Source organism: Scyliorhinus torazame, chromosome 18 (genome assembly GCF_047496885.1).
Source record: "Scyliorhinus torazame isolate Kashiwa2021f chromosome 18, sScyTor2.1, whole genome shotgun sequence".
NCBI classification, from domain to species: Eukaryota; Metazoa; Chordata; class Chondrichthyes; order Carcharhiniformes; family Scyliorhinidae; genus Scyliorhinus; species Scyliorhinus torazame.
Window position 1 is genome coordinate 17,703,560 of NC_092724.1, and position 72,089 is coordinate 17,775,648.

Sequence of the window (72,089 nt, forward strand, 5' to 3'; positions counted from 1 at the left end):
GGGTGGTTTATATACAGAATAACAGATACCCGGGAGTGAGTTTCAGACTGGAATCTAATCGAGGGGTTCAGGGTGGTTTATATACAGAATAACCGATACCCGGGAATGAGTTACAGACTGGAATCTAATCGAGGGGTTCGGGGTGGTTTATATACAGAATAACAGATACCCGGGAGTGAGTTACAGACTGGAATCTAATCGAGGGGTTCAGGGAGGTTTATATACGGAATAATAGATACCCGGGAGTGTGTTACAGACTGGAATCTAATCGAGGGGTTCAGGGGTTTATATACAGAATAACAGATACCCGGGAGTGAGTTACAGACTGGAATCTAATCGAGGGGTTCAGGGGTTTATATACAGAATAACAGATATCCGGGAGTGTGTTACAGACTGGAATCTAATCGAGGGGTTCAGGGGTTTATATATAGAATAACAGATACCCGGGAGTGAGTTACAGACTGGAATCTAATCGAGGGGTTCGGGGTGGTTTATATACAGAATAACAGATACCCGGGAGTGAGTTACAGACTGGAATCTAATCGAGGGGTTCGGGGTGGTTTATATACAGAATAACAGATAGCCGGGAGTGAGTTACAGACTGGAATCTAATGGAGGGGTTCAGGGAGGTTTATATACGGAATAACAGATACCCGGGAGTGAGTTACAGACTGGAATCTAATCGAGGGGTTCAGGGGTTTATATACAGAATAACAGATACCCGGGAGTGAGTTACAGACTGGAATCTAATCGAGGGGTTCAGGGAGGTTTATATACAGAATAACAGATACCCGGGAGTGGGTTACAGACTGGAATTTAATCGAGGGGTTCAGGGGTTTATATACAGAATAACAGATACCCGGGAGTGAGTTACAGACTAGAATCTAATCGTGGGGTTCAGGGGTTTATATACAGAATAACAGATATCCAGGAGTGTGTTACAGACTGGAATCTAATCGAGAGGTTCAGGGTTTCATATATAGAATAACAGATACCCGGGAGTGAGTTACAGACTGGAATCTAATCGAGGGGTTCGGGGTGGTTTATATACAGAATAACAGATATCCGGGAGTGAGTTACAGACTGGAATCTAATCGAGGGGTTCGGGGTGGTTTATATATAGAATAACAGATACCCGGGAGTGAGTTACAGACTGGAATCTAATCGAGGGGTTCGGGGTGGTTTATATACAGAATAACAGATATCCGGGAGTGAGTTACAGACTGGAATCTAATCGAGGGGTTCGGGGTGGTTTATATATCGAATAACAGATACCCGGGAGTGTGTTACAGACTGGAATCTCATCGAGGGGTTCGGGTAGGTTTATATACAGAATAACAGATACCCGGGAGTGAGTTACAGACTGGAATCTAATCGAGGGGTTCGGGGTGGTTTATATACAGAATAACAGATACCCGGGAGTGAGTTACAGACTGGAATCTAATCGAAGGGTTCGGGGTGGTTTATATATAGAATAACAGATACCCGGGAGTGAGTTACAGACTGGAATGTAATCGAGGGGTTCAGGTGTTTATATACAGAATAACAGATACCCGGGAGTGAGTTACAGACTGGAATCTAATCGAGGGGTTCAGGGGTTTATATACAGAATAACAGATACCCGTGAGTGAGTTGCAGACTGGAATCTCATCGAAAGGTTCAGGGGTTTATATACAGAATAACCGATACCCGGGAATGAGTTACAGACTGGAATCTAATCGAGGGGTTCGGGGTGGTTTCTATACAGAATAACATACCCGGGAGTGAGTTACAGACTGGAATCTAATCGAGGGGTTCAGGGAGGTTTATATACGGAATAACAGATACCCGGGAGTGAGTTACAGACTGGAATCTAATCGAGGGGTTCAGGGGTTTATATACAGAATAACAGATACCCGGGAGTGAGTTACAGACTGGAATCTAATCGAGAGGTTCAGGGAGGTTTATATACAGAATAACAGATACCCGGGAGTGAGTTACAGACTGGAATCTAATCGAGGGGTTCAGGGGTTTATATACAGAATAACAGATACCCGGGAGTGAGTTACAGACTGGAATCTAATTGAGGGGTTCAGGGGTTTATATACAGAATGACTGATATCCGGGAGTGAGTTACAGACTGGAATCTAATCGAGGGGTTCAGGGGTTTATATACAGAATAACAGATACCCGGGAGTGAGTTACAGACTGGAATCTAATCGAGGGGTTCAGAGGTTTATATACAGAATAACAGATACCCGGGAGTGAGTTACAGACTGGAATCTAATCGAGGGGTTCAGGGGTTTATATACAGAATAACAGATATCCGGGAGTGAGTTACAGACTGGAATCTAATCGAGGGGTTCGGGGTGGTTTATATACAGATTAACAGATACCCGGGAGTGAGTTACAGACTGGAATCTAATCGAGGGGTTCGGGGTGGTTTATATACAGAATAACAGATACCCGGGAGTGAGTTACAGACTGGAATCTATTTGAGGGGTTCAGGGAGGTTGATATATAGAATAACAGATACCCGGGAGTGAGTTACAGACTGGAATCTAATCGAGGGGTTCAGGGGTTTATATACAGAATAACAGATACCCGGAAGTGCGTTACAGACTGGAATCTAATCGAGGGGTTCAGGGGTTTATATACAGAATAACAGATACCCGGGAGTGAGTTACAGACTGGAATCTAATTGTACCGACTGCAGAATCACCGAAAATTCCCCTTTGTCTCACAATCCTCAGGAAGATGAAATCTTTCCCTCTACAAGTGCACTAACATTGCAAAGAATTACCAAGGGTCAGTTGAGAAGGCAGAATGCTATATTATGTGTGGTCTGGATTAGTCACATCCAGATGTTAGGCGTCTTGAATAAGATTGACGTTTGATCCAACGATACAGGGACGCGGGGTGAGCTGCACAACAGGTGCTGCCACTGAGGCCCTTTTGTCAGTTTAATAACTGTCTGGGTCCCAATCTCTTTCCCCTTTGTCCGTTCTCACGTTCCTGACTCAGCTAGCAGACTAAACAAGGTCAGATGTTACCCCAGTGCCATGAGGGATCATACACTACACAGCTCAAGGGTCACAAATGCCAGAGGTTGAAGATGAAAGGTCGCCCTGTCCACCATCCCCCTCAACCCAGTAAACTTGCAACGTGTCAAGACCAAAGCACCGTTTGACACTGATGTTATAATTATTGGATTAAGCAGCCTGAAGCCTTTAACCCTTTGCGTGCACCATTTGTCTTTTTTTTCTAAAATAAAAGCCAGGGTAGTCCACCAATCACTTGCTGGGGCAGTGCAGCTTCCTGACGGTATTCGAGGATAATGGTCCCGTGGGCGTGGACTGTGTGGGCCCTGGGCTATTTGACTGGGGGCAGCATCACCATTGAAGCCGATCCGATCCTCTCCTCTCAGTGGCAGCCACTGGATCGGTGTTAGGAGCTGGATCGAAGCTGATTATCATCCCCTCCACCCCCCCTGCCCTTTCCTTTCTGAGCACCCCCATCACTGCCCCAGCAACGATCAGTGAGCCCAGCCATCCCCTCTCACCCACCACCCCTTGCTCAGTATCAGCCCACAGAAGTAACGGCGAGAGCGCAACACAGATTCTTCAGCTTTCGGTGTCTCGGGGAGCTTGACCAATGACATTTAAAGGGACAGTCCACCCTCGGTTCCTGGCAATCGCAGTGATTTTTTTTAAAATTACAAAAGACTTTCTGGTTTTCAAATTCCCTTCTTCAAATGATAGAATTCTGAGCAGATGTCGAGTTTGGCTGGAAAGGCAGATGGACCTGATGAGGATAGGGGAAATTCCTCTTATAAAGGGATCCTCAGGGGCTGGTTTAGCACAGTGGGCTAAACAGCTGGCATGTAATGCAGAACAATGCCACCAGCGCTTGTTCAATTCCCGTACCAGCCTCCCCGAACAGGTGCCGGAATGTGGCGACTAGGGGCTTTCCACAATAACTTCATTGAAGCCTACTTGTGGCAATAAGCGATTATTATTATTAAGGTGAGACCAACTCTATGCAAGGAGTGCAGTCAGTGAGTCTTCCTCTTTAAGAGGGTTCCTCTCTACAAAGAGGACTCTGATGGAGTCAGTTAATCTTTTAAAAAGGGGTCCTAATAGTTTTGGCTCTCTCTATAAAGGCTGCATTTCTAAAGGCCTGTAACATTAAAAGAGACGAGGACCTCTTGTCATCAAAGAAGTTCTAATGAGCGAGTATCACCGCACTAAAAGCCCATCCGACCTCGAGAAACCCTCGTAAAAAAAAGGGGGCTCCTTGAAGCAAGGCACAAATCTCTCTCTTTTCTAAAGTGATCCCAGATGCTCAGGGTCTGTCTGATTTTAATTCCCATTCTGCCCGGGGAAGGAGTTCAAAATCCCCCTTCATAATATCTTCCTGGTGTTTCTCAAAGAGGTGGAAAGTGCCCCTCGATAGATTCCCCCCTGGCTGTTACCCCAGCGTGACCAAGTACGGACCATGCCCCTCACCCCCACCGCTCCTCAAACCCAGGACGTTTCCCAGTAACTTCATTGCAGTGTTAATGTAAGCCTACTTGTGACAATAATGAAGATTATTATTACTTTCTCTGCTCTGGCTAACAAACAAACCAAAAAGTCGACTTGATTAATAAAACATCTTTTCTATTCTTCTCTCTCTCTCCTTCCCTGTCTTGGTTGCTGAGACTCCCAGTGATCTGAGGTGACCTCTCTTTGTCCCGATTCATTATCTTTTAGTGCCCCACGTTGCGGAGGATTAAATAGACCGGATTGTGTCCCGTGCCTACCCCTCGGGAGGTGGGTGTGCTGCTTGCTTCACCAGCACAACGAGGTAGGTGCCTGTCACACTTTGATCAGCGAAGCTCCCAGCTTTGGAAAAGCTCCTAGTTCCTTCGACAGCCAAATAATTTCTTCTCATCCATTATCTCATCTTGATTCACCGGGGTGCAGCCTCTCCCCCACCCCCCCCCCCCCCCAAACAAGCAGATAACTCTGTCTCCTTCCCCCAATGCTTCACCCCAATTGCTGTTGGTCACCTTCCACTCTCTGTGAACTCTGCTATCCCGATGTCCTAACTCCCATTCACTTTATCACTCTCTGTGTTTTGCTACATAGATTTATGGCAAGGGGCCGGAGGTTTAGAGGGGATGTGAGGAAAATCGTTTTTATCCAGAGGGTGGTGGGAGTCTGGAACTTGCTGCCTAAAAGGGTGGTCACAGTAAGAAGTCTTACAACTCCAGGTTAAAGTCCAAAAGGTTTGTTTGGAACCTCTAGCTTTTGGAGCCTAGCTTCTTCATCAAGTGAGTGTGCTCCGAAAGCTAGTGATTCCAAACAAACCTGCTGGACTTTAACCTGGTGTTGTAAGACTTCTTACTATGCCCACCCCACTCCAACACCAACATCTCCACATCATTAAAGGGCGGTGGAGGCAGAGACCCTCATAACATTTAAGAAGTATTTAGATGTGCACCTACAATCCCAAGGCACACAAGGCTATGGGCCAAGTGCTGGAAAATGGGATTAGAATAGTTAGGTGATTGTTTTTGACCAGTGCAGACTTGGTGGGCGAAGGGCCTTTTCTGTGTTGCATGACTCTGCGACTCTATGACATTGGTTCCTGGTCTGGCAACGCTGCAGTTTGATAACTGTTGTCTTTATTTTAAAATCCCTTTATGATCTTTCTCCTCTGTCACCATTTCCAGCCCTGAAGACCTCCAATATCTCTGTGCCCTTCCATTCCGATCTCCTGCCAATCTCCAATTTTGGCCGTGCCTAGGGCCCTAAGCTATGGAATTCCCTCCCTAAATTCCTCGGCCTCGCCCTCATCGTAGAATACTTTCAGTGCAGGCCCATAGCACCTGCACAACTCTCTGAAAGAACACCCTACCTAGGCTCACTTGCCCGCCTGTAACCCTGTAACCCCACCTAACCTTTGGACACTAAGGGGCAATTTTAGCATGGCCAATCCACCTAACCTGCACATCTTTGGACTGTGGGAGGAAATCGGAGCACCCGGAGGAAACCCACGCAGACACGGGGAGAAAGTGCGAACGCCACACAGACAGTCACCCGAGGCCAGAATCAAACCCGGGTCCCTGCTGCTCTGAGGCAGCAGCACTAACCACTGTGCCACCCTGCCGCCCATAGACCTTAACTAAGATCTTACTTAAAACCGACCACTTGGACCAGGGTTTAGGTCGCTTGACCAACTATCTCCTTATTGGCTCAGGGTCAAATTGCGTTTGAGAAGGAATTCTGTGGAGCACCTTAGAACATTCTAGTACACTAAAGTCGCTATGTAAATGCAAGATGTTGTTCTTCAATGGTTTTACTCATCCACCTGGGAAGTTTCCATGAGAAGCTTGTTTACAGAAACAATATGCAGGGGTATGGAAAAAGGCAAGCGAATGGCTCGAAGTCACGTTGCTCATTCGGAGACATAATAGTCAAATGGTCTTCTTCTATGCCAAAACAATTCTGTGATCCTGTAGGCCACCGCCAGTGGCGTCCTACCTGCATCTCGGGACCCCCAATTAGTGCATATCAACCAGGCTCCTGCTTGCAAAAAACTCAACATCAATGGAATTTGGGATGCAGATCGGAGAATCTTAGAATGATGCAGCAGAGAAAGAGGCCATTCGGCCCATCGTCCCATCATGCCGAGGCCAACTCTTTTGAAGAGCCACCCAATCAGACTCACTCCCTCTAACTTTCCACTGGCCTTAACTTGTTTCCTAGACGACCAATTCAATCCTCACCGGAGAGTTAAAATCCTCGTTTAAAGCAGCTTTCTGAGGGGTAGGAAGTTTCCCCAATCATCCCGGCTGCTCCTCCGTCAACCAGTGTGACCAGGCATTCATCTGCATTGCCTGTTCTGTGGGGTTTGCGTGTGTGCAAAATGAGCGTTACGGCCATCAGCGTAGGAGGCGCAAGGGTTTTCAACCATTCCCTGGGTTGGTCAGGAATGCCCTGGAAATGAGCATTAATCACTTGGACAGCATGTCCTGAATCCGTGTCACAGCTCCGATGGAAACATACAAGTAAGGCCTTCGCCTCCTCGAGCCTGCGCTGCCATTTAATAAGACCATGGCTGATCCGATGGTAATCTCAAATTTGCACCCTGTCTACCCCCGATAACCATAAGACCTTAAGACATGGGAGCAGAAGTAGACCATTTGGCCCATCGGGTCTGCTCTGCCATTCAAGGAAAATATGACTGATCTGATAATCCTCAACTCCACTTTACCGCCTTATTCCCCATAATCCTGATTCCCTTACTGATTAAACATCTGCCTACCTCAGCCTTGAACACCATCTCTCAATAGATAAATCTACTCACAGCCACTCACCATTCAGCCAGCAGCCGAGATCTCACCGCCATGAATGGAACATTGACTGGGTCTCACCTTCCCCCTGAAGCACTGCAGGTGCCTATGTGTTTCCAGCAGTTACTGTTCAAGAGGCAGTCTCAGATATGACCAATTATGATGTAAGTCTACACTCAAAGAACTGTTTTCCAAACTTCATTCTAACTTTTCAATTTTGAGTTGAGGGATTTACATGTTTACACTCTGCAACATACCTGTCCTGGTACCATGAAGAGTTATAATTTCCAGGTGCTCGGGGGAGCCCAGCAAATCACGCCCCTATGTTCTGGGCGTGCCCGGCGCTGGATGGGTTCTGAAGGGGCGTTGCGAGGACGGTGTCTAAGGTGGTGAACACCCGGGTTAAGCCGAGTTGGAGGCTTGCACTATTTGGGGTATCGGACGAGCCGGGAGTGCAGGAGGCGAAAGAGGCCGGTATTCTGGCCTTTGCGTCCCTGGTAGCCTGGCGGAGGATTCTGTTACAGTGGAAAGATGCGAGGCCCCCAAGCGTGGAAGCCTGGATCAGCGACATGGCGGGTTCATTAAATTGGAGAGGGTAAAATTTGCCTTGAGAGGGTCTGTGCAAGGGTTCTTCAGGCGGTGGCAACCGTTCCCAGACTTTCTAGCGGGGCGTTAGGAGGTGGTCAGCAGCAGCAGCAACCCGGATTGGGGGGGGGGGGAGGGGGTGTACTTTGTGTTTACTATTGTGGTTATTATTGCTTAATGGGGGGGTTTGTATATTGGGGGAATTCGTGATGTAGTTGTAAGATGTTTATTTATGTGTTCTTTGTTTTTCTTTTTTCTGTAAGGGGGGGTTTTGTTGAAAATATGTAAAAATTTGAATAGAATTTTTTTTTTAAAGTTATCATTTCCCTGTAATACATTGTGAACATTAATAGGAATCTGCATTTCTGCAGCATCTTTCACAACCTCAGGATGTCCCAGGTCTCTATTTACAGCCAAACAAGTACTGTTGAAGTAAGGTCACTGCTGTAATGTAGGGAACATGGCAGCCAATTTGCGCAGAGCAAGCTCCCACCAACAGCAATGTGAGAATGAGCAGATGTTTATTGAGGAATGAATATTAGCCAGGATATCGGGGTCAACGCTCCTTTGGAACTGAGATTGTTAGGTTAGGATAGTAAGGGTTACAGAACCAAGCCAAGCAAATGTCGTTGAGAAACAGATCAACCATGATCTAGTCGAATGATGGGACAAGCTGGAAGGACTGAATGGCATCCTTCTGTTCCTAAGCTTCTTATCCTCTTCAAAATAGGTGTCATGCGATCTTTTACATCCACCTGAGAGGGCAGAAAGCCTCCCCTGCAGCACTTGCAGTAACGCAACACTCCCTCAGTCGTGCAGACGGGTATCAGCCATGCTGTGGCCTGTGGAGTGGGTCTTTGAACACATAATAATAATCTTTCATATTGTCACAAGTAGGCTTACATTAACACTGCAATGAAGTTACAGTGAAAATCCCCCAGTCGCCACACTCCGGCGCCTGTTCGGGTACACAGAGGGAGAATTCAGAATGTCCAATTCACTGAACAAGCACATCTTTTGAGAATTGTGGGAGGAAAGCGGAGCACCCGGAGGAAACCCGCGCAGACACGGGGAGAACGTGCAGACTCCGCATGGACAGTGACCCAATCCGGGAACCCTGGCGCTGTGAAGAAACAGTGCTACCCACTGTGCTACCGTGCCGCCCATTACCTTCTGAGTCAGATGTGAGAATGCTCCCACTAAGACAAAACTTTAATATTCAGATTTTTAAATTATTGAGAACTGTATTGTTAACCAACCAGAGACGGCCTGGTCAGTAAAGCCTCTGAGGAAGTGTTGTACAACTACATGCATCCCTAGGGTAGGAGGCACTTGGAGAGTGTGCCAATTCCTTTTAATAGGTTGGTGCATTTGTGAACATGATTGTTTGCTTGTGTTTGAGAGAGACTGAGAGAGTGTGTGTGTGTGTGTGGAATGTGTGGGTGAGAGTGTGTGCGCGGAAATGTGAGAAGAGGACTGTGTTTGAGAGATAATGTGAAAAAGAGGGAGTGTGAGATTGTGTTAAGTGTGTGAATGTGTAAGGGTGTGTGAAGGGAGAGAGTATGAGTATCGGAGAATAAGTGAGAGAGAGTGTATGTTAGGGAGAGTGTGTGAGAGGGAGAGACATATTGGGCTGGATTCCCCTGCCGCGCCACATTTTTGCCTCGACCCGCCAGCGGGATTCTCCGTTATGCAGGCCGGTCAATGGGGTTTCCCATTGTGGGGCAGCCCCACGCCGTTGGGAAACCCCCGGGCCGCGGCAAAACGGAGAATCCCGCCCATTGTGTGTGTGTTTGAATGTGAGTATGTGAGTGAGTTTGAGTGTGTGATTAATGTGTGAGTGTGTGTTTGTGTTTATGGATGTGTGAGGGTGTTTGTTGTGTTGGTGAACGTGCGAGGGTGTGTGAATGTGTGTGTGTGTGAATGTGTGTGTGTGTGAATGTGTGAGGGTATGTGTGAATGTGTGAGGGTATGTGTGTTAATGTTTGAGGGTGTGTGTGAATGTGTGTGTGTGAATGTGTGAGGGTGTGTGTGAATGTGTGAGGTGTGTGTGTGTGTGAATGTGTGAGGGTATGTGTGAATGTGTGAAGGCGTGTTTGTGAGTGTGTGAAGGTGTGTGTGTGAATGTTTGAGGGTGTGTGTGTGAGGGTGTGTGTGAATGTGTGAGGTTGTGTTTGTGATTATGAATGTGTGAAGGTGTGCGTTGTATTTGTAAAAGTGTGAGGGTGCGTGTGAGTATGAATGTGTGAGTGTATGTGTAAATGTGTGAGGGTGTGTGAACGTGTGAGGATGTGTTATGTGTGAATGCGTGAGGGTATGTGTGAATGTGTGAAGGCGTGTTTGTGAGTGTGTGAAGATGTGTGTGTGAATGTTTGAGGGTGTGTGTGTGAGGGTGTGTCTGTGAATGTGTGAGGGTGTGTCTGTGAATGTGTGAGGGTATGTGTGAGTGTGTGAAGGTGTGTGTGAGTGTGAAGGTGTGTGTGTGAATGTTTGAGGGTGTGTGTGTGAATATGTGAGGGTGTGTCTGAATGTTTGAGGGTGTGTGTGTGAATGGGTGAGAGTGTGTGTGTGAGTGTGTGAAGGTGTGAGTGTGTGAAGGTGTGAGTGTGTGAAGGTGTGTGTGTGTGAAGGTGTGTGTGTGAATGTGTGAGGGTGTGTGTGAATGTGTGAGGTGTGTGTGTGTGTGAATGTGTGAGGGTATGTGTGAATGTGTGAAGGCGTGTTTGTGAGTGTGTGAAGGTGTGTGTGTGAATGTTTGAGGGTGTGTGTGTGAGGGTGTGTGTGAATGTGTGAGGTTGTGTTTGTGATTATGAATGTGTGAAGGTGTGCGTTGTATTTGTAAAAGTGTGAGGGTGCGTGTGAGTATGAATGTGTGAGTGTATGTGTAAATGTGTGAGGGTGTGTGAACGTGTGAGGATGTGTTATGTGTGAATGCGTGAGGGTATGTGTGAATGTGTGAAGGCGTGTTTGTGAGTGTGTGAAGGTGTGTGTGTGAATGTTTGAGGGTGTGTGTGTGAGGGTGTGTCTGTGAATGTGTGAGGGTGTGTCTGTGAATGTGTGAGGGTATGTGTGAGTGTGTGAAGGTGTGTGTGAGTGTGAAGGTGTGTGTGTGAATGTTTGAGGGTGTGTGTGTGAATATGTGAGGGTGTGTCTGAATGTTTGAGGGTGTGTGTGTGAATGGGTGAGAGTGTGTGTGTGAGTGTGTGAAGGTGTGAGTGTGTGAAGGTGTGAGTGTGTGAAGGTGTGTGTGTGTGAAGGTGTGTGTGTGAATATTTGAGGGTGTGTGTGTGAACGTGTGAAGGAGTGTGTGTCAATGTTTGAGGGTGTGTGTGTGAATGTGTGTCTGTGAATGGTTGAGGGCGTGTGTGAATGTGTCAGGTTGTGTGTGTGAATATTTGAGGGTGTGTGAACGTGTTTATGGTAATTGAAGATAAGAGGTTAATTGGCTGCGAAGCCTGCTGTGGTTGACTTGCTGTAGGTCACGCTGTTTGGATGACATGATTCTGGAGGCCACCTAATGCCTGAGGAACCTGTTTGCCCATCCCCCCCCCCACCCCCAACCTAGCCAGAGGTGGGATGAAAACCTGAGTGTTTAGAAACAGAACCAGATTTTAAATAGAGGTGAGCAGCAGCAGAACACCATTCCAGTGACAGTTGAGCTCAAACCAACTCTATGCTCTATTCCTCTCCAATATTGCCCCCACCCACACACACACACACCCCAAACTGCCTTTTTGCAGGATGACACTATCAAGGCAATTCCAGAACCACCTCAGCAAAGCCACAAAGTTTTTTGCTGACAATGATCTGGGAAATTGCAAATTGTGCATTCAGCTTTTGCTTCCTGTCTCTGTTGGCACTGCTGACCTGCTTCTGGGAATGAGGTGGGCCAAATGGATCAATTGTCAATAGGAGAATATTCAGGGGCTGGTGATGTGTGTGTTTGTGCCTGTCTGTGTGTGTCTTAGTGTCTTCCTGTCTGAGTGTATACCTCGGTGTGTCTCTTGTGTGAGTCTGTGAGCATGTCTCTGTGTTGGTCTTTGTGTCTGTCTATCTGTTTGTTTGTGTGTGTCTGTGCAAGTCTGTCTGTCTGTGTGTCCATCTGTGTCTCTGTGCCTTTGTGTGTTTCAGTGTCTGTGTGTGTCTCTCTATGTGCCTGTGTCTGTGCCTGGTATGCGTGTCTCCCTTCCTGAATTTCATAGTGTGACTCCCTATATGCGTGTCTCTGTACCTGTGATTGTGTGTCTCCCTATGTATCTGTCTGTCTCTGAATCTATGTGTATCTATCTCTGTGTGCCTGTATGTGTCTCAGTGTGTGTGTCTATCTGTCTGTGTGTGTCTCAGTGTGTGTATCTATCTGTGTGTGTGTGTCTCAGTGTGTGTATCTGTCTCTGTGTGTGGTTGTGTCTCAGTTTGTGTGTGTATCTGTCTCTGTGTGTGCCTGTGTGTGTCTCAGTGTGTGTGTGATCTGTCTGTGTGTGCCTGTTGTGTCTCAGTGTGTGTCTGTGTCCATCTGTGTGTGGCTCAGTGTGTGTGTGTATCTGTCTCTGTGTGTGTCCCAGTGTGTGTGTGTGTATCTGTCTGTGTGTGTGTCTCAGTGTGTGTGTATATCTGTCTGTGTGTGTGGCTCAGTGTATGTGTGTATCTGTGTGTCTCAGTGTGTGTGTATGTCTCTGCGTGTGTCTCAGTGTGTGTGTATCTGTCTGTGTGTACTTGTGTCTCAGTGTGTGCGTATGTCTCTGTGTGTGCCTCAGTGTGTGTGTGTATCTGTCTCTGTGTGTATCTGTGTGTGTCTGTGTGTGTGTGTACCTGTCTCTGTGTGTGTCTCAGTGTGTGTACCTGTCTCTGTGTGTGTCTCAGTGTGTGTGTGTATCTGTCTCTGTGTGTGTCTCAGTGTGTGTGCGTATCTGTCTCTGTGTGTGTCTCAGTGTGTGTGTATCTGTCTGTGTGTGTGTCTCAGTGTGTGTGTGTATCTGTCTGTGTGTGTGTGTACCTGTCTCTGTGTGTCTCAGTGTGTGTGTATATCTATCTCTGTGTGTGTCTCAGTGTGTGTACCTATCTCTGTGTGTCTCAGTGTGTGTGTATATCTGTCTGTGTGTGTGTCTCAGTGTGTGTGTATATCTATCTCTGTGTGTGTCTCAGTGTGTGTGTATATCTATCTCTGTGTGTGTCTCAGTGTGTGTGTGTACCTATCTGTGTGTGTCTCAGTGTGTGTGTATCTGTCTCTGTGTGTGTCTCAGTGTGTGTGTGTATCTGTCTGTGTGCGTGTGTACCTGTCTCTGTGTGCCTCAGTGTGTGTGTATATCTATCTCTGTGTGTGTACCTATCTCTGTGTGTGTCTCAGTGTGTGTGTATATCTGTCTCTGTGTGTGTCTCAGTGTGTGTGTATATCTATCTGTGTGTGTGTCTCAGTGTGTGTGTATATCTGTCTCTGTGTGTGTCTCAGTGTGTGTGTGTGTGTATCTGTCTGTGTGTGTGTCTCAGTGTGTGTATATATCTATCTCTGTGTGTGTGTATCTGTCTCTGTGTGTGTCTCAGTGTGTGTGTGTATGTCTCTGTGTGTGTCTCAGTGTGTGTGTGTGTGTGGTCACCATTCCTATCCCATTCTTTTGTGGTCGCCAGCAAGCTCACCCACTCACATTTTTCGTCTCATTTGAACTCTCTGTTGCCAAGGCTATGCAGTCTATTGAACTGACGTTGTAAAGTTTGTGCAGTCAGAGGCCACCCCCCCCCCCCCCTCAAACCCAAACCACCACCCACTGTCCAAATTAACCCCTCCTCACACACACAGACCTCCCAAACTCCTACACACCTTCACCTTTTTTTGCTAAAACACTTCCGAGACCACAAGTATAAACCCTGTTGTGGACAATAACCCCCCCCCCCCCCACCACACACACACACACACTCTTGGCTCCCTGACACCAAGCTCCTTTATAAGGCAGTCGTCTCCCTGGTAACGGTCCGGCTTCAGTAGCACTGTCAAAGCCCTCCACACGCGCAGTCACTGACTCTCATCTCCTGTTTTATTCAGGAAAAGAATCGCCCTCGTAACCTCCCCTAGATCTGGCATCTCCATTTTAATCTCCCCTCCCTTCCCAGGCAGGCAAGGCCCAGCCCCTGAGGCCAGTCTGTGGCACTCTCTCTGTCCCACCCCCCACCCCCCCCCCAGCTCAGGAGCCCAATTATCCGCCAGCCCCTCTCTCTCCCTCCCAGCAACAGGACTAACTTGTGGCCAGCGCTCGCAGCCAGCCCCGGTTTAGTGAATCCCGCTCGCTGAGGAGTGCTTGAGGAGGAAGAAGGAACAGCAACAAAAAGAAAAAGAAGCGAGAGAGAGGCTTTTCAAACTTTGGGAGTTTGGCAGCAGAGTGTGTAGTGGTTCTCCCCCCTCCTCCTCGTTTCTCCAAAAGCGACTTTACTTTTTTTTTTCCCTGGGATGAGGTGTTGCTGAGGGTGTTGTGGGGGTGGGTGGGGGGGCTGTTGTTGTTCGGGTGTGGAGGGAGGGAGGGAATGGGGTTGACATGGATGTGAAGTGATTGCTGTTGCTTTCCACATGACTTGCTCTCTGGCCCCTGGACGAGAGCAGCGAGTGAGTGAGTGAGAGAACCGCAGCAGCTTCTTGTCTGCGGGGTCTATTTCTCTTTGGTTCTCTCTTATCCTCCCTCCCTCCCCCCCCCCCCCCCCCCGCTCTCTCCCGCCTCCCCTCTCTCCCCCTTCCTCGCTCCACTCTCTCCCCCTCCCTCCCACTCTCCCTCCTTCCCTCCCACTCTCCCTCCCTCTCTCCCTCCCACTCTCCCTCCGTCCCACTCTCCTTCCCTCCCTCCCTCCCACTCTCCCTCCGTCCCACTCTCCTTCCCTCCCTCCCTCCCACTCTCCTTCCCTCCCTCCCTCCCACTCTCCTTCCCTCCCTCCCTCCCACTCTCCTTCCCTCCCTCCCTCCCACTCTCCTTCCCTCCCTCCCTCCCACTCTCCTTCCCTCCCTCCCTCCCACTCTCCTTCCCTCCCTCCCTCCCACTCTCCTTCCCTCCCTCCCTCCCACTCTCCTTCCCTCCCTCCCTCACACTCTCCGTCCCTCTCTCCCTCTCTCCCTCCCTTCCTCTCCCTCCCTCTCTCTCTCTCCCTCCCTCTCTCTCTCTCTCTCTCCCTCCCTCCCTCTCTCCCTCTCTCTCTCTCTCTCCCTCCCTCCCTCTCTCCCTCTCTCTCTCACCCTCCCTCCCTCTCTCTCTCACCCTCCCTCCTTCTCTCTCTCTCCCTCCCTCTCTCCAGCCTGGGACACTCACTGGCTTGACTGGCCCTTAAGGAATGCCCCCCCAAGAAAATGTCCAAAGGATGCTGTGACTCCCTGTGCTGGGCACTGCCCCAAACAGTGTGAAACCTCTTGTCTTACCCCCCCCCCAAAAAAAAACTCTGGGCTTCTTGGAGAAGTGTAATGTTGGACTGGAAACATTAACCCCTCTCCCCCCACCCTCTGCACACAGATGCTGTGTTTCTTTCCAGCCCTTGCTGTTTTTGATTCTGACCTGCCTCACTGTGTTTCCTCCCCAACTCTGTCCCTTCACCTCCCCTCACATTGCAGCCCTCACAAACTCCTGCCTTCCGGGTAGCTGGAAGGAGAGGAGAGGAGGGGGGGATTTGTTTGGGGTTGGGGTAGGTGGGTTTGGGGGGTGGGGTGGATGGCCATGGCCGCCAGTGAGTGGGGAGACCCCCGGGAGGACAGCAAGCCGTACCCCCACAACGGCGGCGAGGATGCTCTGGAGAGCCCCGCTCCCTCCTCCTCGCAGACCGGGGGCAGCGAGTGCGAGCTGGGCGAGCAGGACAGGCAGGGGGGGCTCCAGGTGGACTGTGTGGTCTGTGGGGACCGGGCCAGCGGCAAACACTACGGCCAGTTCACCTGCGAGGGCTGCAAGAGCTTCTTCAAGAGGAGCATCAGGAGGAACCTCTCCTACACCTGCAGGTCCAACCGGGACTGTCACATTGACCAGCACCACAGGAACCAATGCCAGTACTGCCGGCTCAGAAAATGTTTCAAAGTCGGCATGAAGCGAGAAGGTAAATATCCGCTCAATTCTCTGTCTTAAAAAAAGTGTAGATCTGTGCAGTGTGTCAGTTAGTTCACGGATCTCAGATGTAAGGGTCCGCGTTTTCTTCTGTAATCCCTGTGCCTATGTTCGTGGTATGTGTGCCCGTGTGACTGTGTGTTTGTGTAACTGTGTGTTTGCACGTCCGTGTTTAAATGTGTGCATCTGTGTGTTTGTGTAAACCTGTAAGAATGTAGGTCTGCATGTAAGTTTTGTGCCTGCTACTTTGTATGTGTAACTGTATGCATCTGTGTGTGCGTAAGGCTGTAAGTGTGTTCTGTGTCTGTGTGCATGTGTTTGAGTGTGTGTGTTGTGTGTGTATGTGTGTGCCTATGTGCCTGTAATTGTGTGCATATTTGAGTCAATGTATATGTGTCTGTGTGTTTGGGTGTGTGTTTATGTGTGTCAGTGTGTGTGCGTTTGTACGTTAGTGTGTGTGTTTGGGTGTGTGCATTTGTTTATGTGATTGGGTATATGTTTTTCTGTTTGGGTGTGTGTTTGTGTGTCTGGGTGTGTGTGTGTTTGGGTGTGTGCGTTTGTATGTCAGTGTGTGTTTGTGTGTCTGGGTGTGTGTTTGTGTGTCTGGGTGTGTGTTTATGTGTCAGTGTGTGTGTGTGTTTGGGTGTGTGCGTTTGTATGTCAGTGTGTGTTTGTGTGTCTGGGTGTGTGTTTGTGTGTCTGGGTGTGTGTTTGTGTGTCAGTGTGTGTGTTTGGGTGTGCGTTTGTATGTCAGTGTGTGTTTGTGTGTCTGGGTGTGTGTTTGTGTGTCTGGGTGTGTGTTTATGTGTCAGTGTGTGTGTGTGTTTGGGTGTGTGCGTTTGTATGTCAGTGTGTGTTTGTGTGTCTGGGTGTGTGTTTGTGTGTCTGGGTGTGTGTTTGTGTGTCAGTGTGTGTGTTTGGGTGTGTGCGTTTGTATGTCAGTGTGTGTTTGTGTGTCTGGGTGTGTGTTTGTGTGTCAGTGTGTGTGTGTTTGGGTGTGTGTTTTTATGTGTCAGTGTGTGTGTGTTTGTATGTCAGTGTGTGTTTGTGTGTCTGGGTGTGTGTTTGTGTGTGCAGTGGGAGGGTGGGGACAGTAATCAGCTGGGGTTTGTGCTCCAGATTGGTATCCAGTGCCAGCTGTGTGTGCTGAAAGGGCACTGGGTAAAAGCCAGAAATGGGGGCGATCTGACTGTGCTGCCACCTGTGGTTCATCAGCCATTAGGAGTCTGCTCTCTCTGTCACTCACTCTCTCTCTCCAGATTGGTTGTAGGGAGATGACCCCATGGTGGAGGGTGCTGGGCAGCTCCCTGTGATGGCGGGTCTGGAACATAAGAGGAAGGGAGAGTGGAGTGTAGGTGGAGAGATTATTTGAAATGTAATTGATGCCATGAGGGATCATACAGTGATAGCCAACACAGTCACCCAGCCAACGGCAGGACGTCTCCAACAAGCCCACTTGTTGAGCTAAAATGGAATTGTAACGGCAAGGGTCACAGGACAAGCATGAAACAGAATATGCTTGAAATGCTCATCAGGCTAGGCAGCATCTGTGGAGAGAGAAACTTGAGTTAACTTTTTAAGTCGTTGACCTTTCATCAGAAAGGTTCTGACAAAAGGTCACAGAACTGAAAGGTTAACTCACTTTCTATCTCGACAGATGCTGCCCAACCTGATGAGCATTTCCAGAATTTTCTGTTTCTATTTCCGATTTCTGGGATTTGCGGTATTTTGCTTTTGTTACACAGCAAGCGAGTGGTCGCGATGATCTTGAAGGCTTGTGTGAACCCACGAGACTTGACAAATCTTGACAACAAGAGGTATGTCTCAGGAAAGGGCAGACACACCACTGGAGCCATGCAAATTGGCGGGGCTCCTTTGCAAGGTATGTTAAGGGTAGATTACTGGGGCAGCATAGAGAGAATCTCTCAATAATCCAGACATCCAGACATGGATTGGACACCAACCCTGAATGAACCAGGTAAAGAAAGTCTACTTTCTAAACAAGAATCTAATTTAAAAAAGGGACTGAAAATTGATAATGTCTAGAGACTGGGTCAAGTTGTATAAGGCAGAATTATTACAGAGTAACGGGATATTTTTGACTTCAGGTGCTGGGGTATACCAAGCGATATCGATCGAGGTGTCTGTTATTCATGTGTCCTGACTTTCTAATCGATGTGTGTGTGTAGACCCTGCTTGACTGTGATGCCCCTCATAGTTAAATAAATTGTCTGTTGAGAAGAATCGGCAGTCGGGGAAGGAAATGAACAGCAGCAGCTCCAAGGGGCAAACTGCAAACCAGATTCCCACATTTTATACAGATGTTAGTTTTGAAGATCATGTGTTGTGTATTTTGACTTTTAACACAAGAGAAGCCATTGCCCAATAATTTTACTTAACATAAATATCAGTAGTTTCTTCCAGTAGATTAATTCAGCTCATTGAGTGGGGTAAAAATCTCAGGGCTACCACTAAGCGATTCCAATGCCTTTGCTTAGCTTGCATGTAGCCCATATCTTCAGCGAGCTCGACCAGTTGCAGTTACACTGTGACCCTGGCCGATATTGTTGGTCATGCCTCATCCTCACTATACCAACTTTTCAATGTCTAATGTCTTTCCTCGCTCGCTCTCCCTCTCCTTTCCCTTGTATAATAAATATTCTCTGGTGTTTTCAAACCATGTCTCCACTATTTATTCTGCCTCTTTTTTTTCTGACTCTATTCTTCCCTTCTCTCTCTCACTCTCCTTTATCTCTTTCACCCCTCTGTTTCTCTTCACTTGTTTCTCTCATTCTTGCTCTCTTTCCTTGGTCTCTCCCACTTTCTATTCAATAAATAGTCTGGATTCCTATCAATCTTTGAGGAAGATTGTTACCAGTCTGATATGTTTATTCTTCCCTCTATCTTTTACTTTCATGCTCGCTATCCTTATCCTCATTTCTATCTCCGATCTGCCTCCCTCTCTCTCTTCTATTCTCTCTGCTTCTGTTATGGTCGTTGCATCTTCCAGGCTGTTTTCTTCCAGGTCCCATTAACTTTTCTCTTTCCCTCAAACCATTCCACTAATTTGAAGCCGCAAAAGACTCTTCTGAAGTTCCTCCTGCTTAAAAAAACAGAGGATTGATCATCCCTTTCCCAAGCATGCAAACCTTTGCTGATCCCACTCTTGACCCACACACACAGAGACACACATACACCCACATATACACACACACATACATAAACACACACAGACACAGGCAGACAGACACACTTACATGCACACATAGGTACAGAAACACACACAGCCAACATGTGATAACACTGGGTGTTTTCATGCCTGCAGACAGTGATTGTCAGTGCCCCCTTGGGACCTCAGCTCTTACCCGGGTCAATGTGCCATTGACCTCAGTGTAGCCTCCCCCCCCCCCCCCCCCCCCCACCCCCCCCTCCACCGCCCAGTCTCCTGGCCAGAATGCAACCACTAAATCTATCGGCTACATGCTTCTTGCTAAAGTGCACACTAGCAGCTGAAAAATTCCAGAGTTGATACATTCACACACAGTGGCCTCTGCCACAGGCTTTCTGTCCTGTTCAAACTTACTTAAGGTGTGGGATTTAGGGCTGGATAGTCAGAGTCTGTTGTACTTTACTTACTGAGGAACGGGGAGAGAGAGGCCAGCCTTCCACCCGGGAGTTAGCATATTTTAAAGAGGTACTACTCCAAGTGTCAGAGGTCACCACATCACTGCCTCCTTTCTTATTCTCTCTTTCTCTATCTTCCGCCTGCGTTTCAATCACCCCTTCCCTCTCATTCAATCCCTTTCTCTCAGTTATTTGCTCTCTTGCTGTCCTTGTTCCCTTCTCTGTGACGAACACGCTTTTTGCTTTAACAAATTTAAATTGTTCTTATTTTTCTCTTTTGCCTTCCTTGCTGAATTTCTCACTCAGCTCCCACATCTCTCTGCAGGATATAGAAACTTGATGCCAACTCACCATTCCAGACATAGGACATGTGGCTGCTATTTTGACCTTAAGAGGATTGTTGCAATATCTCACACGTCACTGCTAGAGTTTTATGTGGGTTTTAAACCGACTTTATTTGGACAGAAATAGAGAGTGATTGACACCTGGCCAAATCAGTCAGAAGATATTTTGTTCGCCTTCTCTGCCCTTGATCTTTGAAGCTGCCCAGGGAGAATTCAACCACGTCCGACCCATTTATTGGGTGCATAATGAGCCCAAAGGCAGTCAGAACAGGAGGCCTTGTGGTGCAGTGGGGTGGGGTCCCTGTCTCTGAGCCTGGAGGCCCAGGGTTCAAGGCCCACTCCAGGACTTGATGGCTAAGGGAGGTGTGTTCATAACTTGGCCAAACAGGTTGAGTATCAGCTTATAAATCCTTTCAACACGCCAATGGCCTGGTAGTGGGAATGGGAGAGATTCCTGGTTGACCATGGGATGGAAAGAAAATTGGCGCCTCTACCATCACTATCCACAGTCCCAGGCTACAACATGCATGTAAAGTTTAAGTTACCACAGCGTCTTGGGGGTGCGGGTGGGGTGCAATTGGCTTTGTTGGCTGGGCGGATGCAGCGGATCAGAGTGGTGCCGACAGCATGTGATGAAGTTGGGACCTGCTTCCTCGCCCTGTCTGTGGTAGAGGTTGTGGTGCTGTGAGGCGGGCCTGCCTTCAAGCAGAGAACTCAAGTGGATGAATCCACCAAAGTGGGCTGGGAGACTGTGCCCACTGAGAACGAGAGAAGACATGGCAATGGGAAATGCTTTACCTGTCCTGGGAGTGTGTGATGGGGACAGTGTAGAGGGAGCTTTACTCTGTGGGCAGCACGGTAGCACAGGTGGCTAGCACTGTGGCTTCCCAGCGTCAGGATTCCAGGTTCGATTCCCCGCTGGGTCACTGTCTGTGCGGAGTCTGCACGTTCTCCCCCTGTCTGCGTGGGTTTCCTCCGGGTGCTCCGGTTTCCTCCCACAGTCCAAAGAAGTGCAGGTTGAGTGGATTGGCCATGATAAATTGACCTTAGTGACCAAAAAAAAGGTTAGGAGGGATTATTGGGTTACGGGGATAGGGTGGAAGTGAGGACTTAAGTGGGTCGGTGCAGACACGATGGGCCGAATGGCCTCCTTCTGTACTAGATGTTCTATATGTGTAATTGCCTGAATCTTGTACTCTCAGAATGTCATCTAACCACGTGCTTTACCTGTTCTGGGAATGTTTGATGGGGACAGTGTAGAGGGAGCTTTACTCTGTATCTAACCCCATGCTGTACCTGTCCTGGGAGTGTTTGATGGGGACAGTGTAGGGGGAGTTTTACTCTGTATCTAACCCCATGCTGTGGCTGCTGCTCTGGGAGGGTTTGATGAGGACAGTGAAGATTGAAGAGATTGTCAAGATGTCCCTTAAATGTCACCATCGTCCCTGCTTCCGACACCTCCTCCGGTAGCGAGTTCCAGGTACCCACTACCCTCTGTGTAAAAAACTTGCCTCGTACATCTACTCTAAACCTTGCCCTTGCAGACTCCGCACAGACAGTGACCCAGCGGGGAATCGAACCTGGAATCCTGACGCTGTGAAGCCACAGTGCTAGCCACCTGTGCTACCGTGCTGCCCACAGAGTAAAGCCCTAGATTGAAGACAGTGAAGAGGACAGTGGAGATACTCTGTATCTAACCTCGTGCTGTGCCTGTCCTGGAAGTATTTAATGGGGACAGTGTAGAGGGAGCTTTACTCTTTATCTAACCCCGTACTGTACCTGTCCTGGGAGTGTTTGATGGGGATAGTATAGAGGTAGCTTTACTCTGTATCTAACCCTGTGCTGTACGTTTCATGGGAATGTTTGATGGGGACAGTATAGAGGGAGCTTTATTCTGTATCTTACCCCGTGCTTTACCTGTCCTGGGAGTGTTTGATGGGACGGTGAAGAGAGAGGTTTACTCTGTATCTAATCCCGTACTGTACCTGTCCTCGGAGTGTTTGATGGGGATAGTATAGAGGTAGCTTTACTCTGTATCTAACCCTGTGCTGTACGTGTCATGGGAATGTTTGATGGGGACAGTTTAGAGGGAGCTTTACTCTGTATCTAACCCCGTGCTGTACCTGTCCTGAGAGTGTTTGATGGGCACAGTGTAGAGGGAGATTTACTCTGTATCTAACCCTGTCCTGTACCTGTCCTGGGAGTGTTTGATGGGGACAGTATAGAGAGAGCTTTACTCTGTATCTAACCCCGTTCCGCAGGGATCAGTGCTGGGACCTTTGCTGTTTGTAGTATATATAAATGATATGGAGGAAAATGTAACTGGTCTGATTAGTAAGTTTGCAGACGACACAAAGGTTGGTGGAATTGCGGATAGCGATGAGGACTGTCAGAGGATAAAGCAGGATTTGGATTGTTTGGAGACTTGGGCGGAGAGATGGCAGATGGAGTTTAATCCGGACAAATGTGAGGTAATGCATTTTGGAAGGTCTAATGCAGGTAGGGAATATACAGTGAATGGTAGAACCCTCAAGAGTATTGAAAGTCAGAGAGATCTAGGTGTACAGGTCCACAGGTCACTGAAAGGGGCAACAGAGGTGGAGAAGGTAGTCAAGAAGGCATACGGCATGCTTGCCTTCATTGGCCGGGGCATTGAGTATAAGAATTGGCAAGTCATGTTGCAGCTGTATAGAACCTTAGTTAGGCCACACTTGGAGTATAGTGTTCACTTCTGGTCGCCACACTACCAGAAGGATGTGGAAGCTTTAGAGAAGGTGCAGAAGAGATTTACCAGAATGTTGCCTGGTATGGAGGGCATTAGCTATGAGGAGCGGTTGAATAAACTCGGTTTGTTCTCACTGGAACGAAGGAGGTTGAGGGGCGACCTGATAGAGTGTACAAAATTATGAGGGGCGTAGACAAAGTGGATAGTCAGAGGCTTTTCCCCAGGGTAGAGGGGTCAATTACTAGGGGGCATAGGTTTAAGGTGCGAGGGCAAGGTTTAGAGTAGATGTACGAGGCAAGTTTTTTACACAGAGGGTAGTGGGTACCTGGAACTCGCTACCGGAGGAGGTGGTGGAAGCAGGGACGATAGTGACATTTAAGGGACATCTTGACAAATACATGAATAGGATGGGAATAGAGGGATATGGACCCAGGAAGTGTAGAAGATTGTAGTTTAGTCGGGCAGCATGGTCGACACAGGCTTGGAGGGTCGAAGGGCCTGTTCCTGTGCTGTACATTTCTTTGTTCTTTGTTTGTTCCCGTGCTGTACCTGTCCTGAGAGTGTTTGATGGGCACAGTGTAGAGGGAGCTTTACTTTGTATATAATCCCGTGCTGGACCTGTCTTGACACAAACTATAAAATTGGGAAAAACTTTGCATTCCTCGGTATTTGGGGGAAAAGAACATTGAATTGGTTCAGCCTGATTTTGTGAAAACAGCAGAAGTGAAAATCAACTTTTAAACTGAACCATTCTTAAAATGAAAAGTGCCATTCACTTTATTTTCCATCTTGAAACCCTCAAAGTGTGATTCAGTAAAGTGAAAGAGAAGCATGCCTACCATTGGCTATCAGCTTGGTGTAACTTCTGGAGGGAAATCGAATACTTTGAAAAGAAGAGAACGAAGAGTTAATTATTAATTTGATTAACGGAGAAGGGAGGTCAAGCTTTGTTTTACCTTGAAGAACCTTTGAAATTTTCACACAGTCTAATCCAACCGAACGCTTCTGAAAAGGAATCCCAACATTCCTGCCTCAATGAAAAGTTAAATATTCTCAGTGATGATTCATTGCTGCTGTCACCTTCCATTTGTCAGAATTCCTGGATTTTGCTTTGGGTAATTCCTGTTGCACTCACCATTGTGCTCTGTCGGAGAATTGTAAAACCCCTGACTCCATCTCCCTTCCCCACTTTCACAATCTGCTCATTCTCTCGCATTTTGAAAATCCACTTATCGATCGTGGGGCAGGGAGGGGGCGGGGGGGTGGGGCGGGGGGGGGCGGGAAAGAACCCGTCCTTGTCGGAATTTGACCAGGAAAAGGCCCTTTGACCCCTGGGTGCCACCCAACAGGCCCAGTGGTCCTGTTTGGAGCTTTGAGTTAGGATTGGCCACACAATGCGGGTGATCGCAGGTAAGAGAACATCCTGGTCAGCAGAATCAGATACTTGCTGACGGCTGTACTGGAGGGGAAAACGAGGTCAGCGGATTGGCGGTGGCGAGAGGGGGAATAGTTCCCAGAAATACGGTGCGGTGGAGGTCTGAAACAATGAGTTTCCATCCACGTTTCATCATCACTGTGCTTGGGTTCCCTGGATTCAACCAATTAAATGTAACTGAAAGTGTCAGAGGAAATAGGACTTTGATGAGAGTCCCGGTGACACTGGCTGATTAATAAGCTCCGGAATTCCCTCCCCGCACCTCTCTCTCTCCCCCACTTTCCGACACCCCATGAGACCTACCTCTTTGAGCAACATTTTTGGTCATAGAGTCACATAATCCCTACAGTGCAGAAGGAGGCCATTCGGATCATCGATGCAGCACTGATCCTCCGAAAGAGCACCCTCGGCCAAATCGCCCACTCTATCCCCGTAACCCCACCTATTCGTTGGACACTACGGGACAATTTAGCATGGTCAATCCATCTAGCGTGCACGCCTTTGGACTGTGGGAGGAAACAGGAGCACCCGGAGGAAACCCACGCAGACACGGGGAGAGCGTGCAAACTCCACACAGACAGTCAGCCGAGATCGGAATTGAACCCGAGTCCCTGGCGCTGTGAGACAGCAGTGCTAACCACTGTGCCACCGTGCCATGTCATCTGGCCTAATATCTCCTTGTGTGGCTCATAAATGTTAACATTTATTAATTAACGTTCCTGTGAAACACCTTCTGTTATGATGTAGGTGCTATATAAATGCAAGTTGCAGTTGTTGTATGAGAGACAAGCTTGGGGCTGTTGGTGTCTCGTCGCCAGAACTGAGGGTTGTGGTCGGTGAGGATTTTATTCGAGGGAATAATACTCACAGTCACCACACAACAACAGGAAGGCTGCACGACCCATAATGAAACAGTTCCTGAACTCACTGCAAACTGATTCACTCCTGGGGATTCCCAAATTCTTTCACATTGGCCTTGCTTTTCATTCTCAGCGAGAAGACCATCCTGTCTCCTCCTTTCTGTGATCACATTTCTCCTTTTGGTCAACAACTCAGACATAGTCCCAGTGACCGCACCTCGTAACAAACATTGTGTTTGCATGGATAGCAACGGTAAACATTTAGATCTGTAACTTCAACTGCAGAGTCAGGCTTAGTATTATCACCGAATGGCGACAGTAGAGAAGGAGACCGTTCAGCCCATTCTGTCCATACTGGCTCTCTGCAGGAGTAATTTATCCAGTCCCACTCCCCTACCTTTATCCCAGTAATGCTGCAATTCCTTTTGTGGCGGCTGCGGACTGTATCCAGCGGCGCCACAGTCGGCCTGGAACTGTGCTGCCAGCCGGGGGGGGGGTTCTGCGAGGGCTGGGAGGGCTGGTAGGGGTGGTCAGGGGGTAGCCAGGGGGTCACTATTTGGCAGGTTGGGTCCGCACACGGTCGACGCCATGTTTTACGGCATGGCTGCTGCAGGTCGTCGCGGTGCGCATGCGCAGCCACGGACCCGCCCTTTCTCCGGGCGATTCTATCGTGGGAGCCGGAAGTTTTACTCGGCGCGGCTGCTAGCCCCTCACCGGTCGCAGGATCAGTGAGGGTTCAGCGCCAATTTTGCCATCGTAAAATGCCACAGTTCCCTCGCCGCCGTCGGCGCTTCGCCTCCAAAACGGTGAATCCAGCCCCGTATTTCCAGAAATAAAGGAGCATAGCCTCGTGACAAGTGGTCTCACTCACAGTCAATGTTCCCACAGATTGTTTTACTTGATTCTACATTAGAGAGAGGAGATCTTGGGCGCGATTCTCCGCTCCCGTGACTAAGCGCCCACACCGTCGTGAACTCGACGGCGCGAAACGGCCCCGAGCTCGACTGATTCAGGGCCCGAAAATGGGCTAGGATCGGGGCCGCGAGAAACTCGGGGGGGGGGGGGGGCGTGTCGCTAAAGCAGCGTCGTCAGCGCGCGGTGGGCATTGGCGCCGTGTAAAAGCGGCGCCGCGTCATCTGCCGCCTAACTGGCGTCACCCGCGCATGCGTGGTTGCCGTCCTCCCCGAGGCCGCCCCGCAAGAAGATGTCGGGTGGATCTTGCAGGGCGCGGAGGAAAGGAGGTCCTCCTTCAGAGAGGACGGCCCGCCGATCGGTGGGCACCGATCGCGGGCCAGACCCCTTTTGAGTCCTACCCCGGTGAAAGAACCCCCCTCGCCCCCCCCCACAGGCTGCCCCCCCCAGCGTTCCCGCGCTGTTCCTGCCGGCAGCGACCAGGTGTGGATGGCGCCGGCGGGAAGCTGTCATTTTGGGCAGGCCGCTCGGCCCATCCGGGCCGGAGAATAGCGGGGGTGGCGGAGAATCGCCATTTTGGCTATAAGCCAAATCGATTCTATATCCTTCTTATAGTTATATTCTTATAGTTCCAATCGGGACTATAAGCCCCAGGCGATTCTCCCAAACGGCGCAGCATCGGAGAATCGCGCCCCATGAATCTGAGGACTCCGGATAGTTTCAAGCACAATGCCTAAAGGAGGATGTTGACAGCTGTGACACCTAATCACATTCTTTTTTTAGCCATTTATTCATGGATTGTGGGTGCTCTGGAAGCTGATATTGTCATCCCTATTGTGCTCAAAAAGGTGGTGGTGGCCCATCTTTTTAAGAAAAAATGTTTATTAAGAATTTTTCAACAAAATTTTCAACCATACAAACCCCCCCCCGTAACAAGAAAAGAAAAGTTGCATAGCAAGACATAAACACATCAATTCAACATAGCACAGAACTTTGTACATTGGATTCCTCCCGAACATATCGACTTTCCCAAACGTTTATGTATTTTCTTGCTCAAGTGCCCCTAGGAAAAAAACCCTCCCCCCCCCCACCCAAAAGAAATATCCCCCCCTCCCCTGGGTTGCTGCTGCTGCTGACCGAACTTCATCTAACGCTCCGCGAGATAGTCGAGGAACGGTTGCCACCGCCTGGAGAACCCCTGCACAGACCCTCTCAAGGCAAACTTTATCCTCTCCAACTTGATAAACCCAGCCATGTCATTTATCCAGGCTTCCACACTGGGGGGGCTTCGCATCTTTCCACATTAACAAGATCCTCCGCCGGGCTACCAGGGACGCAAAGGCCAGAATGCTGGCCTCTTTCGCCTCCTGCACTCCCGGCTCGTCCGCCACTCCAAATAATGCTAGCCCCCAACTTGGCTTGACCTGGACTTTCACCACCTTAGATATAGTTCTCGCAACACCCCTCCAGAACCCATCCAGTGCCGGGCACGACCAGAACATATGGGCGTGATTCGCCGGGCTTCCTGAGCACCTGCCACATCTGTCCTCCAACCCAAAGAACCTACTCAGCCTCGCCCCTGTCATATGTGCTCTGTGAATCACCTTAAACTGTATCAGGCTAAGCCTGGCACACGAGGAAGAGGAATTAACCCTACGTGGGGCATCAGCCCACAGATCCTCTTCAATCTCCTCCCCCAACTCCTCCTCCCATTTACCCTTCAGCTCCTCTACCAAAGCCTCCCCCTCGTCTTTCATCTCCTGGTATATCGCCAACACCTTGCCCTCTCCGACCCATACACCCGAAATCACCCTGTCTTGAATCCCCTGTGCCGGGAGCAACGGGAATTCCCTCACCTGTCGCCTCACAAACGCCCTCACTTGCATGTACCTGAAAGCGTTTCCCGGGGGTAGCCCAAACTTCTCCTCCAGCGCCCCTAGGCTCGCAAACGTCCCATCAATGAACAGGTCCCCCATTCTTCTAATTCCTGCCCGATGCCAGCTCTGAAACCCCCCGTCCATCCTTCCTGGGACAAACTGATGGTTACCCCTGATCGGGGACCACACCGAGGCTCCCATCGCACCCCTGTGCCGTCTCCACTGGCCCCAGATCTTTAGCGTTGCCGCCACCACCGGACTCGTGGTGTACCTTGTCAGCGAGAGCGGCAGCGGTGCCGTCACCAGCGCCCCCAGGATCGTTCCTTTGCAGGACGCCATCTCCAACCTCTTCCATGCCGCCCCCTCTCCCTCCATCACCCACTTACGGATCATCGCCACATTGGCTGCCCAGTAGTAGCCACCCAGATTCGGCAACGCCAGCCCTCCTCTCTCTCTACTACGCTCCAGAAACCCCCTCCTTACCCTCGGGGTCTTATTAGCCCACACAAATCCCATAATGCTCCTGCTTACCCTCTTAAAAAAGGCCTTGGTGATCACGATTGGAAGGCACTGGAACACAAAAAGAAACCTTGGGAGGACCACCATTTTAATTGACTGCACTCTGCCCGCTAGCCCATCGTTTGAAGTCCTCCTCCATCTGCTCCACCAGCCTCGTCAAATTAAGTTTATGCAGGGCCCCCCAGCTCCTAGCTACCTGGATCCCCAAGTACCGAAAGCTCCTTTCCGCCCTCCACAACGGTAGGTCGTCTATCCCTCTTCCTGGTCCCCTGGCTGCACCACGAAGAGCTCACTTTTCCCTACATTGAGCTTATAGCCCAAAAAGTCCCAAACTCCCTTAAAATCTGCATGACCTCCACCATCCCCTCCACTGGATCCGCCACATACAGCAACAGGTCGTCTGCGTACAGCGACACTCGATGCTCCTCTCCCCCTCGGACCACCCCCCTCCATTTCTTGGACTCCCTTAATGCCATGGCCAAAGGTTCAATTGCTAATTCAAACAGGGGGGACAGGGGGCACCCCTGCCTCGTCCTTCGATACAGCCGAAAATACTCCGACCTCCGCCGATTCGTAACCACACTCGCCACCGGGGCTCTATATAGGAGCTTAACCCAGCTAATAAACCCTCCCCCGAACCCAAACCTCCGCAACACTTCCCAGAGGTACTCCCACTCTACTCGGTCAAAGGCCTTCTCCGCGTCCATAGCCGCCACTATCTCTGCCTCTCCCTCCACCGATGGCATCATTATCACGTTTAGGAGCCTCCGCACATTGGTGTTTAGCTGCCTGCCCTTTACAAATCCCGTCTGGTCCTCGTGAATCACCCCCGGGACACAGTCCTCGATCCTCGTAGCCAGCACTTTTGCCAGCAACTTAACATCCACGTTGAGGAGCGAGATCGGCTTGTACGACCCACATTGCGGTGGGTCCTTATCCCGCTTCAGGATCAAAGAGATCATCACCTCAGACATTGTCGGGGGCAGGGTCCCCCCCTCCCTAGCCACATTGAAAGTCCTCACCAGCAACGGGGCTAACAGGTCTATGTACTTCCTATAGAACTCAACCGGGAACCCATCCGGTCCCGGGGCCTTTCCTGTCTGCATGCTCCCCAGTCCTTTAATCAGCTCCTCCAACCCAATTGGCGCCCCCAAACCAGCCACCTCCTGCTCCTCCACCCGCGGGAACCTCAGTTGGTCCAAGAATCGTCGCATCACCTCTTCCCCCGCTGGGGGCTGGGATCTGTACAGCTCCTCATAGAAGGCCTTGAATGCCTCATTTACTTTCACCGCACTCCTCACCGTAGCTCCCCTTCCATCCTTGACTCCACCTATTTCCCTCGCTGCCATCCTCTTACAGAGCTGGTGTGCCAGCATCCGGCTCGCCTTCTCCCCATACTCATACGTTGCCCCCTGTGCTTTCCTCCACTGTGCCTCTGCCTTCCCTGTGGTCAACAGGTCGAACTCTGTCTGGAGATTTCGCCTCTCCCTGAGTAGTCCCTCTTCAGGGGCCTCTGCATATCTCCTGTCCACTCTTAAAATCTCCCCCACTAACCTCTCCCTTTCCCTTCCCTCTCTCTTCTCCCTATGAGCCCTGATGGAGATTAACTCTCCCCTGACCACCGCCTTCAGCGCCCCCCATACTACCCCCACCTGCACCTCCCTGTTGTCGTTGGCCTCCAAATACCTTTCAATGCACCCCCGCACCCTCCCGCACACCTCCTCATCTGCCAGCAGTCCCACATCCAACCGCCACAACGGGCGTTGGTCCCTCTCCTCTCCCAACTCCAGTTCCACCCAGTGCGCGGCGTGGTCTGAGATGGCTATGGCCGAATACTCCGTTCCCTCCACTTTCGGGATCAGCGCCCTGCCCAGAACAAAAAAATCTATCCGGGAGTAGGCTTTGTGCACGTGGGAGGAAAAAGAAAATTCTCTGGCCAGAGGCCTGGCAAATCTCCACGGATCCACTCCCCCCATCTGGTCCATAAACCCCCTGTAGTGCACAAAGACTCACGAGAGACGAATAGAGATGAAGTCGATGAGGCTTTATTAAGCGTGACTTGTTCCCCGCAGTTCAGCAACAGACTGGCCTGCGGGGGAGAACTCCTGGTTCTTATACTCCGCCTTCAGGGCGGAGCTAGGGATCAACAGCCAACCAGGACCCGGGATCTGTCAGCCAATGACATCATGGCTTCACAGTCCCACATGACCCCTAATGCATACTACCACATTCACCCCTTGTAAAAAATGAACCCGGCGGGGTGGTGCTTCGCATGGTGGTAGGGGTTTATAAGGCTGGTCCTGGGAGGAAAAAAAAAACTTTTGCATGTCATCACAGTGCCCTACACTGGGCTATGTACAGGGTTTTTTTTGTTTTGAACTATTTACAGTATTCGTAAGAGGGAAAAAAAAAGGAAAAAAAATTCTCGTGAAAGTCCACAACATTCTAGTGTTACACCGATGCCACGAGTTGGTCGGGCGGTCTGGTCGTCCTTGTCGATCGCCTCAGCCCCGGTGGTGGTGGTGCTTGTTCCAGTGTTGTCGTCTCTGGGAGCTTTACGGTTTCTGCTTCAGCTTCACTTTTGGTCGGACCTGGGAGGAGGACCGATCCTCCCGGGAAGGGGGCGGTCGCGGGGTGCGCCGGTGGCAGGGAGGGGGTGATTGGTGTCGAGGGGGTGTGCGTGTTTCCGGCGGGCGCCAAATCTCGCAGGGAGACCGTGTCCTGTCGGCCGTCGGGGTACTCCACGTAGGCATACTGCGGGTTCGCGGGGAGGAGGTGAACCCTCTCGACCAACGGGTCCGACTTGTGCGCCCGCACATGTTTCCGGAGCAAGATGGGTCCTGGGGCCGCCAGCCAGGTCGGCAGCGACGTTCCAGAGGAAGACTTCCTGGGGAAGACAAGGAGGCGCTCATGAGGCGTTTGGTTAGTGGTGGTACACAGCAGCGACCGGATGGAGTGGAGAGCGTCCGGGAGGACCTCCTGCCACCGTGAAACTGGGAGATCCCTGGACCGTAGGGCCAGTAGGACGGTCTTCCAGACCGTGCCGTTCTCCCTCTCTACTTGCCCGTTCCCCCGGGGGTTGTAGCTGGTCGTCCTGCTCGAGGCTATACCCTTGCTGAGCAGGAACTGGCGCAGCTCGTCACTCATGAAGGAGGACCCCCTGTCGCTATGGACGTATGCGGGGCAACCGAACAGTGTGAATATGGTGTTAAGGGCTTTAATGACTGTGGCCGCTGTCATGTTAGAGCAGGGGATGGCGAAGGGGAAATGGGAGTACTCGTCCACCACGTTCAGGAAGTATGTGTTGTGGTCGGTGGAGGGGAGGGGCCCTTTGAAATCCAGACTGAGGCGTTCAAAGGGACGGGAAGCCTTGATCAGGTGTGCTCTATCCGGCCTGAAAAAATGCGGTTTGCACTCTGCGCAGATGTGGCAGTTCCTGGTGACTGTACGGACCTCCTCCACAGAGTAGGGGAGGTTGCGGGACTTTATAAAATGGTAGAACCGAGTGACCCCCGGGTGGCAGAGGTCCTCGTGGAGGGCTTGGAGACGGTCTATTTGTGTGTTGGCACATGTGCCGCGGGATAGGGCATCGGACGGCTCGTTCAGCTTTCCGGGACGGTACAAGATCTCGTAGTTGAAGGTGGAGAGCTCTATCCTCCACCTTAAGATCTTGTCATTTTTAATTTTGCCCCGCTGTGCATTATCGAACATGAAGGCTACTGACCGCTGGTCAGTGAGGAGAGTGAATCTCCTGCCGGCCAGGTAATGCCTCCAATGTCGCACAGCTTCCACTATGGCTTGGGCTTCCTTTTCCACTGAGGAGTGGCGGATTTCTGAGGCGTGGAGGGTTCGGGAGAAAAAGGCCACGGGTCTGCCCGCTTGGTTAAGGGTGGCCGCTAGAGCTACATCGGAGGCGTCGCTCTCGACCTGGAAGGGGAGGGACTCGTCGATGGCGCGCATCGTGGCCTTTGCGATATCCGCTTTGATGCGGCTGAAGGCCTGGCAAGCCTCTGTCGACAGGGGGAAGGTCGTGGTCTGTATTAGGGGGCGGGCCTTGTCTGCGTACTGGGGGACCCACTGGGCGTAATATGAAAAGAACCCCAGGCAGCGCTTTAGGGCTTTGGAGCAGTGAGGGAGAGGAAATTCCATGAGGGGGCGCATACGTTCGGGGTCGGGGCCTGTTATCCCATTGCGCAGTACGTATCCCAAGATGGCTAGCCGGTTTGTGCTAAAAACACACTTGTCCTCGTTGTATGTGAGGTTCAAGGCTTTAGCGGTCTGGAGGAATTTTTGGAGGTTGGCGTTGTGGTCCTGCTGATCGTGGCCGCAGATGGTTACGTTGTCGAGATACGGGAAACGTGGCCTGCAACCCGTGTTGATCAACCATTCGGTCCATCTCTCGTTGGAAGACCGAGACCCCGTTTGTGACGCCAAATGGGACCCTTAGGAAGTGGTATAATCGCCCGTCTGCCTCGAAGGCTGTGTACTTGCGGTCACTTGGGCGGATGGGGGGCTGATGGTAGGCGGACTTGAGGTCCACGGTGGAGAAGACCTTATATTGGGCAATCCGATTGACCATGTCGGATATGCGGGGGAGAGGGTACGCATCTAGCTGTGTGTACCTGTTGATGGTCTGGCTATAGTCTATGACCATCCTTTGCTTCTCCCCTGTCTTTACTACTACCACCCGTGCTCTCCAGGGACTATTGCTGGCCTGGATTGTGCCTTCCTTCAGTAGCCGCTGGACTTCGGACCGAATGAATGTCCGGTCCTGGGCGCTGTACCGTCTGCTCCTAGTGGCGACGGGTTTGCAATCCGGGGTGAGGTTTGCAAACAAGGATGGGGGCTCAACCTTGAGGGTTGCGAGGCTGCAGATAGTGAGTGGGGGTATTGGGCCGCCGAATTGGAAAGTTAGGCTCTGCAGATTGCACTGGAAGTCTAATCCCAGTAATGTGGGCGCGCAGAGTTGGGGAAGGACGTAGAGCCTGTAGTTTTTAAACTCCCTCCCTTGCACCGTTAGGGTCACTATGCAGAAGCCTTTGATCTGTACGGAGTGGGATCCTGCAGCTAGGGAAATCTTTTGCGCACTGGGACGGATGGTCAAAAAACAGCGTCTTACCGTGTCGGGGTGGATGAAGCTTTCTGTGCTCCCGGAGTCGACCAGGCATGGTGTCTCGTGCCCGTTGATCAGCACCGTTGTTGTCGTCGTCTGGAGCGTCCGGGGCCGTGCTTGGTCCAGCGTCATTGAGGTCAGACGTGGTCGTAGTGCTTCAGCGTCTTCCTCGAACCCCGTGGAACCGTCGATGCTCGGGTCCATTGTTGCCGTCCAAGATGACGGCGGGGGTGAACAAAATGGCCGCCCCCATGCATCGCACAAGGCTGGGGGGTCCCAAGATGGCGACGGGGGTGGACAAAATGGCCGCCCCCATGCGTCGCACAGGGCTGGGGGGTCCCAAGATGGCGGCGCCCCTCCTCCCCTCGTGGTGGCCGGGACCCAAAATGGCTGCGCCTGCGGGTCGCACATGGGGCGCTGGGGGGGGTTGAGGAGCGTTTGAAACGCGCAGGACTCCTTCTTCTCCGGGGACAGCGGTGGCCGGGACCCAAAATTGCTGCGCCTGCGGGTCGCACATGGGGCGCTGGGGGGGTTGGGGAGCGTTTGAAACGCGCAGGACTCCTTCTTCTTCGGGGACAGCGGCGACCCCCCGGGACCGGCACACAGCCGCGAAATGGCCCTTTTTCCCGCAGCTCTTGCAAATCGCTGCGCGGGCCGGGCAGCGCTGCCGGGGGTGTTTCGCCTGGCCGCAGAAATAGCAACGGGCTCCCCCAGGACGACTTGGCGTCTGAACCGCGCAAGCCTGGGGCGGGGGGTTTGTCGCGACGGGGGTCCACGGAGCCCAAGGGGCTGCCGCGCGGTCGGGGCCGTAGGCGCGGGCGTTTCGCACGGCCACATCTAGGGAGGCTGCAAGGGCCCGTGCCTCTGAGAGTCCTAGCGACTCTTTTTCTAAAAGTCTTTGGCGGATTTGGGGAGAGTTCATACCTGCCACAAAAGCATCGCGAATTAACATGTCCGTGTGTTCAATCGCGTTTACCGGCGGGCAGCTACAAGCCCGTCCCAAAATTAGCAGCGCGGCGTAGAATTCGTCTAGCGATTCTCCGGGACTTTGCCGTCTCATTGCGAGTTGGTAGCGTGCGTAGACCTGGTTCACTGGGCGAACATAGATGCTCTTTAGTGCTGCGAACGCCGTCTGGAAATCCTCTGCGTCTTCAATGAGAGGGAAAATTTCCGGGCTTACCCTCGAGTGCAGGACCTGTAGTTTCTGGTCTTCTGTGACCCGGCCGGGGGCCGTTCGGAGGTATGCTTCGAAACAAGTCTGCCAGTGTTTGAAAACTGCTGCTGAGTTCACTGCGTGGGGGCTGATCCTCAGGCATTCCGGGATGATCCTGAGCTCCATAGTCCTTTAAGCACGCTTAATAAATTGTAGCGCACAAAGACTCACGAGAGACGAATAGAGATGAAGTCGATGAGGCTTTATTAAGCGTGACTTGTTCCCCGCAGTTCAGCAACAGACTGGCCTGCGGGGGAGAACTCCTGGTTCTTATACTCCGCCTTCAGGGCGGAGCTAGGGATCAACAGCCAACCAGGACCCGGGATCTGTCAGCCAATGACATCACGGCTTCACAGTCCCACATGACCCCTAATGCATACTACCACACCCCCTAAGCACCTTGGCTGCAGCCGGCCTCTTTCCGGTCCTAGATCTGGAGCGATCCAGTGCTGGGTCCAACAGCGTGTTGAAATCCCCACCCATTATCAAGCTTCCTACCTCCAGGTCCGGAATGCGCCCCAACATACGCTTCATGAATCCAACATCGTCCCAGATCGGGGTATATACATTTACCAATACCACCCACGTCCCCTGCAACCTACCGCTCACCATCACGTATCGACCTCCATTGTCCGCTGTTATGTTCTTGGCCTCAAACGACACCCGCTTCCCCACCAGTATTGCCACCCCTCTATTCTTCGCATCCAGCCCCGAATGGAATACCTGTCCTACCCATCCCTTTCTTATCCTGACCTGGTCTGCCACCTTCAGATATGTCTTCTGAAGCATGACCACGTCTGCCTTCAGTCCCTTTAAGTGGGCGAACACTCGGGCCCTCTTAACCGGCCCATTTAGGCCCCTCACATTCCACGTTATCAGCCGGATTGGGGGGCTCCCCCCCCCCCCATGCCGACTAGCCATCCCCTATTTTAGGCCAGTCCCGTGCCCGCGCCTCCCGCACCCTCCAGTCCCCCAGACGGGGAGCCCCCGCCCTGACCACCTCTTCCGTTTTCAGTTCCCCCTCGGCCAATGCAGCAGCAACCCTATTTTTCCCCCCGCTCCCCCCCCCCCCCCCGCCCCGCTAGATCCATATCTAGCTCTTTTGCTCCCCCCATAATACTTCCGTAAGTCAGCTGACTCCTGCTGACCCCGGCTTCCCCCGCCTTCCCATTGACCCCCCCGCCCCCCGTGTGGAAATCCCCCCTCCTCCTTGCGCTCCTCCATTCCCCCCCCCCCCCACCGCCCTTCCCTAACGTGGGAAAAAGCCCGCGCTTTCCTGAGCCAGCCCCGCCCCCTGTGGCGCAGCTCCTGTTGCGGCCTTATCCCAATTCCCCCATCCCCGGGTCTCACCTCCCTCCAGCACCGGCGCCCACATTCCCCACAATCTCCCCATCAAATCTCTTCTCCCATCCCCATCCATCGTCCCACCCGTGAAACATTCTTTACACATATTTACAACCCTGTATACATTCGACATCTCCCCCACAACCACAGACCGTCAGTTTGAGTCCAATTTTTCCGTTTGGATAAAGGTCCAAGCCTCTTCTGGCGTTTCAAAATAGTGGTGTCGATCCTGAAATGTGACCCACAGTCGCACTGGCTGCAGCATTCCGAATCTCACTCCCTTCCTATGCAGCACCGCCTTGGCCCGATTGAAACCAGCTCTCCTCTTTGCCACCTCCGCGCTCCAGTCCTGGTAGACTCGGATCACCACATTCTCCCATCTACTGCTCCGCTCTTTCTTGGCCCATCTCAGGACACACTCTCTGTCCGCGAAACGATGGAACCTCACCACAATCGCCCTCGGCGGCTCGCCGGCCTTGGGTCTCCTCGCCAGGACCCGGTGAGCCCCTTCTAGCTCCAGGGGGCTCGGAGAGGCCTCCGCACCCATCAGCGAATGGAGCACCGTGCTCACATACGCCCCGGCATCGGCCCCCTCCACCCCTTCAGGGAGACCCAGAATCCGGAGATTCTTCCTCCTCGACCTGTTCTCCAGGTCCTCGAATCTCTCGGCCCACCTCTTGTGCAGCGCCTCGTGCGCCTCCATCTTCACCGCCCGGCCCAAGATCTCGTCCTCGTTCTCGGTGGGTTTGTCCCTCACCTCTCGGAGCTCTACCTCCTGGGCCTTTTGGGTCTCCTTCAGCCCCTCGATCGCCATCAGCATTGGCGCCAGCACCTCCTTTTTAAGCTCCTCCATGCAGCGCCCGAGAAACTCCTGCTGATCCGGCCCCCATGCTGCTCGATCTCCGCCCTCCGCCATCTTGTTTTTTCCCCCTCATTTCTGCCGCTGCTCCAAAGCCACTTTTTCCCCCATTCCACTTCTGGTCTCCTCCATACACGACGGAAGGGGGACCTTGCTCTCACCTTCCCACATGGGAATCGGTCAAAAAATTCTGTCGGGGCTCCTCTGGAGAGCCCAAAAGCCCGTTCTAGCGGGAGCCGCCGAAATGTGCGGCTTAGCTCCGCATCGCCGCAACCGGAAGTCCTGGCCCATCTTCTTCAACCGCTGCAGTCCATGTGGTGTAGGTACACCCCCAGTGCTGGTAGGAAGGGAGTTCTGGGATTTTGACCCAGTGACAGTGTAGGAACGGCCGATATATTTCCCAGTCAGGATGGTGTGTGGCTTGGAGGAGAACCTGCAGGTGGTGGTGTCCCCATGTGTCTGCTGTCCTTGTCCTTCCAGCTGGTAGAGGTCGCGGGGTTGGAAGGTGCTGTTGAAGGAGCCTTGGTGAGTTAATGCATCGCATCTTGTAGATGGAAAACACGGCTGCCACTGTGCGCCGAGTGAATGTTTAAGGTGACGGATGGGGTGCCAGTCAAATGAGTAGCTTTGACCTGGACGGCGTCGAGCTTCTTGAGTGTTGTTGGAGCTGCAGTCATCCAGGCAAGGGGAGAGTGTTCCATCACACTCCTGACTTGTGGGGAGTCGGGAGGTGGGTTACTCGCGACAAAATATTTAGCATGTGGCCTGTTCTAATTGAAAAGAAAAGTATTGAATTTCTTTAGTCATTTTCAACACCCTTGGGATATCCCAGTGCACTTTACAGCCAATAAATTATGTTTTGACCTGTAGTCATTGCTGTAACATGGTCGTCAATTTGTGCACAGCAAGCTCCCACGAACCGCAATAGAATAATTGTCTGACAAATCTATTTTTCATGATGTTTGTTGAGGAATAAATATTGGTCATGACACAGTAATCAATACATTTATGTGGTTGTGTTTCCCATTTCCCATTGCTCATTTTTCCATCACTCGTGTCTAAATCACTTTTTTCTCCATCAGCAGTCCAACGAGGACGAATTCCGCCAACCCAAGCTAACCCTGGGGACCTCTCGCTGTCCAGCGGAGACCATTTGAACGGAGGCAACATCTCAGGACTCATCTCTCTCCTGTTGAGAGCAGAGCCGTACCCCACATCTCGCTTCAGCACCCAGTGCACCCAGTACAACCTCATGAGCATAGACAACATCTGTGAGCTGGCGGCAAGGCTACTCTTCAGCGCGGTGGAGTGGGCCAGGAATATTCCTTTCTTCCACGAGCTGCAAATCTCCGACCAGGTGGCCCTGCTGCGGCTGAGCTGGAGTGAGCTGTTTGTCCTCAACGCGGCCCAGTCTTCCCTCCCTCTCCACATGGCCCCACTCCTGGCCGCGGCCGGCCTCCATTCCGCGCAGATGTCCGCAGACCGGGTGGTGAGCTTCATGGACCAGATCCGAATCTTCCAGGACCAGGTGGAGAAGCTAAAGGTTTTACAGGTCGACTCTGCTGAATACAGTTGCCTGAAGGCCATTGCCCTCTACACACCGGGTTAGTACCAAAGGCCAGAGAGGCCGTTGTATTGTGTAAGGATTGACTTTGGCAACCTGAAGTGCTAACTCTGGGTAAAACAAACTGGCCTTGAGAGATGTCAGATTGTCGTTAAACACTCCATTTTTCTTTGTAATCATTTATGGGATACGGACTTCACCGACAAGGCCAGCATTTATTACCAACCCTTAATTACCCTTGAGAGGTTTATGGTGAGCTGCCTTCTCCAATGCAAAGGAGTGACATGCTGGACCATTTCTCAATTAGAACAATATTGCTGTGGCTGGGTGACCGACTGCCCTGGATTTTCTGGGATCATCCCATAATCGGGCCAGTTATCCTGGGTTGTGTGATGCTGCATTGGTGATGTTGGTACGGTGCGCGTGCGCAGAGCCCTGTCCTCTTCAATCTCCTCCCCGGCACCTAGGAAAGCTCTGGGGAACTCGCGGCTCTCACAGACTCTCACCGGCAACCCCCTCCAACTCCCTCCACTGCACCAACACCACTGGCAGCACCCCCCCCCCCCGCCAAATCCCTCCACTGCATCACACCACTGGCAGCAGCCCCCCCTCCCTCCACTGCAACAACACCACTGGCAGCAGCCCCCTCCCATTCCCTCCACTGCATCACTCCACTGGCAGCCCTCCACCTCCAACTCCCTCCACTGCACTCATACCACTGGCAGCAACCCCCCCCCCCAACTCCCTCCACTGCACCACACCACTGGTAGCAGCCCCCCCCTCCCACCCACTCCCTCCCTCCACTGCAACAACACCACTGGCAGCCCCTCCCACCCACACCCTCCACTGCACCAACACCACTGGTAGCAGCCCCCCCTCCCACCCACTCCCTCCCTCCACTGCAACAACACCACTGGTAGCAGCCCCCCCTCCCACCCACTCCCTCCCTCCACTGCAACAACACCACTGGCAGCAGCCCCCTTCCATTCCCTCCACTGCATCACTCCACTGGCAGCCCTCCACCTCCAACTCCCTCCACTGCACTCATACCACTGGCAGCACACCCCCCCCCCCAACTCCCTCCACTGCACCACACCACTGGTAGCAGCCCCCCCTCCCACCCACTCCCTCCCTCCACTGCAACAACACCACTGGCAGCCCCTCCCACCCACTCCCTCCACTGCACCAACACCACTGGTAGCAGTCCCCCCTCCCATCCACTCATCCCTCCACTGCAACAACACCACTGGCAGCCCCTCCCACCCACTCCCTCCACTGCAACAACACCACTGGCAGCAGCCCCTCCTCCCACCCACTCCCTCCCTCCACTGCAACAACACCACTGGCAGCCCCTCCCACCCACTCCCTCCACTGCACCAACACCACTGGTAGCAGCCCCCCCTCCCACCCACTCCCTCCCTCCACTGCAACAACACCACTGGTAGCAGCCCCCCCTCCCACCCACTCCCCCCCTCCACTGCAACAACACCACTGGCAGCAGCCCCCTCCCATTCACTCCACTGCATCACTCCACTGGCAGCCCTCATCCTCCAACTCCCTCCACTGCACTCATACCACTGGCAGCAACCCCCCCAACTCCCTCCACTGCACCACACCACTGGTAGCAGCCCCCCCTCCCATCCACTCATCCCTCCACTGCAACAACACCACTGGCAGCCCCTCCCACCCACTCCCTCCACTGCAACAACACCACTGGCAGCAGCCCCCCCTCCCACCCACTCCCTCCCTCCACTGCAACAACACCACTGGCAGCCCCTCCCACCCACTCCCTCCACTGCACCAACACCACTGGTAGCAGCCCCCCCTCCCACCCACACCCTCCCTCCACTGCAACAACACCACTGGCAGCCCCTCCCACCCACTCCCTCCACTGCACCAACACCACTGGTAGCAGCCCCCCCCCCACCCACTCCCTCCCTCCACTGCATCACACTACTAGCAGCAGCCCCCTCCCATTCCCTCCACTGCACCAACACCACTGGCAGCCCTGCCCCTCCAACTCCCTCCACTGCATCACTCCACTGGCAGCCCCTCCCACCCACTCCCTCCACTGCACTCATACCACTGGCACCCCCCCCCCCCCAACTCCCTCCACTGCATCACACCACTGGTTGTTGTGTTTGGTCTTTTATACCTGATGAAGGAATCCACCAAACACCTCAACTTGCCCAAGCCAGATTCTTGGTTGAATCTCGTGTGATAGGACAGCAATCTGTTACAGAGCACGTTATTATGGTGTCTGCTTACTACTCCTCTGGAATCTGCACCTAGGACTGACCATTCACTTGAATGACTTATTACCATCTCAATCTTCTTCTGGAGATGGCCGGATGGGTTTCCCTTATATGGGAGTCACTGGTCACATGCCATTGGTCTATAGACCCCATGGCGTGTCTGCACTGCCATCTGCTGGTTGGAGGTCGCGCACCATCCATCCATGATATAGTCCATAGACATATCACCACACTGATAACAATACCCACCCACCCCCTTGCCCCCTTCTCCCACCACTGCACTCACATCACTGGCAACACCCCCCCCCCCCCCCCCGCATTGCACTCAAACCACTAGCAACAGCCCCCTCCCCCACTCCCTCCACTGCACTTACAGCATTGACAGCAGCCCCCCCCCATTGCATCACACCACTGGCAACAGCGCCCCCCCCCCCACCACCGCCATCGCCACCTCCAACACCCTCCACTACACTTACAGCATTGACAGCAGCCCCCCCCAACTCCCTCCACTGCATCACACCACTGGCAACAACCGCCCCCCCCCCACCCACATTGCACTCAGACCACTGGAAACACCACCACCCCCACCCCATCCACTGCACCTACAGCACTGTAAGCAGCCCCTCCCACTCCCTCCACTGCACTCACACCACTGGCAACAGACCCCCTCCTCCCTCCACTGCACCCAAACCACTGGTAGCAGCCACCCCCCCCCCCACTCCCTCCACTGCACTCACACACTGGCAACAGCCCCCCAATCCCCCCACTGCACCCAGACCACAGGCCATAGCTCTCCCACCATTTCCGCCCTCCCCCCACGCCCCACCTCTCACAGGGACGCTCCGATGGCAAGATGCCCCTTAAACATTTTGTGAGGAATTGGGCATCCTGTGCTGTGGGTCTGGAGTCACGGGCAGACCAGACGGGTCAGACCACATAGCGACAACAGATTTCCTTCCCGAAAGTGAACCACGACAATCTGATACTTTCATGGTCCGTTAACAATACTTGTTTTATTTTTCAGATTTATTTAATTAACTGAGTTTAAATTCCTCCGCTTCAGTGACAGGATGGAAACTCATTACCCGATCATTTGTTCGGGTTGCTGGATTACTAGCCCAGTCATATTACTGTGCTACCATAACGCACTGAGAGAACAAGGCGAGGGGAATTCAGCTGTCCTTAAAGGGACAAGAGTAAAACTTTGTGAGAGAAAATTACATCATCAGAAGGGGGGGTTAAACTGGAAGTGACATCTTCGGAGTCAGCTGACCCAGAAGAAGCTGCAATACGCCACAATCAAATTCATACAGCGCAGTGAGATTTGATTTCACACCTCTGGATTATTAGTCTACGGGCCTTGAGTTATAGCCTAGTAAAGTAACTGCTACATTATTATTCCCTTGTGATTGCAATTCACTAATGGCATCACCACATGGCAGCCTGGTGGCACAGTGGTTGGCATTGCTGTCTCACAGGACCAGGAACCCAGGTTTGATTCCGACCTCAGGTGACTGTGTGGAGTTTGCACGTTCTCCCCGTGTCTGTATGGGTTACCTCCGGGTGCTCCCGTACCCCCCTGCACCCCCCCTCCCCCCACCCCCCACACACACATGCCCCCGCCCCCCTCAGCTGGTTAGGTAGATTAGCCATGCTAAATTGCCCCTAGGTGGGATTACGGGGATAGGGTGGGGAATTGGACCTGAGTGGGGTGCTCTTTCAGATGACTGGTGCAGACTCGATGGGCCGAATGGCCTCCTTCGACACGGTAGGGATTCTATGGCCTGTCCAACTCTTGGGTTGCTAGATTTTTTAACTGTATTCAAATTTCATCATTTGCCGCAGTGAGATTCGAACTCAGGTCTCTGGAGCATCACCCTGGGTCTCTAGATTTCATTGAATTTACAGGGCAGAAGGAGGCCATTCGGCCCATCGAGTCTGCACCAGCCCTTGGATAGAGCACCCTACTTAAGCCCACGCCTCCACCCTATCCTCGTAACCCAGTGACCCCACCTAACCTTTTTGGACACTAAGGGCAATTTGTCATGGCCAATTCACCTAACGTGCACATCTTTGGACTGTGGGAGGAAACCGGAGCACCCGGAGGAAACCCACGCAGACACGAGGAGAACGCGCAGACTCTGCACAGACAGTGACCCAAGCCGGGAATCGAACCTGGGACCCAGGAGCTGTGAAGCGACTGTGCTAACCACTGTGCTACCATGCCCTAGATTACTTATCTAGTGACACAGTTATCTAACCACTGTGCCACCATCTCCCACTCTGGGGTTGCCAATCCTACAGGAATGCACTGGAGAGGTAAACGGTTGTGGCATTGAAGAAAATTGTGGCTCTTTTTCATTTTCATTGTAAACCTATAACTTTAACTGTTATAAAAATAATGGAGTATGGGGAAAATTTAGCTGCTCGTCTAATCGTCAGGAATTGGCAGACAAAGATTCTAAACAAAAGATTCTCACTTTCCAATTGGCTGTTTGGAAGGCAAGATAAACATGTCAGTCAACCAATGGCAGGGTTGCGGGGGTGGGGCAGCTGGAGCTAGGAGATCATGTGGCCAATCATCCAGGAATCTGTCCATCCAGACTTGGCAACCCTCTTGCATCTGCAGTTGACTCGGAATACCGTGGGAAATGTCTGGGTGATTGAGTTCAGTTGTGAACTTAATTGGCAAAAGAATCCTCATATGACCTATAAATACCACCTTCGTCAACATAACCCACATCCTCAGAATAAATGATGAGAAAATCAACTTGTGACCACCAGAGTAGAAAGTCACTCGGTAAGTATTTCTCTGGGACCACTGCTCCAGGCAACAACGTGCATCTCCAACAAATGTCTCAAGATGATTCACAGCGATTTAATCAAAAAAGTGGTGAGCAAAGGATTGGTCAAACAGTTGAGGAGGAGAGGGAGATGCAGAGGCCGGGGGGGGGGGGGCGGGTTGGGAATGAATTTCAGGGTGTAGAGCCAATGAGGCCCAGTTGAAAATGAATATCGCTTATTGTCACAAGTAGGCTTCAATGAAGTTACTGTGAAAAGCCCCTAGTCGCCACATTCCGGCGCCTGTTCGGGGAGGCTGTTACGGGAATTGAACCGTGCTGCTGGCTTGCCTTGGTCTGCTTTCAAAGCCAGCGATTTAGTCCTGTGCTAAACAGCTGCCAATCATGGAGCAAAGAATGGTAGACAAGCACCAGAGGCCAGAGTTAGAGGAACCCAGATTTAGCTCGGCAGGGGATTGTTAGGGCTGGAGGAGGTTACGGAGATTGTGAGGTGTGAGGCCATGAAAGGATTTAACCACGCAGATGAGATTTTAAAATTTGAACCAATGGAGGCCAGCGAAGTAACAGCTGATCAGGAGAGAGGCACAAGAGCTTAGGTATGAGATTAATTTTATGGAGGGAGACGAGCTGGGAAGCTGGTCAGGATAACCAAATGAATAGACCAATATGCAGCATCATTTGTGACTCCCCAAATACTGAACAGTCCATGTCCATATGCAGCAAGACATGGATAACAATCAGGCTTTGGTTGATAAGTAGAATTAACATTCTACAGGCAATGACCATCTCCAACAAGGGAGAATCCAACCATCACCCCTTGACATTCAAAGGCATTGCTAAATCCCCCACGATCAACATCCTAGGGATTATCATTGACCAGTAACTGAACTGGACCAGTCGTATAAATACTGTGGCTACAAGAGCAGATCAGAGGCTGAGGATTCTGCAGTGAGTAATTCACTTCCTGACTCCCCAAAGCCTGTCCACCACCTACAAAGCACAAGATAGGAATGTGATGAAATGGGCGCAGCTCCAAACAACGCTCAAGAAGCTCAACACCATCCAGGGCAAAGCAGCCCCGCTTGATTAGTTCCCATCCACCATCTCCCTCCAGCACCTTCCACAGTGGCAGCAATGTGTACCATTTACAAGATGCACTGCAGCATCGCACCAAGGCTCCTTTGACAGCACCTTCTAAACCTGTGACCTCCACCACCCAGAAGGACAAGGGCAGCAGATACAGGGGAGCACCGCCCTTGGAAATATATCACCGTCCCTTCACTGTCGCTGGGTCAAGATCCTGCAACCCTCTTCCTAACAGCACAGTGGGTGTACCTACACCACACAGCCTGCAGCAATTTACGAAGACCTAGCCAGCGACATCCAGATCACCTGAATTAATAGATTTTTTTAAATCCTCATAAATTTCCTCTGTCGCCTCTTTCAAGTTAAAAAGAAATTGTGACGGTTCATTGGCTGCTAGGCCAAGGCAGGGTTAGGGATAAACAATGTTACAGAGGTGAATATCTTTGCAATGCAGACATTCTGGGATTGGCAACTCAGTTTAGGGTGAAGTAGAATGTCAAGGTTGGGTGCAGTGTGGTTTAAGCAGAGGCTGTTACAGAGGGGTGAAAGGGGTCGGTAACAATCCTCCGAAATTTGAGGTGGGAACCAAAAACTATTTTTAATTCCTTCATAGTATGTCGGCGTCACAGGCTAGGCCAGCATTAATCACCCATCTCTAATGTCCCCGGAGAAGGTGGTGCGGAGCTCCGTCCTGAACCGTTGAAGTCCATGTGGTGTAGGTACACCCACTGACCTGTTAGAGAGGGAGTTCCAGGCGTTCCAGGAGTTTGACCCAGTGACACTGAAGGAATGATGATATATTTCCAAGTAAGGATGGTGTGTGACTCGGGGTTGGTGGTGGGGGGTGGGGGGGGGGGGTGGGGGGGGGTGGGGGGGGGACTTGCCGGTGGTGGTGTCGCCATGCGTCTGCTGCCCTTGACCTTCTAGGTGGCTGAGGTCACTGGTTTGGAAAGTGCTGCCGAAGGAACCTTGGTGAGTTGCTGCAGTGCATCTTGTAGATAGAACATAGAACATTACAGCGCAGTACAGGCCCTTCGGCCCTCGATGTTGCACCGACCTGTGAAACCACTCTAAAGCCCATCTACACTATTCCCTTATCGTCCATATGTCTATCCAAGGACCATTTGAATGCCCTTAGTGTTGGCGAGTCCACTACTGTTGCAGGCAGGGCATTCCAGGCCCTTACTACTCTCTGAGTAAAGAACCTACCTCTGACATCTGTCTTATATCTATCTCCCCTCAATTTAAAGCTATGTCCCCTCGTGCTAGACATCACCATCCGAGGAAAAAGGCTCACTGTCCACCCTATCCAATTCTCTGATCATCTTGTATGCCTCAATTAAGTCACCTCTTAACCTTCTTCTCTCTAACGAAAACAGCCTCAAGTCCCTCAGCCTTTCCTCATAAGATCTTCCCTCCATACCAGGCAACATCCTGGTAAATCTCCTCTGCACCCTTTCCAATGCTTCCACATACTTCCTGTAATGCAGCGACCAGAATTGCACGCAATACTCCAAATGCGGCAGCACCAGAGTTTTGTACAGCTGCAACATGACCTCATGGCTCCGAAACTCAATCCCTCTACCAATAAAAGCTAACACACCTTACGCCTTCTTAACAACCCTCTCAACCTGGGTGGCAACTTTCAGGGATCTATGTACATGGACACCGAGATCTCTCTGCTCATTCACACTGCCAAGAATCTTACCATTAGCCCAGTACTCTGTCTTCCTGTTATTCCTTCCAAAATGAATCACCTCACACTTTTCTGCATTAAACTCCATTTGCCACCTCTCAGCCCAGCGCTGCAGCTTATCTATGTCCCTCTGTAACTTGTAACATCCTTCCGCACTGTCCACAAATCCACCGACTTTAGTGTCATCTGCAAATTTACTCACCCATCCTTCTACGCCCTGCTCCAGGTCATTTATAAAAATGACAAACAGTAGTGGCCCCAAAACAGATCCTTGTGGTACACCACTAGTAACTGGACTCCCATCTGAACATTTCCCATCAACCACCACCCTTTGTCTTCTTTCAGCTAGCCAATTTCTGATCCAAACTGCTAAATCACCCTGAATCCCATGCCTCCGTATTTTCTGCAGTAGCCTACCGTGGGGAACCTTATCAAATGCTTTACTGAAATCCATATACACCACATCAACTGCTTTACCCTCATTCACCTTCTCAAAGAACTCAATAAGGTTTGTGAGGCATGACCTACCCTTCACAAAACCGTGTTGACTATCTCTAATCAAATTATTCCTTTCCAGGTGATTATACATCCTTACTCTTATAAACCTTTCCAATATTTTGCCCACAACAGAAGTAAGGCTCACTGGTCTATAATTACCGGGGTTGTCTCTACTCCCCTTCTTGAACAAGGGGACAACATTTGCTATCCTCCGGTCTTCTGGCACTATTCCTGTAGACAAAGATGACTTAAAGATCAAAGCCAAAGGCTCAGCAATCTCCTCCCTAGCTTCCCAGAGAATCCTAGAATAAATCCCATCCGGCCCAGGGGACTTATATATTTTAACACTTTCCAGAATTGCTAACACCTCCTCCTTATGAACCTCAAGCCCTTCTAGTCTAGTAGCCTGAATCTCAGTATTCTCCTCGACAACATTGTCTTTTTCCTGTGTGAATACTGACAAAAAATATTCATTTAGCACCTCTCCTATCTCCTCGGACTCCACGCACAACTTCCCACCACTGTCCTTGACTGGCCCTACTCTTACCCTAGTCATTCTTTTATTCCTGACATATCTATAGAAAGCTTTAGGGTTATCCTTGCTCCTACCTGCCAAAGAATTCTCATGTCCCCTCCTGGCTCTTCTTAGCTCTCTCTTTAAGTCCTTCCTAGCTAACTTGTAACTCTCAAGCGCCCTAACTGAACCTTCATGTCTCATCTTTACATAAGCCTCCTTCTTCCTCTTGACAAGTGTTTCGACTGCTTTAGTAAACCACGGTTCCCTTGCTCGACTACTTCCTCCCTGCCTGACAGGTACATACTTATCGAGGACACGCAGTAGCTGTTCCTTGAACAAGCTCCACATTTCCATTGTGCCCATCCCCTGCAGTTTTCCTCTCCATCCGATGCATCCTAAGCCTTGCCTCATCGCATCATAATTGCCTTTCCCCCAGATATAACTCTTGCCCTGCGGTATATATCTACCCCTTTCCATCACTAAAGTAAACGTAATCGAATTAGTGGTCACTATCACCAAAGTGCTCACCTACCTCCAAATCTAACACCTGTCCTGGTTCATTACCCAGTACCAAATCCAATATGGCCTTGCCTCTCGTTGGCCTATCTACATACTGTGTCAGGAAACCCTCCTGCACACATTGGACAAAAACGGACCCATCTAAAGTACTCGAACTATAGCGTTTCCAGTCAATATTTGGAAAGTTAAAGTCCCCCATAACAACTACCCTGTTGCTTTCGCTCCTATCCAGAATCATCTTTGCAATCCTTTCCTCTACATCTCTGGAACTTTTCAGAGGCCTATAGAAAACCCCTAACAGGGTGATCTCTCCTTTCCTGTTTCTAACCTCAGCCCATAATATCTCAGTAGACGAGTCCTCATCAAACGTCCTTTCTGCCACCGTAATACTGTCCTTGACTAGCAATGCCACCCCTCCCCCTCTTTTACCACCTTCCCTGAGCTTACTGAAATACCCGGCACCTGCAACAACCATTCCTGTCACTGCTCTATCCACGTCTCTGAAGTCACAACATCGAAATACCAGGTACCAACCCATGCCGCAAGTTCACCCACCTTATTCCGGATGCTCCTGGCATTGAAGAAGACACACTTTAAACCACCTTCCTGCCTGCCGGTACATTCCTGCAACTTTGAAACCTTACTCGTGACCTCACTACTCTCAACCCCCTGTATACTGGAGCTACAATTCAGGGGCGAAATTCTCCCGAAACGGCGCGATGTCCGCCGACTGGCGCCCAAAACGGCGCCAATCAGGCGGGCATCGCGCCGCCCAAAGGTGCGGAATGCTCCGCATCTTTGGGAGCCGAGCCCCAACATTGAGGGGCTAGGCCGGCGGCGGAGGAATTTCCGCCCCGCCAGCTGGCGGAAACGGCCTTTGTTGCCCCGCCAGCTGGCGCGGAAATGACATCCCCGGGCGGCGCATGCGCGGGAGCGTCAGCGGCCACTGACAGTTTCCCACGCATGCGCAGTGGAGGGAGTCTCTTCCGCCTCCGCCATGGTGGAGACCGTGGCGGAGGCGGAAGGGAAAGAGTGCCCCCCACGGCACAGGCCCGCCCGCGGATCGGTGGGCCCCGATCGCGGGCCAGGCCACCGTGGGGGCACCCCCCGGGGCCATATCGCCCCGCGCCCCCCCCCCAGGACCCCGGAGCCCGCCCACGCCGCCTTGTCCCGCCGTTCAAAAGGCGGTTTAATCCACGCCGGCGGGACAGGCAATTTATTGGCGGGACTTCGGCCCATCCGGGCCGGAGAATCGAGCAGGGGGGCCCTCCAACCGGCGCGGCGCGATTCCCGCCCCCGCCGAATCTCCAGTGCCAGAGACTTCGGCAACCGGTGGGGGCGGGATTCACGCCAGCCCACGGCGATTCTCCGGCCCGGCGGGGGGTCGGAGAATGATGCCCCCGATTCCCTAGCCCCTGCTGAACTAGTTTAAACCCTCCCGAAGAGCATTCACAAATTTCCCCCCCCAGGATATTGGTACCCCTCTGGTCCAGGTTTAGACCATCCCATTTGTAGAGGTCCCACCGACCCCAGAATGAGCCCCAATTATCCAGAAATCTGAAACCCTCCCTCCTGCACCATCCCTGTAGCCACGTGTTCAACTCCTCTCTCTCCCTATTCCTCGTCTCGCTATCACGTGGCATGGGTAACAGCCAAAGATAATAACTCTGTTTGTCCTAGATCTAAGTTTCCACCCTAGCTCCCTGAATTCCTGCCTTACATCCCTATCCGTTTTTCTACCTATGTCGTTGGTATCTATGTGGACCACGACTTGGGGCTGCTCCCCCTCCCTGAAGGATCCCGAAAACACGATCCGAGACATCACGCACCCTGGCACCTGGGAGGCAACACACCAACCGCGAGTCTCTCTCGTTCCCACAGAGTCTCCTATCTATCCCCCTTACTATGGACTCTCCAATGACTAATGCTCTACTCCACTCCCCCCTTCCCTTCTGAGCACCAGGGACAGACTCTGTGCCGGAGACCTGTACCCCGTGGCTTACCATTGGTAAGTTCCCCCCCCCCTCCAACAGTATCCAAAGCGGTATACTTGTTACTAAGGGGAACAACCACAGGGGATCCCTGTACTGACTGCTTCCCCCAGCCCCTCTCACCGTCACCCATCTATCTTTATTCTTCGGAGTAACTACATTCCTGAAGCTTCTATCTATGACCACCTCTGCCACCCGAATGATCCGAAATTCATCCAGCTCCAGCTCCAGTTCCCTAACGCGGTTTCTGAGGAGCTGGAGATGGGTGCACTTCCCACAGATGAAATCAGCAGGGACACTGACGGCGTCCCTCACCTCAAACATTCTGCAGGAGGAACACATGGATGGTGCACATGGCTCCCACTGTGCGTCAGTGGTGGCGGGAGTGGTTCATGAAGGCAAAGGATGGGGTTGCCAATCAAGGGGCTGCTTTGTCTTGGCGTTGGCCATCACCTTGAATGTTGTTGGAGCTGCCCTCATCCAGCTTTAGTCTTTATAGCTTTCACCTTCCCAGGGTTTCACTGGAAATGATGGTTCACCATGACCATGGGTTGCAGAATAGGTTTGGGAACATGGAGGTACTGGGAGAGATGAAAGAGACATAGAGCTTGGTGCCGTCAGCAACAATGATAACCCAATATCTGTGGATGATGTCTCCAAGGAGAAACCTGTAGCTAAGAAGCAGGAAGTACTTCAATGGTACTAAAGCCAAAATACTGCAGATGATGGAAATTACATAGATTACATAGAATTTACAGTGCAGAAGGAGGCCATTCGGCCCATCGAGACTGCACCAGCTCTTGAAAAGAGCACCCTACCCAAGTCCACACCTCCACCCTATCCCCATAAACCAGTAACCCCACCCAGCACTAAGGGCAATTTCGGACACTAAGGGCAATTTAGCATGGGCAATCCACCTAACCTGCACATCTTTGGACTGGGAGGAAACCGGAGCACCCGGAGGAAACCCACGCACACACGAGGAGAACGTGCAAACTCCGCACAGACAGTGACCCAGCGGGGAATCGAACCTGGGACCCTGGAGCTGTGAAGCAATTGTGCTAACCACCATGCTACCGTGCTGCCCTGAAATAAAAACAGAAACTGCTGCGAATATCAACAGGCCGAGCAGCATCTGTGGAGGGAGAATACAACAGAGTTACTGTTTCATCAGAACTGGGAGAGTTAGAGATGTCATTGGTTTCGAGCAAGTGAAAGGAGGGAGTGTGGGGCGGCACAGTGGTTAGCACTGCTGTCTCACAGCACCAGGGACCCGGGTTCGATTCCAGCCTTGGGTGACTGACTGTGCGGAGTCTGCATGTTCTCCCCGTGTGTGTGTAGGTTTCCTCCGGGTGCTCCGATTTCCTCCCACAGTCCAAAGATGTGCAGGTCAGATGGATTGGCCACGAGAACCCTAGTGTCCAAAAGGTATGACTGGGTTACAGGGATAGGGCGGGGGCGTGGGCCTAGGTTGGGGTGCTCTTTCAGAGGGTCGGTGCGGACTCGATGGGCTGAATAGCCTCCTTCTGCACTGTAGGGATTCTATGAAATGGTAAAGTTTTGAGCTCAGGGGGAGGGCAGGATGTGATTAAATAAAAAAAGGGTCCATGGTGCAAGGTCGAAAGGAGCTATAATGGGACAAGTAAAGAAACAAAATCTGGGTCTTGAGGATGTGTGAATGACAGGACCCTGTGCAAGTGCCACCCAAAAGCTAAGTAAAGGAATGCGTAGAGAAACCAGACACCATGAAATATTTTCCTGCTCTGCGCAATATCACAGACCAACCCTTTCGTTATTTTCTGGATGTGGGGTAGTGAACTGTTTTAGGCTGCAAAAGGAAATTATTTTTCCACTTCTCTTCACCAGATGCTTCCGGTCTGTCCGAACCCGCCCACATCGAGAGCTTGCAGGAGAAGGTTCAGGAATCGCTTGCTGAGTACGTGCGCTGCCAGTATCCACCACAGCCCCAGCGCTTCGGGAAACTGCTACTGCGGCTCCCGGCATTGCGAGCAGTGCCGGCCTCCCTCATCGGACAACTCTTCTTCATGAGGCTGGTGGGGAAGACCCCCATTGAAACCCTAATCAGAGACATGCTTCTGTCCGGCGGTTCCTTCAACTGGCCTTACATGCCAACTCAATGACAAGCCTGATTAGCATCAGTCTCCGACGGGTTCTGTGCTTGTATTGGGTTCTGCCAAGGATGCCACTTGATGCAGGCATGAGATTAATGGGATGAGTTAGCTTCAGAGACTAACAGGATCCTGGGATGCAGTATTTAAATTAGCACAGTATTTTTTTGTTTTTTGTTTCTCAAAGAGATTGAGGCATAACTCGCGAATATTTCACAAAATTGGAAATAGCCCATTCCTGAGCAATACAACATCACAGGCGGTCATGTCGAGAGTTCTGTCTCCCGAGCTAGGGTAGGGGTGAACTCCACCAGTGCTCCTGATCCTGATGACTGTCCGTTGACTTCAACGGAAGATGCCTGGGTACAGTTGAGAGGAAGATTGGATGTGGTGGCCCCAAACTGAATCTGCCGTGTTCACCATTTTAGCTCACTCGCCAAGAATGGCCAAGTGAGGGAGCTACTGGAGGCCACTGATACCAAATCTCAGCGTGGGTCAGCCCCTTCAGGAGAGGCGGGAGGAAAACCTGAAGGAAAGTTTGACTGCAACATCTGATGAATTGGGTAGGATATCACAAATGGGGAATCTCACTTACATTAGATTCTCACCATGAACAAGCTTCAACTGTATAAGTGTACGGTGTGTAACTGTGTACAATTTGTGTGCATTGTAGCCAACATTGGGTGTTTGGGAGCAGTATTGGAAGGGGACTGGGTTCCTCAACGTTTAACTCGTAAAAAGCACTCCAAGGTCACATCTTAGTGCCCTGCTTATATTGTCCTCACCAATCTTCTGGAGCACTTCACAAATCCCCAAATACGCAAGGTTTTCACACCCAGAGGGTCATTAAAACAAGGAGACATGTCACCACAAGGGACAGAGATTGTAGCAATGTTTAAAACACAATTGGGGAACAGAAAAAACAAACGCAAGGGTACAAAGAAGCAACAGTGTAACGTGGAATTAGTTTAAGAGCTTGCACTGAGAGATTATGGCAGGATTGGAGACTTGTTTCCTGTGCTGTAATACCCTGTAACCCTGGTCAACTTGCCGAAATCTCCTTTACCTCACACCCATCGTAGAGGTCAGCATTGCAAGGCAAAGAATCCCCCAGCAAAATCTGTTCTTGATGTTGTGCAGTAGCATCATATTCATTAGCAATTGGATTCATGTGAGTGTATCTTTCAACTGTAACTTCTAGTTTGTGTGACATAACTCCTGATCTTCTGAGTGTGATGTTGCAATAAAATATTTTGAGTCTTTTGACTTTGCTAATTTTATTTGGCAGGGGGGGAGGGGGTGGGGGGGGGGGCGGGATCAGCAGAAGGAATGCATTCATTTTATTGTGTGAGCCCGCAGCTGACAGTGGGAACAGATAACAGCTTCCTCCATCTCAACATTGGTCACAGGAGATAAGTGGGAGCTTCTACCGGACAAAGCAGCGTCACCGAGAACACCATTGAGAACATGCATCAGGAGCAGGACGCACTGACTCGGATTTTACCTTGGTAACGACGGTAAAACTGGGCGGTAGGATGGCACAGTGGTTAGCACTGCTGCCTCACAGCGCCACGGACCTAGGTCCAATTCCGACCTCGGGCGAATGTCTGCGTGGAGTTTGCACATTCTTCTCGTGTCTGCGTGGGTTTCCGCTGGGTGCTCCGGTTTCCTCCCACAACCCAAAGATGTGCAGGTTAGGTGGATTGGATATGCTAAATCTTTATTATTGTTACAAGTAGGCTTACACTGAGAGGGAATTCAGAATGTCCAGTTCACCTAACAGCACGTCTTTCGGGACTTGTGGGAGGAAACAGGAGCACCCAGAGGAAACCCACACAGACACGAGGAGAATGTGCAGACTGTGCACAGACCCAAGCTGGGAATCGAACCTGGGACCATGGCATTGTGAAGCAACAGTGCTAACCACTGTGCTACGGTGCCACCCATTGTCCCTAGGTGTGGTTACAAGGATATGGTGGGGTATTGGGCCTAGGTTAGGGTGCTCTTTCAGAGGGGCGTTGCAGACTCAATGGACCGAATTGCTTCTTTCTGGTCAACTTGCTGAAATCTCCTTTACCTCCCATCCTCACACTGTAGAGATTCTATGATTCTATGAAACAAACCACGTTCGTGGTCATTATGCCACCGAAACAGGCAGCAACCTCTGCAGTCTGCATACTTGAAACAGAAATGCACATGTTGTTTCACGGGTGGATTCTGTCAGTGATTGCATGCTTTCTCAAGAGATCGCGCTGCTCAGAAACCCCAAGATTTCAATCAATGAGATATCTTATGAAATTGATGAGAAATCGTGGTTTTATTTACACTGTCAGTCTGGCTGTAAAAACCCTGGCACAAGTTGCATTTTGTTGAAGCAAGTATAACTGGGCTTTGAATTATGTATTAACCAATAATTACTTTTAAAACACCCTCACTAGCCCTGAAAGGTTAATTTTAAATTTTTGGAATGTCAATTTCCCCATAATTAAAAATTACTCACATATGTTTAACAATATAAAATTATCTTTTTTATTTTAACTTCCATCTTTCTCCAATCATTATCATTCCTTTCTCTATCTAAAAAATGTATATTCAAAGTGAAGTATATTAAGTGATTTTGACTTTCAGGTTTTCTGTCTTTGAGAATACATAAGTGTGATTGGCTGCTTGCTGACATCAATGCTGGTGCACAGCAAGAAATGTCATTGACTGGTTCCCAGATTTAAAGGGAAAGGGGACATTCCCAACACAAAGAAGGCTTTTTGAGCAGCTTTCTTCCAAGACAGTGGCGATTCCCATTGCATCATCAGTCATTGAAAAATCTGTCCCCTTTAAGAGGCAGGCACTTTAGGAGCAGGATACATTCGGAGTCGGGAACATTAGGAGTGAGATGTGCTGGACACATTTGGAGTGGGATATATTAGAAATTACAAAACAATGGTAAGGTACAGAACGAGGGAAGTACATTTGGATTGAGGTACATTAGTAGTGACGTACATTAACAGTGAGGTATCTAAGGAGCGACGTATATTAGGATTGAGATACAGTAATAGTGAGGTGCATTAAGAACGAGGGACATTAAGAGTGAGATATATTATGTACGAGGTACTTTAGGAGTGAGCTATATTACGAGCGAGGTACATGAGGAGCGAGGTACATTAAGGGTGAGATACATTAGGAATGGGATACTTTACGAATGAGGTACATTCGGAGTAAGGCACATTAAAAGCGAGGCACATCAAGAGCAGGGCGCATTAAGAGTGAGGCACATTAAGAGTGAGGCACATAAGGAGTGGAATTCATTATGAATGAGGTACATTAGAAGCAGGGTACATTAAGAGTGGGGAATATTAAGAATGAGGTATATTACGAGTGAGTATATTAGGAATGAGGTACATTAGTAATGAGGCACAATAAGAGTGAGGCACAATAAAAGTGAGGCACTTTAAGAGTGGTACATTAGGAATGAGGTACATCAGGAGCGTGGCACATTAAGAGTAAGGCACATTCGGAGTGAGGTACATTCGAAGTGAGGTACATTAGAAGCGAAGCCCAATAGGAGCGAGGCACATTAGGAGCAAGTTACATTAGGAACGGAGTACATTAGGAGTGAGGTACATTAGGAGTGAGATATATCAAGAGAGAGTCACATTAGGAATGAGATACATTCGGAGTGAGATACGTTATGAGTGTGATTTATCAGGAGAGAGTCACATTAGGAATGGGATACATTAGGAGTGAGATACACGACGAGTGAGGTACATTAGGGGTGAGGTACATTAGGAGTAAGGTACATCAGGAGGGAGTCACATTAGGAGTGAGGTACATTAGGAGTGAGATACATTAAGAGTGAGATGCATTGGAGTGAGGTACATTAGGAGTGAGATGCATTAAGAGTGAGGTACATTAGGAGTGAGATACATTACGAGTGAGGTACATTAGGAGTGAGATGCATAGGAGTGAGATACATTAGGAGTGAAGTACATTAGGAGTGAGATACATAAGAAGTGCGGTACATTAGGAGTGAGGTACATTAGGAGTGAGATACATAAGGAGTGAGATACATACGGAGTGAAATACATTAGGAGTGAGGTACATTAGGAGTGAGGTACATTAGGAGTGAGATACATAAGGAATGATGTACATTAGGAGTGAGTTACATTAGGAGTGAGATACATACGGAGTGAAATACATTAGGAGTGAGGTACATTAGGAGTGAGGTACATTAGGAGTGAGATACATTAGGAGTGAGACACATTACGAGTGAGGTACATTAGGAGTGAGGTACATTAGGAGTGAGGTACATTAGGAGTGAGATACATTAGGAGTGAGATACATTACGTGTGAGGTACATTACGAGCGAGGTACATTAGGAGTGAGGTACATTAGGAGTGAGGTACATTAGGAGTGAGACACATTAGCAGTGAGGTACGTTTGGAATGAGATACATTAGGAGTGAGATACATTAGGAGTGAGATACATTAGGAGTGAGGTACGTTTGGAATGAGGTACATTAGGAGTGAGGTACATTAGGAGTGAGATACATTAGGAGTGAGGTACGTTTGGAATGAGATACATTAGGAGTGAGATACATTAGGAGTGAGGTACATTAGGAGTGAGGTACATTAGGAGTGAGGTACATTAGGAGTGAGATACATTAGGAGTGAGGTACATTAGGAGTGAGGTACATTAGGAGTGAGGTACGTTTGGAATGAGATACATTAGGAGTGAGATACATTAGGAGTGAGATACATTAGGAGTGAGGTACATTAGGAGTGAGGTACATTAGGAGTGAGGTACGTTTGGAATGAGATACATTAGGAGTGAGGTACATTAGGAGTGAGGTACATTAGGAGTGAGATACATGAGGAGTGAGGTACATTAGGAGTGAGGTACGTTTGGAATGAGATACATTAGGAGTGAGATACATTAGGAGTGAGGTACATTAGGAGTGAGGTACATTAGGAGTGAGGTACGTTTGGAATGAGATACATTAGGAGTGAGGTACGTTTGGAATGACATACATTAGGAGTGAGGTACATTAGGAGTGAGGTACATTAGGAGTGAGGTACATTAGGAGTGAGATACATTAGGAGTGAGATACATTAGGAGTGAGGTACATTAGGAGTGAGGTACATTAGGAGTGAGGTACATTAGGAGTGAGGTACATTAGGAGTGAGGTACATTAGGAGTGAGATACATTAGGAGTGAGATACATTAGGAGTGAGGTACATTAGGAGTGAGGTACATTAGGAGTGAGGTACATTAGGAGTGAGGTACATTAGGAGTGAGATACATTAGGAGTGAGGTACATTAGGAGTGAGGTACATTAGGAGTGAGATACATTAGGAGTGAGATACATTAGGAGTGAGATACATTAGGAGTGAGGTACATTAGGAGTGAGATACATTAGGAGTGAGATACATTAGGAGTGAGATACATTAGGAGTGAGGTAAATTAGGAGTGAGGTACATTAGGAGTGAGGTACATTAGGAGTGAGATACATTAGGAGTGAGGTACATTAGGAGTGAGGTACATTAGGAGTGAGGTACATTAGGAGTGAGATACATTAGGAGTGAGATACATTAGGAGTGAGGTACATTAGGAGTGAGATACATTAGGAGTGAGGTACGTTTGGAATGAGATACATTAGGAGTGAGGTACATTAGGAGTGAGGTACATTAGGAGTGAGATACATTAGGAGTGAGGTACATTAGGAGTGAGATACATTAGGAGTGAGATACATTAGGAGTGAGATACATTAGGAGTGAGGTACATTAGGAGTGAGGTACATTAGGAGTGAGGTACATTAGGAGTGAGATACATTAGGAGTGAGGTACATTAGGAGTGAGGTACATTAGGAGTGAGGTACATTAGGAGTGAGGTACATTAGGAGTGAGGTACATTAGGAGTGAGATACATTAGGAGTGAGGTACATTAGGAGTGAGGTACATTAGGAGTGAGGTACATTAGGAGTGAGGTACATTAGGAGTGAGGTACATTAGGAGTGAGGTACATTAGGAGTGAGGTACATTAGGAGTGAGATACATTAGGAGTGAGATACATTAGGAGTGAGGTACATGAGGAGTGAGGTACATGAGGAGTGAGGTACATTAGGAGTGAGGTACATTAGGAGTGAGGTACATTAGGAGTGAGATACATTAGGAGTGAGGTACATTAGGAGTGAGGTACATTAGGAGTGAGGTACATTAGGAGTGAGGTACATTAGGAGTGAGATACATTAGGAGTGAGATACATTAGGAGTGAGGTACATTAGGAGTGAGGTACATTAGGAGTGAGGTACATTAGGAGTGAGGTACATTAGGAGTGAGGTACATTAGGAGTGAGGTACATTAGGAGTGAGGTACATTAGGAGTGAGGTACATTAGGAGTGAGGTACATTAGGAGTGAGGTACGTTTGGAATGAGATACATTAGGAGTGAGATACATTAGGAGTGAGGTACATTAAGAGTGAGATACATTAGGAGTGAGATACATTGTGAGTGAGGTACATTAGGAGTGAGGTACATTAGGAGTGAGGTACATTAGGAGTGAGATACATTAGGAGTGAGATACATTAGGAGTGAGATACTTTAGGAGTGAGGTACATTAGGAGTGAGGTACATTAAGAGTGAGATACATTAGGAGTGAGATACATTGTGAGTGAGGTACATTAGGAGTGAGGTACATTAAGAGTGAGATACATTAGGAGTGAGATACATTGTGAGTGAGGTACATTAGGAGTGAGGTACATTAGGAGTGAGGTACATTAGGAGTGAGGTACATTAGGAGTGAGGTACATTAGGAGTGAGGTACATTAGGAGTGAGGTACATTAGGAGTGAGGTACATTAGGAGTGAGGTACATTAGGAGTGAGGTACGTTTGGAATGAGATACATTAGGAGTGAGATACATTAGGAGTGAGATACATTAGGAGTGAGATACATTAGGAGTGAGGTACATCAGGAGTGAGGTACATTAGGAGTGAGGTACATTAGGAGTGAGGTACATTAGGAGTGAGGTACGTTTGGAATGAGATACATTAGGAGTGAGGTACATTAGGAGTGAGGTACATTAGGAGTGAGGTACATTAGGAGTGAGGTACATTAGGAGTGAGGTACATTAGGAGTGAGGTACATTAGGAGTGAGGTACATTAGGAGTGACGTACGTTTGGAATGAGATACATTAGGAGTGAGGTACATTAGGAGTGAGGTACATTAGGAGTGAGGTACATTAGGAGTTGAGGTACATTAGGAGTGAGATACATTAGGAGTGAGGTACATTCAGAGTGAGATACATTAGGAGTGAGATACATTAGGAGTGAGATACATTAGGAGTGAGGTACATTAGGAGTGAGATACATTAGGAGTGAGATACATTAGGAGTGAGATACATTAGGAGTGAGATACATTAGGAGTGAGGTACATTAGGAGTGAGATACATTAGGAGTGAGATACATTAGGAGTGAGGTACATTAGGAGTGAGGTACATTAGGAGTGAGGTACATTAGGAGTGAGGTACATTAGGAGTGAGGTACATTCAGAGTGAGATACATTAGGAGTGAGGTACATTAGGAGTGAGATACATTAGGAGTGAGATACATTAGGAGTGAGGTACATTAGGAGTGAGGTACATTAGGAGTGAGATACATTAGGAGTGAGATACATTAGGAGTGAGGTACATTAGGAGTGAGGTACATTAGGAGTGAGATACATTAGGAGTGAGGTACATTAGGAGTGAGGTACATTAGGAGTGAGGTACATTAGGAGTGAGGTACATTAGGAGTGAGATACATTAGGAGTGAGATACATTAGGAGTGAGATACATTAGGAGTGAGGTACATGAGGAGTGAGGTACATGAGGAGTGAGGTACATTAGGAGTGAGGTACATTAGGAGTGAGGTACATTAGGAGTGAGATACATTAGGAGTGAGGTACATTAGGAGTGAGGTACATTAGGAGTGAGGTACATTAGGAGTGAGGTACATTAGGAGTGAGATACATTAGGAGTGAGATACATTAGGAGTGAGGTACATTAGGAGTGAGGTACATTAGGAGTGAGGTACATTAGGAGTGAGGTACATTAGGAGTGAGGTACATTAGGAGTGAGGTACATTAGGAGTGAGGTACATTAGGAGTGAGGTACATTAGGAGTGAGGTACATTAGGAGTGAGGTACGTTTGGAATGAGATACATTAGGAGTGAGATACATTAGGAGTGAGGTACATTAAGAGTGAGATACATTAGGAGTGAGATACATTGTGAGTGAGGTACATTAGGAGTGAGGTACATTAGGAGTGAGGTACATTAGGAGTGAGATACATTAGGAGTGAGATACATTAGGAGTGAGATACTTTAGGAGTGAGGTACATTAGGAGTGAGGTACATTAAGAGTGAGATACATTAGGAGTGAGATACATTGTGAGTGAGGTACATTAGGAGTGAGGTACATTAAGAGTGAGATACATTAGGAGTGAGATACATTGTGAGTGAGGTACATTAGGAGTGAGGTACATTAGGAGTGAGGTACATTAGGAGTGAGGTACATTAGGAGTGAGGTACATTAGGAGTGAGGTACATTAGGAGTGAGGTACATTAGGAGTGAGGTACATTAGGAGTGAGGTACATTAGGAGTGAGGTACGTTTGGAATGAGATACATTAGGAGTGAGATACATTAGGAGTGAGATACATTAGGAGTGAGATACATTAGGAGTGAGGTACATCAGGAGTGAGGTACATTAGGAGTGAGGTACATTAGGAGTGAGGTACATTAGGAGTGAGGTACGTTTGGAATGAGATACATTAGGAGTGAGGTACATTAGGAGTGAGGTACATTAGGAGTGAGGTACATTAGGAGTGAGGTACATTAGGAGTGAGGTACATTAGGAGTGAGGTACATTAGGAGTGAGGTACATTAGGAGTGACGTACGTTTGGAATGAGATACATTAGGAGTGAGGTACATTAGGAGTGAGGTACATTAGGAGTGAGGTACATTAGGAGTTGAGGTACATTAGGAGTGAGATACATTAGGAGTGAGGTACATTCAGAGTGAGATACATTAGGAGTGAGATACATTAGGAGTGAGATACATTAGGAGTGAGGTACATTAGGAGTGAGATACATTAGGAGTGAGATACATTAGGAGTGAGATACATTAGGAGTGAGATACATTAGGAGTGAGGTACATTAGGAGTGAGATACATTAGGAGTGAGATACATTAGGAGTGAGGTACATTAGGAGTGAGGTACATTAGGAGTGAGGTACATTAGGAGTGAGGTACATTAGGAGTGAGGTACATTCAGAGTGAGATACATTAGGAGTGAGGTACATTAGGAGTGAGATACATTAGGAGTGAGATACATTAGGAGTGAGGTACATTAGGAGTGAGGTACATTAGGAGTGAGATACATTAGGAGTGAGATACATTAGGAGTGAGGTACATTAGGAGTGAGGTACATTAGGAGTGAGATACATTAGGAGTGAGGTACATTAGGAGTGAGGTACATTAGGAGTGAGGTACATTAGGAGTGAGGTACATTAGGAGTGAGATACATTAGGAGTGAGATACATTAGGAGTGAGGTACATTAGGAGTGAGGTACATTAGGAGTGAGGTACATTAGGAGTGAGATACATTAGGAGTGAGATACATTAGGAGTGAGGTACATTAGGAGTGAGATACATTAGGAGTGAGGTACATTAGGAGTGAGATACATTAGGAGTGAGGTACATTAGGAGTGAGGTACATTAGGAGTGAGATACATTAGGAGTGAGATACATTAGGAGTGAGATACATTAGGAGTGAGATACTTTAGGAGTGAGGTACATTAGGAGTGAGGTACATTAAGAGTGAGATACATTAGGAGTGAGATACATTGTGAGTGAGGTACATTAGGAGTGAGGTACATTAAGAGTGAGATACATTAGGAGTGAGATACATTGTGAGTGAGGTACATTAGGAGTGAGGTACATTAGGAGTGAGGTACATTAGGAGTGAGGTACATTAGGAGTGAGGTACATTAGGAGTGAGGTACATTAGGAGTGAGGTACATTAGGAGTGAGGTACATTAGGAGTGAGGTACATTAGGAGTGAGGTACGTTTGGAATGAGATACATTAGGAGTGAGATACATTAGGAGTGAGATACATTAGGAGTGAGATACATTAGGAGTGAGGTACATCAGGAGTGAGGTACATTAGGAGTGAGGTACATTAGGAGTGAGGTACATTAGGAGTGAGGTACGTTTGGAATGAGATACATTAGGAGTGAGGTACATTAGGAGTGAGGTACATTAGGAGTGAGGTACATTAGGAGTGAGGTACATTAGGAGTGAGGTACATTAGGAGTGAGGTACATTAGGAGTGAGGTACGTTTGGAATGAGATACATTAGGAGTGAGGTACATTAGGAGTGAGGTACATTAGGAGTGAGGTACATTAGGAGTGAGGTACATTAGGAGTTGAGGTACATTAGGAGTGAGATACATTAGGAGTGAGGTACATTCAGAGTGAGATACATTAGGAGTGAGATACATTAGGAGTGAGATACATTAGGAGTGAGGTACATTAGGAGTGAGATACATTAGGAGTGAGATACATTAGGAGTGAGATACATTAGGAGTGAGATACATTAGGAGTGAGGTACATTAGGAGTGAGATACATTAGGAGTGAGATACATTAGGAGTGAGGTACATTAGGAGTGAGGTACATTAGGAGTGAGGTACATTAGGAGTGAGGTACATTAGGAGTGAGGTACATTCAGAGTGAGATACATTAGGAGTGAGGTACATTAGGAGTGAGATACATTAGGAGTGAGATACATTAGGAGTGAGGTACATTAGGAGTGAGGTACATTAGGAGTGAGATACATTAGGAGTGAGATACATTAGGAGTGAGGTACATTAGGAGTGAGGTACATTAGGAGTGAGATACATTAGGAGTGAGGTACATTAGGAGTGAGGTACATTAGGAGTGAGGTACATTAGGAGTGAGGTACATTAGGAGTGAGATACATTAGGAGTGAGATACATTAGGAGTGAGGTACATTAGGAGTGAGGTACATTAGGAGTGAGGTACATTAGGAGTGAGATACATTAGGAGTGAGATACATGAGGAGTGAGGTACATTAGGAGTGAGATACATTAGGAGTGAGGTACATTAGGAGTGAGATACATTAGGAGTGAGGTACATTAGGAGTGAGGTACATTAGGAGTGAGATACATTAGGAGTGAGATACATTAGGAGTGAGATACATTAGGAGTGAGGTACATTAGGAGTGAGATACATTAGGAGTGAGGTACATTAGGAGTGAGGTACATTAGGAGTGAGGTACATTAGGAGTGAGGTACATTAGGAGTGAGATACATTAGGAGTGAGATACATTAGGAGTGAGATACATTAGGAGTGAGGTACATTAGGAGTGAGGTACATTAGGAGTGAGATACATTAGGAGTGAGATACATTAGGAGTGAGGTACATTAGGAGTGAGGTACATTAGGAGTGAGGTACATTAGGAGTGAGGTACATTAGGAGTGAGATACATTAGGAGTGAGATACATTAGGAGTGAGATACATTAGGAGTGAGGTACATTAGGAGTGAGATACATTAGGAGTGAGGTACATTAGGAGTGAGGTACATTAGGAGTGAGGTACATTAGGAGTGAGGTACATTAGGAGTGAGGTACATTAGGAGTGAGGTACATTAGGAGTGAGGTACATTAGGAGTGAGATACATTAGGAGTGAGGTACATTAGGAGTGAGATACATTAGGAGTGAGGTACATTAGGAGTGAGGTACATTAGGAGTGAGGTACATTAGGAGTGAGATACATTAGGAGTGAGGTACATTAGGAGTGAGGTACATTAGGAGTGAGATACATTAGGAGTGAGGTACATTAGGAGTGAGGTACATTAGGAGTGAGGTACATTAGGAGTGAGATACATTAGGAGTGAGGTACATTAGGAGTGAGGTACATTAGGAGTGAGGTACATTAGGAGTGAGATACATTAGGAGTGAGATACATTAGGAGTGAGATACATTAGGAGTGAGATACATTAGGAGTGAGATACATTAGGAGTGAGATACATTAGGAGTGAGGTACATTAGGAGTGAGATACATTAGGAGTGAGATACATTAGGAGTGAGATACATTAGGAGTGAGGTACATTAGGAGTGAGGTACATTAGGAGTGAGGTACATTAGGAGTGAGGTACATTAGGAGTGAGGTACATTAGGAGTGAGATACATTAGGAGTGAGATACATTAGGAGTGAGGTACATTAGGAGTGAGATACATTAGGAGTGAGGTACATTAGGAGTGAGGTACATTAGGAGTGAGGTACATTAGGAGTGAGGTACATTAGGAGTGAGATACATTAGGAGTGAGGTACATTAGGAGTGAGATACATTAGGAGTGAGGTACATTAGGAGTGAGATACATTAGGAGTGAGGTACATTAGGAGTGAGATACATTAGGAGTGAGATACATTAGGAGTGAGATACATTAGGAGTGAGATACATTAGGAGTGAGGTACATTAGGAGTGAGATACATTAGGAGTGAGGTACATTAGGAGTGAGGTACATTAGGAGTGAGGTACATTAGGAGTGAGATACATTCGGAGTGAGGTACATTAGGAGTGAGGTACATTAGGAGTGAGGTACATTAGGAGTGAGGTACATTAGGAGTGAGATACATTAGGAGTGAGATACATTAGGAGTGAGGTACATTAGGAGTGAGGTACATTAGGAGTGAGGTACATTAGGAGTGAGATACATTAGGAGTGAGGTACATTAGGAGTGAGATACATTAGTAGTGAGGTACATTAGGAGTGAGGTACATTAGGAGTGAGATACATTAGGAGTGAGGTACATTAGGAGTGAGGTACATTAGGAGTGAGGTACATTAGGAGTGAGGTACATTAGGAGTGAGATACATTAGGAGTGAGGTACATTAGGAGTGAGATACATTAGGAGTGAGATACATTAGGAGTGAGGTACATTAGGAGTGAGATACATTAGGAGTGAGATACATTAGGAGTGAGGTACATTAGGAGTGAGATACATTCCAAGTGAGGTACATTAGGAGTGAGGTACATTAGGAGTGAGGTACATTAGGAGTGAGGTACATTAGGAGTGAGATACATTAGGAGTGAGATACATTAGGAGTGAGATACATTAGGAGTGAGATACATTCCAAGTGAGGTACATTAGGAGTGAGGTACATTAGGAGTGAGGTACATTAGGAGTGAGATACATTCCAAAAGTGAGGTACATTAGGAGTGAGGTACATTAGGAGTGAGGTACATTAGGAGTGAGATACATTAGGAGTGAGGTACATTAGGAGTGAGGTACATTAGGAGTGAGGTACATTAGGAGTGAGATACATTAGGAGTGAGGTACATTAGGAGTGAGATACATTAGGAGTGAGATACATTAGGAGTGAGATACATTAGGAGTGAGATACATTAGGAGTGAGATACATTCCAAGTGAGGTACATTAGGAGTGAGGTACATTAGGAGTGAGGTACATTAGGAGTGAGATACATTAGGAGCGAGGTACATTAGGAGTGAGGTACATTAGGAGTGAGGTACATTAGGAGTGAGATACATTAGGAGTGAGGTACATTAGGAGTGAGATACATTAGGAGTGAGGTACATTAGGAGTGAGATACATTAGGAGTGAGGTACATTAGGAGTGAGATACATTAGGAGTGAGGTACATTAGGAGTGAGGTACATTAGGAGTGAGGTACATTAGGAGTGAGATACATTCCAAGTGAGGTACATTAGGAGTGAGATACATTAGGAGTGAGGTACATTAGGAGTGAGATACATTAGGAATGAGATACATTAGGAGTGAGATACATTAGGAGTGAGGTACATTAGGAGTGAGATACATTATGAGTGAGGTACATTAGGAGTGAGATACATTAGGAGTGAGATACATTCCAAGTGAGGTACATTAGGAGTGAGATACATTAGGAATGAGATACATTAGGAGTGAGATACATTAGGAGTGAGGTACATTAGGAGTGAGATACATTAGGAGTGAGGTACATTAGGAGTGAGATACATTAGGAGTGAGGTACATTAGGAGTGAGGTACATTAGGAGTGAGGTACATTAGGAGTGAGATACATTAGGAGTGAGGTACATTAGGAGTGAGGTACATTAGGAATGAGATACATTAGGAGTGAGGTACATTAGGAGTGAGATACATTAGGAGTGAGGTACATTAGGAGTGAGGTACATTAGGAGTGAGGTACATTAGGAGTGAGGTACATTAGGAGTGAGGTACATTAGGAGTGAGATACATTAGGAGTGAGGTACATTAGGAGTGAGGTACATTAGGAGTGAGATACATTAGGAGTGAGGTACATTAGGAGTGAGGTACATTAGGAGTGAGATACATTAGGAGTGAGGTACATTAGGAGTGAGATACATTAGGAGTGAGGTACATTAGGAGTGAGATACATTAGGAGTGAGGTACATTAGGAGTGAGGTACATTAGGAGTGAGGTACATTAGGAGTGAGATACATTAGGAGTGAGATACATTAAGAGTGAGATACATTCCAAGTGAGGTACATTAGGACTGTTATACATCAGGAGTGAGGTACATTACTCGTGAGATACAATAGGAGTGAGGTATATTCGGAGTGAGGTACATTAGAGTTGCAGTACATCGGGAGCGAGGTACAATAAGAGTGAGGTACACTAGGAGTGGGATACATTACAAGTGAGGTACATTAGGAGTGAGATCCATTCGGAGTGAGGTATATTTGGAGTGAGGTACATTAGGGTTGCAGTACATCGGGAGCGAGGTACATTAAGATTGAGGTACATTGCAGTGAGGTATATTGGGGCAGCACGGTGGCACAGTAGTTAACACTGCTGCCTCATTGCGCCGAGGTCCCAGGTTCGATCCCAGCTCTGGGTCACTGTCCGTGTGGAGTTTGCACATTCTCCCCGTGTTTGCGTGGGTTTCGTGCAGGGTAGGTGGATTGGCCACGCTAAATTGCCCCTTAATTGGAAAAATGAATTGGGTATTCTAAGTTTATTAAAAAGTATATCAAAAACAAAAATAGAATTGAGGTATATTATTGGTGCGGTACATCAGGAGCGAGTCACGTTCAGAGCGAGATACATTAAGAGTGAGGTACATTAGAAGTGAGGTATGTTGGGGCAGCACGGTGGCGCTGTGGTTAGAACTGCTGCCTCATTGGGCCGAGGTCCCAGGTTCGATCTGGGCTCTGGGTGGAGTTTGTTCGATCTCCCCATGCTTGAGTGGGTTTTGCCCCCACAACCCAAAGATGTGCAGAGTAGTTGGATTGGCCATGCTAAATTGCCCCTCAATTGGAAAAATGTATTGGTTACTCTAAATTTATTTAAAAATAAAAAATAAATAAAAAACAAAAAAAGAAGTGAGGTATATTAGAGGTGCGGTACATCAAGGGCGTGTCACATTAAGAGTGAGATACATTAGGACTGAGGTACATCAGGAGCAAGGCACATTATGAACGAGGTACATTATGAGTGAGGTACGTTCTGAACGAGGTACATTATGAGTGAGGTACATTAGGAGTGTGATACATTATGAATGAGGTACATTATGAGTGAGGTACATTAGGAGTGTGGTACATTAGGAGTGTGGTACATTAGGAGTGAGGTATATTAGGAACGAGGACACCAAGAGAAGATTGGTACCCACTGAGGCATAGCTGGATACAGATGTTTCACCTGGGCTGATGGAATCAGAGTCTCCCTGTCTGGTTAGTTGGCCCTGCTTATACTGGGTAATTGGCATTAAAACCTAAACCTAGGGACTTCAATGGAAATCTATACAAGGTGCTGGCACCTGGCATTACTGAACCTATACCAGGTGCTTGCACCACGTTCTCTTCATAAATATACACCTTCAAATGATAAACTGGAAATACATTTGGAAGTTTAAAATATAAAAGAGCTACAATTTAACCTATTAGGACATGCTTGCTGAACCAGCTGTAGGAGGAGTTAATGAGTTGGATTGTGGATAGTAGCTCTTCCATGTTAGTACATGTGCAACATTGGACCCCCTTACACTGCTGAAGTAGCAGACTACAAAGCTATCATTAACCCAGTGAAATTCATAGAGAATCGTACAAATCTGCTGTTGTAGTTTCAATATGAGCGGTGTGGGACAATCCTGTGACATTATATATAATGTCTAGCACGTTGAGGGTTAAGGTAATATTTTATCCTACCACCAGATGGTGCTGGGGAGCAGACCTATAAAAAGGTATGTCTCTCAGACTTCTGGGAGAAGGCGGGAGAGGGTTAGAGAGAGTAGGAGGAGAGCAGAGAACAAGTAGAGATAGTGTGTGTGAGATAGGTGTTAGCATAGTGTAGATTGTAATTAGTTTATAGTATTGCTAGCTTTAGGAATAGTGTTCGAACTGTGTAATATGTAGTGTAATAAAATGTAGCTTTGTTAATTTAACTTAGCTTTGTGGTCTCTGTGTACACTACATCCAGAATCCATTCTGTGTATTAGCAACACGGAGAACGCCACAGGTCCTGTCAGCCACAGGGGGCATTTTACTTCTCCAGGGTTTTGAGGTTCCTGCTGTACGTGGTCTACATTCCTGAGCCATGTAGGCTGGCAGGACAGAAATAGATAGGTTTTGATTAATAAGGGGATCAGGGGTATAGGGAGAAAGCAGGAGAATGAGGATGACAAACATATCAGCCATGAGTGAATGACGGAGCAGACTCGATGGGCCAAATGGCCTAATTCTGCTTCTATGTCTTATAGTCTTTTGGGTATCACTACTGCTCTGTAGACCGTGAACTTTGTGCCGAGTCTGAGATCAGGTGACCGATGGCTGTTCTGGCACATTGAAGACGGTGTTGAACCTCATCATCAGTGGTTGCCCTTATTTACAGTAGGTTCCCACGGCATGGAAAGTGGTCCACTTTGTCCAAGGCCGCGTCATGTACTGTGTGGCGGGGGCAGGTTGGTAGAGGACATTTGCCTTACGGATATTTTGTGTAAGGACTATGCTCTTATACGTCTCGGTGAAGGTTTCACGGTTAATCTGGAGCCACCTGACCTTTGGGGCATTGTAACAGATGACCATTGGAATATTCAATCGTATTACCTTTGCACTGAGTGCTGAATTTGGTGCTTTTTGAGTGCGATAGTGAGAGTTTGGTGACCGAGGGAGTTAGGTGAGGAGGGAGTAAGGTGCTCCTTTCATTTTGTTTCCGACATTTCCGCAAAGAGTGCGAAGAGAGCCAGGAGTTTACAGGAAGTGTAGCTGACTGGGAGCGGAGTCGGAGGGCGGAGATCTAGTTAGTCCACACAGCAGCTATATTCTGTAAGGTAAGAGGGGATGGAGGCTAGGCCAGTTACATGCTCCTCCTGTAGGATGTGGGTGGTGAGGGTTACCACCGGTGTCCCCACTGACTATACCTGCGGGAAGTGCACCCAACTTCAGCTCCTCAAAGACTGTGTTAGGGAACTGGAGCTGAAGCTGGATGAACTTCGGATCATCCGGGAGGCAGAGGGGGTGATTGAGAAGAGTTACAGGGAGGTAACCACACCCAAGGTACAGGACAAGAATAGCTGGGTTACAGTCAGGGGGAAAAAAACAAACAGGCAGACAGTGCAGGGATCCCTCGTGGCCGTTCCCCTTCAAAACAAGTATACCGTTTTGGATGCTGTTGGGGGGGATGACCTACCGGGGGAAGGCCCTAGCGGCCAGGTCTCTGGCACTGAGTCTGGCTCTGGGGCTCAGAAGGGAAGGGGGGAGAATAGAAAAGCAATAGTTGTAGGAGATTCAATGGTTAGGGGAATAGATAGGAGATTCTGTGGTCGCGAGCGAGACTCCCGGAAGGTATGTTGCCTCCCGAGTGCCAGGGCCAGGGATATCTCGGATCGTGTCTTCAGGATCCTTAAGGGGGAGGAGGAGCAGCCAGAAGTCGTGGTGCACATTGGTACCAACGACATAGGTAGGAAAAGGGGTGTGGAGGTAATAAACAAGTTTAGGGAGTTAGGCTGGAAGTTGAAAGCCAGGACAGACAGAGTTGTCATCTCTGGTTTGTTGCCGGTGCCACGTGATAGCGAGGCTAGGAATAGGGAGAGAGTGCAGTTGAACACGTGGCTGCAGGAATGGTGTAGGAGGGAGGGCTTCAGGTATTTGGATAATTGGAGCGCATTCTGGGGAAGGTGGGACCTGTACAAGCAGGACGGGTTGCATCTGAACCAGAGGGGCACCAATATCCTGGGAGGGAGGTTTGCTAGTACTCTTCGGGAGGGTTTAAACTAATTTGGCAGGGGAATGGGAACCGGATTTGTAGTCCAGCAACTAAGGTAGCCGATATTCAGGACGCCAAAGCATGTAATGAGGCGGTGGGGAAGGGAACACTGACAAAGGAGAGTATTTGCAGGCACGGAGATGGGTTAAAGTGTGTATACTTCAACGCAAGAAGCATCAGGAATAAGGTGGGTGAACTTAAGGCATGGATCGGTACTTGGGACTACGATGTGGTGGCCATCACGGAAACTTGGATAGAAGAGGGGCAGAAATGGTTGTTGGAGGTCCCTGGTTATAGATGTTTCAATAAGATTAGGGAGGGTGGTAAAAGAGGTGGGGGGGTGGCATTATTAATTAGAGATAGTATAACAGCTGCAGAAAGGCAGTTTGAGGAGTATCACCCTATTGAGGTAGTATGGGTTGAAGTCAGAAATAGGAAAGGAGCAGTCACCTTGTTAGGAGTTTTCTATACGCCCCCCAATAGTAGCAGAGATGTGGAGGAACAGATTGGGAAACAGATTTTGGAAAGGTGCAGAAGTCATAGGGTAGTAGTCATGGGCGACTTTAACTTCCCAAATATTGAGTGGAAAGTCTTTAGATCAAATAGTTTGGATGGGGTGGTGTTTGTGCAGTGTGTCCAGGAAGCTTTTCTAACACAGTATGTAGATTGTCCAACCAGAGGAGGGGCAATATTGGATTTAGTACTGGGTAATGAACCAGGGCAAGTGATAGATTTGTTAGTGGGGGAGCATTTTGGAGATAATGACCACAATTCTGTGACTTTCACTTTAGTAATGGAGAGGGATAGGTACGTGCAACAGGGCAAGGTTTACAATTGGGGGAAGGGTAAATACGATGTTGTCAGACAAGAATTGAAGTGCATAAGTTGGGAACATAGGCTGGCAGGGAAGGACACAAGTGAAATATGGAACTTGTTCAAGGAACAGGTGCTACGTGTCCTTGATATGTATGTCCCTGTCAGGCAGGGAAGAGATGGTCGAGTGAGGGAACCATGGTTGACAAGAGAGGTTGAATGTCTTGTTAAGAGGAAAAAGGTGACTTATGTAAGGCTGAGGAAACAAGGTTCAGACAGGGCATTGGAGGGATACAAGATAGCCAGGAGGGAACTGAAGAAAGGGATTAGGAGAGCTAAGAGAGGGCATGAACAATCTTTGGCGGGTAGGATCAAGGAAAACCCCAAGGCCTTTTACACATATGTGAGAAATATGAGAATGACTAGAGCGAGGGTAGGTCCGATCAAGGACAGTAGCGGGAGATTGTGTATTGAGTCTGAAGAGATAGGAGAGGTCTTGAAATGAGAGGGGCGATATTGTTGGAGAGGACAGTGTGAAACAGATTGGTAAGCTCGAGGAAATACTTGTTAGGAAGGAAGATGTGTTGGGCATTTTGAAAAACTTGAGGATAGACAAGTCCCCCGGGCCTGACGGGATATATCCAAGGATTCTATGGGAAGCAAGAGATGAAATTGCAGAGCCGTTGGCAATTATCTTTTCGTCCTCACTGTCAACAGGGGTGGTACCAGGGGATTGGAGAGTGGCGAATGTCGTGCCCCTGTTCAAAAAAGGAACTAGGGATAACCCTGGGAATTACAGGCCAGTTAGTCTTACTTCGGTGGTAGGCAAAGTAATGGAAAGGGTACTGAAGGATAGGATTTCTGAGCATCTGGAAAGACACTGCTTGATTAGGGATAGTCAGCACGGATTTGTGAGGGGTAGGTCTTGCCTTACAAATCTTATTGAATTCGTTGAGGAGGTGACCAAGCATGTGGATGAAGGTAAAGCAGTGGATGTCGTGTACATGGATTTTAGTAAGGCATTTGATAAAGTTCCCCATGGTAGGCTTCTGCACAAAGTAAGGAGGCATGGGATAGTGGGAAATTTGGCCAGTTGGATAACAAACTGGCTAACCGATAGAAGTCAGAGAGTGGTGG

The 72,089-nt window shown here is 49.2% G+C and overlaps 1 protein-coding gene across 2 annotated transcripts; it reads left to right on the plus strand.

Moving 5' to 3' along the window:
* The first annotated feature begins 14,959 nt into the window (after positions 1 to 14,959).
* On the plus strand, positions 14,960 to 53,110 carry LOC140394983 (nuclear receptor subfamily 2 group F member 1-B-like). 2 transcript variants are annotated; one of them, XM_072482252.1, is made up of 3 exons: positions 14,960 to 15,955; positions 37,874 to 38,392; positions 51,582 to 53,110. In XM_072482252.1, the coding sequence occupies exons 1-3, from the start codon at positions 15,580 to 15,582 to the stop codon at positions 51,854 to 51,856; spliced, it is 1,170 nt and encodes a 389-aa protein (XP_072338353.1). In that variant the 5' UTR covers positions 14,960 to 15,579; the 3' UTR covers positions 51,857 to 53,110. The 2 variants fall into 2 exon arrangements, with proteins under 2 accessions (XP_072338353.1, XP_072338352.1); XM_072482251.1 differs by having other exon boundaries at positions 14,964 to 15,955; positions 37,871 to 38,392.
* Positions 53,111 to 72,089: the final 18,979 nt, after the last annotated feature.

Bases quoted from the DNA above. Each gene is read 5' to 3' on its own strand.
- LOC140394983 (XM_072482251.1), top strand. From the start codon at position 15,580: ATGGCCATGGCCGCCAGTGAGTGGGGAGACCCCCGGGAGGACAGCAAG. The intron at 15,956-37,870 runs GTAAATATCCGC...TTTCTCCATCAG, and splicing joins AGTCGGCATGAAGCGAGAAG to CAGTCCAACGAGGACGAATT. The intron at 38,393-51,581 runs GTTAGTACCAAA...TCTCTTCACCAG, and splicing joins CATTGCCCTCTACACACCGG to ATGCTTCCGGTCTGTCCGAA.